This window comes from Artibeus jamaicensis, unplaced genomic scaffold (genome assembly GCF_021234435.1).
Source record: "Artibeus jamaicensis isolate MK-2021 breed Jamaican fruit bat unplaced genomic scaffold, CSHL_Jam_final contig_384, whole genome shotgun sequence".
NCBI classification, from domain to species: domain Eukaryota; kingdom Metazoa; phylum Chordata; class Mammalia; order Chiroptera; family Phyllostomidae; genus Artibeus; species Artibeus jamaicensis.
The window spans coordinates 10,795,059-10,866,550 of record NW_026521810.1 but is presented as its reverse complement, the minus strand read 5'-3'; the positions used below and the strand labels follow the sequence as shown (position 1 = coordinate 10,866,550).

At 45.7% G+C, this 71,492-nt stretch overlaps 1 protein-coding gene across 1 annotated transcript; it reads left to right on the top strand.

Moving 5' to 3' along the window:
• The first annotated feature begins 41,823 nt into the window (after positions 1-41,823).
• Positions 41,824-70,141, top strand: STARD7 (StAR related lipid transfer domain containing 7). The gene is made up of 8 exons (XM_037146161.2): positions 41,824-42,128; positions 50,646-50,854; positions 51,196-51,245; positions 52,549-52,659; positions 52,748-52,830; positions 53,248-53,347; positions 67,187-67,271; positions 68,098-70,141. Exons 1-8 carry the CDS (start codon positions 41,824-41,826, stop codon positions 68,280-68,282), a joined length of 1,128 nt encoding a protein of 375 aa, XP_037002056.2. The 3' UTR covers positions 68,283-70,141.
• Positions 70,142-71,492: the final 1,351 nt, after the last annotated feature.

Sequence of the window (71,492 nt, the reverse complement as noted above, 5' to 3'; positions counted from 1 at the left end):
TTTTTTGATCCATTCATTTACTGATGGGCACCTACATTGCTTCCAACTCTTGGCTATTGTAAATTGTGCTGCTATGAACATTGTGGTGCATAGGTTCTTTGAAATTGATGTTTTGGTATTCTTAGGATATAATCCTGGCAGTGGAATTGCTGGGTCAAAAGGCAGGTCGATTTTTATTTTTCTGAGAAAATTCCATACTGTTTTCCATAATGGTTGTACAAGTCTGCAATCCCACCAACAGTGAACTAAGGACCCCTTTTCCCCACAACCTCTCCAACATTTGTTGTTTGTTGCTTTGTTTATGATAGCCATCCTGACCGGTGTAAAGTGGTATCTCATTGTGGTTTTAATTTGCATGTCTCTGATAGCTAACGATATTGAGCATCTCTTCATGTGTCTCTGGATGTTCTGTATGTCCTCCTTGGAGAAGTGTCTGTTCAAGTCCTTTTCCCATTTTTTAATTGGGTTGGTTGTCTTCTTTGAGTGGAGTCATGTAAGTTCTTTGTATATTTTGGAGATTAAACCTTTGTCTGAGGTATCATTTGTCTGAGGTATGTTTTCTCATACAGTTGGTTGTCTTTTTAATTTAATACTGTTTTCTTTAGCCACGCAGAAGCTTTTTATTTTGATGAGATCCCATTTGTTTATTCTTTCCTTTATATTCCTTGCTCTAGGGGACATATCAGTAAAAATGTTGCTGTGTGAAATAGCTGGGTTTTCCTGCCAATGTTCTCCTCTAGGACTTTAATGGTGTCACAGCTTATATTTAAGTCTTTTATCCACCTTGAATTTATTTTGGTGTATGGTGTAAGTTGGTGTTCAAGTTTCATTTTTTTGCACGTAGCTGTCCAGTTCTCCCAATCCCATTTGTTGAAGAGGCTATCTTTTACTCCATTTTATGTTACTGCCCCCTTTGTCAGATATTAATTGACTGTAGAGAGTTGGGTTTATTTCTGGGCTCTCTGTTCTGTTCCATTGGTCTATGTGCCTGTTTTTATGCCAATACCAGGCTGTTTTGATTACAGTGGCCTTGTAGTACAGTTTGATATCAGGTATTCTGATCCCTCCTACTTTGTTCTTCTTTCTCAAAATAGCAGCTGCTATTTGGGCTCGTTTATGGTTCTATATAAATTTTTGAAGTGTTCTATGTTTGTGAAATATGCCATTGGTACTTTAATAGGTATTGCATTGAATCTGTATATTGCTTTGGGTACTATGGACATTTTGATGATGTTAATTCTTCTAATCCATGAACAAGGTATATGTTTCCATTTGTGTCTTCCCTGACTTTTTTCTTCAGGGCTGTGTAGTTTTCTGCATATAGGTCTTTTACCTCCTTAGTTAGGTTTATTCCTAGATATTTTACTTTTCTTTTTGCTATATTGAATGGGATTTTCTCCTTGATTTCTGCTTCTGCTGATTCATTGTTGGTATACAAAAGTGTTTTTGATTTCCGGATATTAACTTTGTAACCTACTGTTTTGCCAAATTGATTAATTAGTTCGAGCAGTTTTGAGGTAGAGTCTATAGGATTTTCCATGTACACTATCATGTCATCTGCAAACAGTAACGGTTTTGCTTTCTCCTTTCCTATTTGGATGCCTTTTATTTCCTTTTCTTGCATGATCGCTGTGGCTAAAACTTCCAATACTATATTGAATAGAAGTGGTGAAAGTGGACATCGTTGTCTTGTTCCTGATCTTAGTGGAAAAGCTTTTAGTTTTTGCCCATTGCGTATGATGTTGGCTGTAGGTCTCTCATATATGGCCTTTATTATACTGAGGAATGCTCCCTCTATTCTCACTTTGCTGAGTGTTTTTGTCATAAATGGGTGTTGTACCTTATCAAAAGCTTTTTCCGCGTCTATTGGTATGATCATGTGGTTTTTGTCTTTGCTTTTGTTTTTGCGATGTATTACATTTCCTGATTTGCAAATATTGAACCATCCTTGCATCCCTGGGATGAATCCCACTTGGTCATGGTGTGTGATCTTTTTGCTATATTGTTGGATGTGATTTGAGTCTATGTTCATCAGCGATATTGGCCTGAAGTTTTCTTTCTTTGTTGTGTCTCTATCTGGTTTTGGAATTAGGATGATGCTGGCTTCTAAAAGAATTTGGGAGTTTTCCATCCTTCTGGATTTTTTGGAATAGTCTGTGGAGAATAGGGGTTAGCTCTTCTTTAAATGCTTTGTAGAATTCTCCTTTGAAACCATCTGGTCCAGGGCTTTTGTGTGATGGGAGTTTTTTGATTACTGCTTCGATTTCTTTTGCTGTTATTGGTGTGTTTAGATTTTCTGCTTCTTTTTCATTGAGTTTTGGAAGATTGTATTTTTCTAGAAATGTGTCCATTTCCCCTAGGTTTTCAAATTTCTTGGCGTATCGTTCTTCATAGTAATTTTTACAATCCCTTCTATTTCTGTGGTATCAGTTGTAATCTCTCCTCTTTCATTTCTGATTGTGTTTATTTGTGTCCTCTCTCTACTTTTCTGGATGAGCCTACTTAAAGGCTTGTCCATTTTGTTTATCTTCTCAAAGAACCAACTCCTGGATTCATTGATCCTTAGAATTGTGCTTTTAGTTTCTATGTCATTTAATTCTGCTCTAATCTTGGTTATTTCCTTCCTTCTGCTTGCTCTGGACTGTCTTTGTTGTTGTTTCTCAAGTTCTTGCAGGGGTAGGGTTAAGTCATTTGTTTGAAATGTTTCTATCTTCTTTAGGTGAGCCTGTATTGCTATAAACTTCCCTCTGAGGACTGCCTTGGCTGTGTCCCATAAGTTTTGGGTTGTTGTGAGATCATTTTCATTTGTTTCCAGAAACGCTTTGATTTCTTCCCTGATTTCATTCCTGACCCATTTATTCTTTAATAGCATACCATTCAGTCTCCATGATTTTGGGTGTTTTGGGATTTTATCCTTTGGGGTTGGTTTCCAATTTCAGTCCTTTGTAGTCAGAGAAGATGCTTGGTATGATTTGAATTTTCTTGAATTTGTTGAGGTTCGTTTTGTGTCCTATCATGTGGTCTATCTTTGAAAATGTTCCATGTGCATTTGAAAAGAATGTGTATTTAGCTTATTTGGGATGAAGGGCTCTATATATATCAGTTAAGTCCATTTCATCTAGGGTATTGTTTAATGCCACAATATCTTTGTTGACATTTTCTTTGGAAGATCTGTCCATTTTTGATAGTGGGGTGTTAAAATTCCCTACAATAATTGTGTTGCTCTCAATATCTTTCTTGAAGTGCTCTAAGATTTTCTTAATATATTTGGGTGCCCCTATATTTGGTGCATATATATTTACGATGTTAATGTCTTCTTAGTGGATTCTTCCCTTGAGTATAATGAAGTGACCTTCTGGGTCTCTCTTTTTATGGCCCTTTTTTTTTGAAGTCTATTTTGTCCAATATGAGAATTGCTACCCCAGGTTTTTTTCTTGTCTGTTTGCTTGGAAAACTTGTTTCCAGCCTTTCACTTTTAGTCTGTGATGGTCTTTTGTCCTGAGGAGGGTCTCTTGTAGGCAGCTTAGGTGTGGGTCATGCTTTCTTATCCATTCAGCTATTCTGTGTCTTTTGATTGGAGCATGTAATCCATTTACGTTTAAGGTTATTATTGATAGGTACTTACTCATTGCCATTTTTGTACCTGTGTTCCTCTCTGTCTCCCTCTTTTCCTTCCTTTCCTTAAAGCAGTCCTTTTAGTATTTCTTGTAGAGCTGGTTTGGTGGAGGCGTGTTCTTTAAGACTTCTTTTGTCTTGGAAGCTCTTTATTTGGCCTTCTATCTTGATTGAGAGCCTTGCTGGGTAAAGTAGCCTTGGGTGCAGGCCTCTGGTTCTCATTACTTGGAATATTTCTTGCCATTCTCTTCTTGTTTGGAGCGTTTCCATTGAGAAGTCAGTAGCTAACCTTACTGGGGCTCCCTTGTATGTTACTTCTTATTTCTCCCTTGCTGCCTTTAAGATTCTCTCTTTGTCTTGGAATTTTGCCATTTTGATGATGATGTGTCTTGAAGTGGGCCTCCTTGGGTTCCTCTTGATTGGGACTCTCTGTGATTTCTGGATTTGTGTGACTTTTTCTCTCTTCAAATTAGGGAAATTTTCTCTCATAACTCTTTCAAATACGTTTTCTATCCCTTGTTCTTCTTCTTCTCTTTCTGGTATTCCTATTTCCAGTTCCATCCATGTTGTTGCAAAGGGTAGTAGCTCCTTTCTGATATTCCTATTATTCGGATATTATTATGTTTCATATTATCTTGCATTTCTCTTAATCCCTCTTCATTCTTTCTGAGCCTCTTTTCATTTTCTTGCTCTTTCTGTGAGATGCTTTCTACTTTGTCCTCCAACTCGATAGATGAGGCCTCCTCCTCATCTATCCTACTTTTGAAACTATCGACTGTGTTCTTCAATTCGGAAATTGTATTCTTCATTTCCTCTTGTCCCTTGCTGATATTTCCTATTTCCTTTTTCATCTTGACGTAGTTTGCAGAGAGATCATTGTAGTTCCCCTGTAATTTCTGATAGCTCGTTGTGAGGTCTTTGAACTTCGTAATAACCAGTGCTTTGAATTCACTATCTGATAGTTGATTAGCCTCTATTTCATCTAACATTCTTTCTGAAGTTTCTGCTTTTTCTTGCATTTGGGGATTGTTTCTTTGTCTTCCCATTGTTTGAGACTCTTCTTGTTAGTCTCAGCTTCTAAAATTGATCTGTTCTGACTCTCTGGGCTTATGGTTTGAAAATCTGTGATATGATACCTGTGAAGTTCAGTGGTGCAGACTCCTCTTTCAGATATCTTGCTGTTCTCCGTCTCCACCTACTCTCATGCTTGTCCTCACGCTGGTCCCCACGCTGGTCACCTACCACTGCTGAGTGTCCCGACTCCTGTAGCCGACTCCTCCAGCGCCCAGGCCTGTTGCTATGGCAGCAGCACAGGGGCTGCACTGGTCCCGGCTCCCATAGCTGACTCCTCTGGTGCCCAGGTCCATCACAGGGGCTTGGAGTGTCCGGCTCCCCCACCTGACTTTCTGGCTCCCAGGCCCGTTGCTATGGCGGCGGCTCTGGGTCCGCCTGTGTCCCAGCTCCCGTAGCTGACTCAGCCGCTGTCTGGTGTTTCTGCGTCGGTCACAATCTCTGCTCTTTTAATTTCATAAATGCTGGGTAACCGATGGTTTATTGTGCTGTTTCTCTATAGATCTGCCAGGATTTTCACCCATGGGTATGAGAGCTAGAATCCGCTCTATCCTACTCTGTCGCCATCTTCCCAGCATCCCTGTTTTTTCCCCCCACAGTGTTTTTCACAGTGGTTGCACCACCTAGTCTCACCAACAGGACACGAGGGTTCCCTTGTCTCCACATCCTCACCCACACTCGTTTGTGGTATATTGATGATAGGCATTCTGACAGGTGTGTGGTGCTCTCTCACTGTGGTGATAATGTGCATTTCTCTGATGATTAGCGATGTCGAGCATCTTGTCACTTTTCCATTGGTTATTAGGACGTACTCTTTGGAGTGTTTACTCAGGCCCACTGTTCATTTTTTAATCAGAGTGTTTTTCTAGTGTTGAGTTGTATGGGTTCTTGATAAAGTTTGGATATTAACCCCTTATGTGATGTATGATTGGCAAATACCTTCTCCCATTCAGTATGTTACCTTTTTGTTTTGCTGATGTTATTTCTGTGCAAAACCTCTTTAGTTTAATGCAGGTTGTTTATTTTTTCTTTTCTTGTCCATGCTTGAAGAGATATGTCAGAATAAATATTATGAAGGGACATGTCAGAGAGTTTACTGCGTACGTCATCTTCAGGGTTTTCATGGTTTCAAGTCTCACATTTCAGTCTTTAATCCATCTTGACTTTCTCCTTGTACATGGTGTAAGCAGGAAGTCTAGATTCATGTTTTGAAGTGTGTCTGTCCAATTTTCCGAAAGTCATACATTGACTAGCATCTCTTTAACCCATTCTGTGTTCCTGCTTGCTTTTTCATATATTAATTGACCAGATAAGCCTGGGATTATTTCTGGTCTCTTCATTCTGTTTCATTGATCTGTGTTCTGCTATGCGGGTACCATGCTGTTTTGAATCCTGTGGCCTTAGAGTACAGTTTGATGTCAGGTGGCACAACACCTCCAGTTTTGCTCTTCTTTCTTGAGGTTGCAGTGGTTATTTGGGGCCTTTTGTGGTTGCATAGAACATTTAAGATTATTTGTTATAGTTTTGTGAAAAATACCATTTTTCCTGACAAGATTGCTTTGAATTTAGAGATTGCTCTGGGAAGTATGGAAATTTTACCAATCTTCATTCTGCCTATTTGTGAACACAGGAAGAGATTCCATCTGTTGATACCTTCTCCAGTGTCTTTCTCTAATGTCTTATATTTTTCTAAGTACCAACCTTTAGTTCCCTGGTCAAATTTATTTCTAGCTATTATTTTTACTACAGTTGTACATAGGATTGTTTTCCTAATTATCTGATAGTGTTTTATTATTGTTGTATAGAAACACAGTTGATTTCTGAATATGAATTTTGTATCCTGCTACTTTACTGACTTCATTGATCATTTATAGTATTTTTTAAAGGACTCTTGAGAGTTCTTTGTATAAAGTATTATGCCATCTGCTATAATGATGGTTGTAGTTCTCCCATTGTCATTTGGATGCCCTATTTGTTTTAAAAGGATTTTTTTTTTGGGGGAGAGGGAGAGGGAGGAGAAAAAAAGAGGGAGAGAAACTTGGATGTGTGACAGATACATCAATTGGTTGCCTCTCACATGTGCCCAGTTAAGGACCTGGCCCACAACCCAGCAGTGTGCCCTGACTGAGAATGGAACGTGCAACCTTTCAGTTCGCAAGCCAGCACTCACCCCACTGAGCTATACAAGACAGGGCTGGATCCCCTTTCTTTCTCCTCTGATTCCTGTTGCTAAGTCTTCCACTACCGTTGAATAAACATGTGAAAAGTAGACAGTCCTGTCCTGTTTCTGATCTTAAGTAGGAATGCATTTAGCTCTTCCCCGTTGAGCATGAAGTTAGCTATGGGTTAGTCATTCATGGCCTTCATCATGTTGAGCCATGTTTCCTTTCATCCCAATTTGCTGAGAGTGTCCTCAGTCATACATGGGGCTATTGGGGCTGTCAGATGCTCCTCTGCATGTATTCATAGGAGCATATGCCCTTTGCCCTGTGTCTGTCTTTAGTGGGGTGCATTGTCCTCACTAATCTGTGTATAGGGAGGGAACCAGTGTGTCGCATCATCCCGGCTTTAAACCCACTTGATTCTCCTGTGTGATCTCTGTCACATGTTGACGCTTTCATTTTCCTGATAGTTTGTTGAGGATTTTTGCATCTATGTTCATGGATATTGAGCCATACATATATATTTTTGGTAATGCCTTTGTCCTTTTTGCAATGGGGATAATGGTGGCCTCTCAAAATGAGCTTGAGAGCCTCCCTCCTCTTGAATTCTTGGAAGGGTTTGAGAAGGATCGGTGTTTCTTCTACTTTTAGTGTTTGACAGAATTCACCTGTGAAGCGACTCCATCCAAGACGTTTGCTTGTTGGCCCTCTTTTTGCTTACAGATTTGATTTGACTGGTGTCGTTTGTCACTTCTCCACTCTGGTTTCTGATTTTATTTACTTGGGTTTTCTTCCTGTTTTTCTTACTCTTTTCTCTTAATGAGTGCAAAGGGGTAAAGCTGTATCAGTCTTTTTTATTGTTCCAATGTGGAGTAACTTACACTGTCATTAGGAATGTGGGAGACTCCCAAGTCTTCCACACTTAAACAGTGGTATCAGTCCTGGTGTGGGTAGTAGTCATTGTCGTGGGCATGCAGTGGTAAATGCTGTGGTTTTCGTTTATCTTTCCTATGTCACATGACCTGGGAACATACTGTGGCATTTTTCTGTGCCACCTGTCCAGCCAATTATAGTTTCTGGTGAAGAGTTTGTTGATACCATTTCTTTATTTCCCAAATTGTGGATTTTTTCTAATTTTTGAATTTTGAAAGTTCTTAATGTATTCTACATACAAGAATTTTCTTGCAAATACGTTAATTCCTTGGGCGTCACCTATGGTTAACCACTGTTCCAGCATGATTGGTTGGAAACAGTCCATTCCTTCCCTTTAAGTCACCTTGGAAGCTTTACTTGAAATGCCTTCTCCAGAGATGTAGAGGTTTATCTCTTAGAGTTTCCATTCTGTTCCACTCATCCCTACTGGTAGGTCTGTGTTTCTGCCAGGCGCACACCCATGATTGCTTCAGCTTCACAGGAGAACGTGAAGTCAGGCAGTGTAAGTCCTCCAGTTGGTTCTGTGATTTCAGGTTATTGTCCTCAAAGGATGAGGTAGAAAGTATTGCTTCCTCCTCTGTGTTCTGAAATGTTTCTGAGGAATTGGTCATGTTTGTTCCTAAAATACTGAGCAGAGTGCTCAGTATAGCTTTCAGGGCCTGAGATTTCTTTGTGGAAATTATGAAGAAAATTGTAAGCTGAAGCTAAACTCTATGGAAATTTGGAGGACTTAGAGTAGCCCCTAGAGTAGCCAAAATATTTTCAAAGGTAGAACCTGAAATCATAGCCAGAAAACGCTACCCCACGAGGATACCATAAGTCAACATCCTTCATGAACGTAGAGAAAAATTCATTGGAAAACATTGGCCAATAGCTGTAGCTGGTGTGGCTCAGGGGACTGACTGAGCGCCAACCTGTGAACCAGAAGGTCACCTGTTCGACTGCCAGCCAGGGCACATGCCTGGGTTGAGGGCCAGGTCCCAGGTTGGGGGCCTGTGAGAAGTAACTACACACTGATGTTTCTCTCTCACATCAATGTTTCTCTCCATCTCTTCCTCCCTCCCTTCCCCTCTCTATGAAAATAAATAACTAAAATCTTTAAAGCACAAGATTTAGAATGTGCTGGGCAAACGTGCTGCGATGTGCACACAGCCCTCATCCAGAGAGAAAGCTCAGAAATGGGTACCAGAAACCATATGTGGGGATCCCCCTGTGCTTCTCCCTGAGCTCGGGAGTCAGAGCTGCTTCGGGCTGCATCTCGTGCCCTAGGAAGCTCCATGTGGCTTTGTGACTGTCTGCCTTGGTCTGAGTGGGGTCCCCACTCAGGGACCCTGGAAACGGGGCCAGGGCGCCCCAGACCTGGTGGGAAGCACGGAACCATGTCTCACGCATGCTGTGTCCTTGGAGACATCACCAGACATCTGCGAGCCTGTCTCCTGATCTATACAAAGTTCATGGGCAGGAATGATGGATGGCAGACGCTCAGCCCAGGGCTGCCCTTGATGCCGCCCCTCCACAGGGACAGCTTATATAATTCCCATTTTCCAGAAAGTGTGTCTGTGAATTGTTTGCCTGGTGATGGCACTCTGCTTCTCTGTAATAAAATCCTAATTTTAAAGATGCCTCAACGTGTCTCCATTGGCTTCATTCAGAGGAAGAGGGGGTGTGGTGAAGACAACATTTAGATAATGGGCAAATCTCTCCCACTAATGTTTATTGCCACATTGTTTTCCTTCCTTACACCTTGTCCTCTTTCTCCCAATTTTAGAGAGGTTAGTTTAGGTACAGCGGGAATTAGGAGCTTCAACAGTGTCCATAGCCTTCCTGTCACAGAACTGAAGGGTGAGATGGACCCAGGCTGGATGTGAACTGGGTGTGGGGCCCTGTAGAGGAGAAGCTGGGTCACAAAGAAAGGGGTGACTGTCCCCTGGGGCTGCCTGGGCAGAGGGTCAGTGGAAGAGACTGGCAGGATGGCAGGGAGGGCAGGTAATGGGTGAACCTGCTGCCAAGGGGTGGAGCCCTGGCTGCATGGCAATAGCAGCCCTGGCTCTGGGAGGGACATGGAGGTCCGTGACCCTGGCAGGACACCCAGGCTCAGGGAGGTCATTCTCATGAGCCCAGAGGGGATGGACGTTGATGTTCCTCTTGAGGAGGAATTGAGGCCACTGGGCCTGCGAGGTTGGAAACCACAGGGACCCTGGCCCCTCAAACAACTACAGAGGGGGATCCTGTGGGTCCTGAGCGGGGGTGCAGTGTTGGCTGCATGGGGACAGAAAAGTGTAGCAGTGGCTAGTGCTGACTGAGGGACAGTGTCATCCCTGTGCTAAAGCCCCAGGCAGCCAGACCAACTGAAGTGGCTGCTTTAATCCAAAACCCCCAACAAGTGTGTACGTATCCACTGCCAAGTGGACAGAGTGTGCAGGTAAAGGGTGAGAAGCCTCCTACATCGGGACCTTAAAGGTTTTCTGTGAGAAGCCAGAGAGCCCGGGTGGGACTCCATGAAAAAGGACAGGCTGAGCAACGTCCCATCCCCTCAGTGCTGCCCAGTAGCATTCCTCCAGGGCCCCTCCAGGGCCCCTCCAGGTCCTCCACCGGGCACTCCTCCGGGCACTCCCAGGAACCCCTGTAGTTCTCCTCTGGACACTCCTCCCTACGACCTTGCCCTTTTCCACAGGTGAGTCTCAGGAAGGCCCCTGGACATGTGGGCTCTCAGGCCTGGGCCAGGAGCCTGGCTTCTCTGAGGCGGTGCTGCCCTCAGTGAGCTCTGCCGGCTCCACTGGCTCAGAAGCAGAGGCAGGCTCGGGATGGAGGGTCTCACTGAAAGGAGAAGCGTGATGGAAACACTGGCTGTGAGCGCGAGGGATGGAAAAGGGTCATTGATTCTGCTAGTTTTGTTCAGGCAGGACGGGCTTTCCACCCACATCCAGCCTCCAGTGAACCCACCAGTCTCAGAGACCATGTGCCAAGGCCTCAGATTTGGAAGAGCCAGGATCCATGCTCAGGGGCCCCGTGCACCCAGACTGGTGTCCCTTCCCCCAGCCAACCCTCTCTGTGGTTGCAGTCAGCCAGTGCCCGGGGGGCGGGTGAGTGTATTGAGCCTTGGGGGTCAGAGGGAGGACCTGTGTGTGGTTTCTGCAGCTTGTCTGAGGGACCCCAACTGACTATGTTTCTGAGTCTTCGTTTTGCCGACTCCAAAATGGGATGAGAACTCCAGTCTCATCCAAGCATTCATTCACCACGTATTTACTAAGCGCCTGCCGCAGTCCAGCGTACCCCAGGTACGTGGTCAATGGAAGTGAAAACACAAAAACACTTACCCAGACTCCATTCCCCCCCTCCAGGGTGCAGTGGACTTGTGAGACAAAAGTGAAACATGAAGATTTAATAAGCACTACATTGACAGAGTGATGAATGGCAAAGGTTTTGTCTGGGGGTCATGACACGTGCCTGTGGGAAACTAGTTTTCTGCATCCAGAGATCCCCTCAGGGCGGGAAGAAGACTGGTGACCTCTGCAGGTGGCTCTTCTGGACTCTGGACCACCAGCACAACCTGGTTCAGTTCCCATGGAAAGCACTGTGAGCATCTGTAAGGAGGCCGAGTTTCCAAAAAAGCCAAGGTGCATGAGGTCCGGACTCAGCTGTCCCCTGCAGCCTGGGACCCTGGGCAGTTCCCAGGGGGTTGTGGGGAGGGCTGTGTCAGATATCATTTCACAGGTGTGCAGATGACATGGGCGAGGCCTGGTGGCAGTGAATGGCCCCCAGGAAGCTGTGGGTGCCACTGATGGTAGAAAGGCCCCAGGTAATGGAACCTTGATGGGCCACCTCACTTCCTTGGTGACAGGTCACAAGAGAATTCAGAATTCTGGTAACCACGCACCCCTAACTGCTCACTTGACTGCCAGCAGTCGAGAGACAAGGATGATTCCTTGGTGTTTCCCGACTTCCCGAGGCTCTGGGCAGAAGAAAGCCCGGAGTGACGGATGTCTCACTTATTTTAGGTGTTGGCACAAACCTCGCCTCAGACACCTCTCAGCCTCTGGCACCAGGCACCCTCAGGTAACAGAGGGCAGCCCAGGATAGGCCATTCCAGACCAGGCCCCAACTGGGACCCGACCAGGGCAGCCACACACCCCTTCCCTCCCACCCTGCCTGTGTGAGTGTGTCCAGTGTGGAGAGGGACAGCGTGGGAGGAGGGGCACTCACCCTGGGCCAGAGCAGATTGTTAAGGGTTGAAGGCCTGATGGGTGGGTCATGTTCACTGCCCCGCTGATGGCTGGCACAATGAGAAGCTCAGTGCTGGGGCCCAGCTCCTCTGCCCGCTTCTTCATCGGGAGTCTTCAAGCTGTCATCTTATTCCCTCACCGCCTCGAAGTCTGTCCCTCTGCATCTGCTGTGGGGAGCAGAACTTGTGGTGGGTGTCTGCCCCACGGGCCACGTCCAGGGAGGCCCCTGATGCCTCCTGGCCTGGACCTGGCTCTGTCCTCCTAGAGCTCCACCCCGGACTTCGTGGAGGAGCTGGCTGAGGGGTTGACCTCCACCATCGACCGGTGCGATGGACAAGAGGGCCAGGCCAGGACCACCATCCAGTGCCTGTCTGAGGTGAGAGGGGGCCCATACCTAGGCCCCAGGCTGACTGGGGTGGGACCAGATCCCAGTCTCAAATCTGGGCCTCAAAGCTCTCAAAGTGTCAATCCCCTCATAATATCTTCACCTCCAATCCTCCTGACCACATTCATGGAAGGGAAGGAACATAAATACCGTTTCAACAGTTCTGTTGGAAGCACAGAGAAAACAGAATCCTTGCTATGTCTGCCTTTCACTCCTTTCCACAGTTTAACTACCCGCCCCAGGCCCCCTGTGGACCAGCCAGCTCACTCTCCTTGCAGACCTGCTCAGAGCCTTATCATCACACTAGACAGGTTGGTTTGTCCAAAAATGTGAGGGGGATTAAGGTATGGGATACCTTTCCTGCAATCTGTATTCTTCTGAAGCAAAGGGAACCAGTGTAGGCAGCGGGTGAGGAGCAGTGGCCGTATTCATCTCCATAACATCAGAAGGAGGTGATTTTCCTCAGTGATTCAGCCTTGCCCTGCTGACAGGATCCAGTGGTGCTGTCACTTCGGCAGGGCTGAGGGAAGGTGCGCACTGTGCCCTGCGGGACTGTGTGCTGCTTTGCTAGATCTGCCATGATGCAGAGGTGCAGATTGGGGGGAGCCTCCTGGGCCAACAGGAGCAGCTCAGTGCCCAGCTCTACCTTTGCAGACCTCCAACAAGGACATCGTGGAGGCGCTGGGCCACGGGCCCAACCACACCACCTACCAGGCCAAGGGGCAGATGCATCGGGCCAACACCACCATCCAGGGCTGGTCTGAGGTGAGAGCTGGTCCAGAGGGGTCTCTGCATCCAGGACCCCAGGATGAGCAGGGGGGGACAGGGATCCAGACTCCAAGCTGGGAAGCCCCCTGAGGCCCTGCAGAGCTTCCCCACTGGACTGCCCCATGGTCCCGTGCACAGGCAACCTGCACCTCCGCTGCCCCCACCAGCTCCACAGGTGGTAGAGACACTCCTCGGATATTTGCAGAAATATCAGACAAAATAGTGTGCTGTTTCACTTCACAGCAGAGCACAAGCACATCTGCATTTTGCTGCTTTTCTTTTTCTTAACCGCCCAGGCCAGGGAATCCAGGGGAGCAGTCAGCTCCACTGTCCTTGCAAACTGTCTCCAAGTCTACACATCCTCACACATATCATCACGGCTTAATCACATATAAGGGGAGGGTGGCATGAAGCTCTTCTCTATGTTTCTCTGCTACTTGTCATCCACACAACATATTACAAGGCCTTGCCAGGCCTGGAGCTATGGCTTCACTTCTGTCCTCAGTATTTTATAAGGGAGGATGCTGGCCTCAGCGGTGCAGCCTTTCAGTGCTGCTGGGCCTCCACGAAACTCAGCTCAGGTGCCATTTCAGCAGTGCTGCGGGAAGCACTGAAGTTTGCCCGAGGGGACTGTGGCAGTTTGCTCGGGCTGCTGTGACCCGGGCCCACAACAGGGGGTATACACAGCACACATTCCTTTCCTCCCAGCTCGGGAGACCAGACAGTAGAGACCAGCGTGTCAGCGGGGCTTCCTTCTCCAGGGGGGCCTCTCCTTGGCTTGTAGATGGCTGTCTGCTGTCTCTGAGACACATGGACTCCCCTCTGTGCTCCATGTGTCCTCCTCACCTCTTCAAAGGGCACCAGTCATACTGCATCAGGTCCCACCCCAGTGAACTCGAACTTCACTCCTTCCTCAAAGACCTCAAGTCCCAACACAGGCATGTAGTGAAGTCCCACAGATTAGAAAGTCATGGAATTTGGGGGACATAATTCACCCCCATATATACTGCCCCCAGGACAAGATATGTGGCCAGGGGTGATGGGACTGCTGGTGGAAGGACATGGACTTGTAAAATTTAAGGGCCACAGACAGATCCCAAATGGAAGAGCCTGTAGCAGGCACAGGGCCAACAGCAGTTTCTCAGTGTAGCTGCTGCCTTGTGCCCAGCCTGGCCTGGGCATCTCTCACTCTTGTCCGTTTTGACCCATCTGATGACAAGGTGTCCAGGGCAACCCCAGCCTTCCTTGACTGGTAATCCCCTCCCTGGTACTTCGAGTCACTCCCAGCTTTTCACCTGCCACATGGAATGTTCCTTCCTGAGGCTGCTGCCCACATGCTGCTGTGATGGGCTCTCTCCAGTCTGGACTCCCCAGGCATTTCCCCCTTTTACGGAATTTGGGATCTTCAGAGTGAGGGTCTCAAACACCCTTTCGAGTCTATGGAAGAGAAATGAAGTGTCTCTTTTGAAGTGTATTCCTTTCATGGGCCGTGTCTATCCAGTGCTCTAAGTCTAAACTGGGGAGGGCAAGGTTCCCCAGACACTGTCCATCCACATCAGAAGTCTGAGCGAGCTGGAGGGACTGTGACACAGGACCATTCTTAGTTCTGAGCTGCATGACACTGAGAAGCCATTTGTCATCCCAAAGCCTCTGTGTTCTCATCTCTAGGACAGAGATTTCTATCGAGAACTCGTGGGGACAACACTCTTAATACAGATTCAATACAAGGAGGGTTGATGTTCTTCTGCTAAAAAAATGCCTAGAAAGCATAACTGAACACATGCACTCTTCACCTGCCCCCCAAGTTTTAACGGTCCTTTTAACGCCTACAAATGTTTGGCGAGGGCACTCCTGTGTCTCCCCTTTCCATATCCCTGAGGGCCTGGGAGTTCCTGGGTGAGCTTGAGACAGAGCTCAGTCCTCCTGGTGATTCACAGTGATGGCACTGACTGCCTGTCCCACCTTTGTCCCCCTCAGTGTACACTGGAATTAATACCTGTGCGGGCGGCCTGCAGGATGCGGGCCCTCCAGGGACACACACTGGAGAAGGTGACGGCGTCCCTGGTACCAGCTTTCCTGGGTGGATACACCTGCCACATCTCCACCTTCATGTCCACCCACCCGGCCTTCTCCAGAGCCCAACGCTTCCTGGACCAGCTGCTTACTGGGTGAACCCACGCCCCTTCTTTGGCACAGTGCTGACTCTGCCCACCGCTAGCTGTGTGTCTGGAAAAGGTCACCACGTCTGTCTGAGCCTCAGCGTGCTCCTCTGACAGCTGGCGTGGTAGAGAATAAACCTCACAGGTGTTTGTAGTGACTACTTTAGAGAACAGCCTTGGCAGATCCTAGGAGCTGACACACTGTGGTTGTTCATGGCACTTATTTCTCTCACCTCCATGAAAAGTCAGCAGCCTCACCCATCAGTGGCCTGTGGCATTTCTGAGTTTGGAAAGGCACATGGAAAACAACCTGTCAAGGAGTTTGGCATTTACTTAGCTGACATTTGTCCTTGTCTCTGGTGCAGCCAGATTAGGGTTCTTTGGGATGGCAGGGGGCCCCAGGCCCACTCAGATCTCTGGGGTGGTTCTGGTCCAAGTTCCTTTGCTTGGCAATGTGTATTAAGTGCTTACACCCATCAGGCGCATTTGAAGACACTTAGCATAACTGAATGAATGGAGCAGACACAATCCCTGGTCCTCAGTTCGAGGGAGGGAATGAGAGAGTCACACATAGTCATCATTCACAGGTCCTTTCCACCATCCAGACCTGAGTGCATACGAGTCTTCTCGACATCTGGAGGCCAACCTCCTCATAATGACCAGGGAGACACACTACCCGACCAGATGGAGCAGTGAGTGGCCTTGGGATCCAGAAGGAGGGCCTCCTGGTCCTGCAAAGTGGGGACTGTAGTTGGACAGGGCCTGGCAGAATTGTGATCTTACACATCTGATTCCCGAGGGTGGGCTGAGTTCGGGTGGCTTTCACTCCCAGAGGTCAGGGGTCAAGGTGAACTGTGGATGGGGTCCCAGTGCTCTTAGAACCAAAGGGGAGGTAGGATGAATCGTGCTCTGGAGCCCCATCCACACCACAGACCCATCCCACTCTGCCTGCTTTTCTCCACACCCATGTCACCTGAGCCCCGCTGACAGGCTCAGAACAGGATTGTGGGGAGCAGGCTGCTCACACGTGTGTCTCAGCCCGCAGTCCAGGTTGCTGGGTGCAGGGAGGGCAGGGGAGGGCCGGGTACAGGACCTTCGGCAGAGCTGTCAGTGGGAAGAAGAGACCACACACACTCTGTGTTCAACCTGCCAGGTCACCTGTCCTGCTGTTCCCAGGACAACCACAGGGGTCTGGGGTGGCATGGGGTCGTCCCCTGGATGGGCAGGGCAGGCATGAAGTCCCAAGTTTCAACAAGGGTGCCATGCATGGGAGGGTGTGTGGAAGGAAAGGGCAGGAATCTGACTCTGCTGCCCACCTACCTCCTCCCTCCAGGACCCTTACTTGTGTGTCGGGACGCTGGCCACACAACATAACACACTGTGGCCAGCCCCTGCTGACTCCCTGGCTCATTGTGAAGCAGGCCTTTGTGGAGGTCAGATTTCCTGCTGCAAAGCTGGTTTGCCTCATCCACATGCTTCGGCTGGAGCCGGAGCATCCAGAGTCCAATGAGGCAGGGCTGAGAGGTGAGGGGCTGCAGTCTTGGGAGATGATCAGGAGTGGGGGGTGCGGGAGGGAGTGGAAGGCCGGAGCTCCCTTAAAGGCAGAGGCTCCTCTCCTGTCTCTGGAAAGGCAGAGAAAGCTCAGGCACGTGTGTGAACCTGTCTCTTTTCCCTGCCCCAGATCCACCCCCAGAGCTCCAGAGCGCTCCAGTGCCACTGGAAGGGCCTGACCCGGGCCCGGATCCCACCCCGGCGGTGCCAGTGCTGGAGCCAGTGTCCCCTCCACCAGCCCCTCCATCAGACCTGGGGCAGGAACCTGCCCCACCTTCAGCCCCAGGGCCAGCTCAGGAGCTGGAGCCAGCTGGACCGCCCACTCCATCTGCAGGGACAGACCACCCAGGCCCTGTGACCACTAAGCCCCTTGTAAGGGAGGAGAAGAGGAGCATCCTGACCTTCCCTCCCAGGCTGGTGGCAGAACAACTGACAGGGATGGACGTGGTGAGCAGCGGGCCTCTCAGGATGGGGGGACAAGCCTTCCTTCTGCTGTCAGCACCCCCACCCGCCTTGTGCTGACCCACACCCCTGTGACCTGGATCCAAATCACAGAATCTCCACACACCGCCCATGGGTCCTGGGGGACATTGTCAATGCCCAAGCCTCTACTGCCCACCTGTGGACAGTGAGTGTGGACACTCGCAGGACCTGCTGCACTGAGGGTAGCATCACACAGAAAGCTGGGTGGGTCCTGGCCCACTAGGTGCAGAGGGGAGCTCCCTGTGAGCAGCCAGGCACATGGGTTGTCCATTCACTTGTCCACGAGGCTCAGTAGCCTCTGCCCTGATTAGGCTCCAGATGTGCACTTGAGTCCAAGGGACACAGACAAACACTGCCCGTATTTGTAGTGGCCCCAGGGGGGTGTGCACTGGACAGGAATTCAAAGCTCAGCACTGACCGGGATGCTGGAAGATGCCCCCTGGGATGAACACACTTATGCCACTTCCTGGTCCCAGACTCAGTGAGGATGCGCTGGGGAAGATGCTCCTGTCCCTTCCCCACCAGACTGGGGTCCTGGGTCATCCAGCGCTGGGTGCCCCGGGTGGACAGAGATGAATCCCAGGGACGCACACGAGGCTCAAGGCCTCATCCTCAGCTTCCTGCGCTTTTGTTTTTTGCTAGTGTGATCCTGGCAGGGAATTGGGGACACTGAGGGAGGGTGGGGCAGGGCTGGGTGACACTCCCCTCTCTCCCCAGGAGCTGTTCAAGCAGGTTCTGCCCCACCAGTGCCTGGGCTCCGTCTGGCCCCCAAAGAAGAACAAGCCCGGAAGGCAGCCCCGGGCACGCACTGTCAGCTCCACCATCACACAGTACAATGCTCTGGTGCCCTGTGTGACCACCACCTGCCTCGGGGACCCAGGCATGAAGGCCAGAGACAGGGCCAAAGTGGTGGAGCACTGGATTAAGGTGGCCCAGGTATGTGATGGGAAGCCTAGGAGAGTGCTTCTCCTACTTAATCAGCTCTCAGGATTGAGGTCTGAGGTCTGAGACTAAACAAGTTTCCTAGGTCTTTTCTGCCAGGGGTACGCTGACCTTGAGTCTCAGGTCCCAGTGCTGGGGGGCTCACTTCCTAGCTGGCTCCTTCCTTGGGCTGAGCTAAGACCCTCCTCTCAGGGAGTGTTGGCCTTTGGGTCCTAAAGGTGCCCCCTGAGCATCTGGCCCGCCCAGCAGGGCTGTCCCTGGAGGGCACTGAAGGGAGGAATTCAGCTCCCCAGCTCACAGCTCATCTCTTCCCTCCCCAGGAGTGCAAGACCCTGAAAAATATGGCTTCCTTGCATGGAATAATATCGGCCTTCAGGAGTGTGCCACTCTATAGGTTAAAGAACACCTGGGAGAAAGTTTCCCGGTAAGTAGGCCTCTCCCCACTACAGGATGGACCCTGAGGTGTCTCCCAGATGTCTGCCAGTGTCCCCTCAGCAGCTGGCACGTCCCGGGAGGCAGCCCAGCCTGCTGACATGGACTGTGGGGTTGGGTGATGTCTCTAAGCTTCTCTGGCACCTCAGGCCACCAGCTCTGCTTCAGGAATGTGTTTCCTTAAATGCCAGGAACAGCATGAACCAACTGGAGATTGTCAAGCCTTTCTTGCAACACGATCCTGCGCCCAGTTGAACCCAAACCTTGTCAAAGCTGAGCTGCTCAATAGGAATGGGGATGGAGGCCCAGATGGCCAATAGCGGGGCCCACCCCAGTCCCACAAAGACCTCCCTGCTCACAGGACCCTCACCAGAGCAGTGTGAAACTTTCCATTGTCCAAAGGAGTTGCCTGTAACTCCCCTCCCCCAGTCTTCCTAAACCTGTCTTTCCCTCTCCCACACCCTCAGGAGGAGCTCAGCTGTGCTGAGAAAACTATTTCAAGACGTGGATGGAATGACCACCAAGCAGCTCAGGAACACAGAGCCCAGGCTGGAGGTGTGGGAAGAGAGCAGGGTGTGAGGGGGTGGACTGTGCGGGGAGAGGCTTTGCTACTTTTGTCACTTCAAGATCCTCTGAAAGTGGTCACCCTATGGGTCTGATTAGCAGGAAGAGGGAGTTGTTTGGTCCATGGGCAGGTGGGGGCAGTTCAAGGGGCAAGAGACCTGGGTCACAGCATAAATTGGTGGTGCCTGGGCTGCTCCAGCACAGGGGTGCTGACCTGGCAGATTGAGCGCGTCTCTGGCTTCCATGCCGGCCCACTTGCTGGCACTTAGCTTCTTCCAGGCTGTTGGGTGAATGGGTGGATGGGGCACCTGGTTCCCTCAACCAGCCCAGCAGGTCCTCAGGAAGCCACACCCCTGGTGCCCCTCAGTCTTCACCAAATCTCCAAGAGGAGGGCACCCCGCCTGCCCCGGGGAGGGGCACTGTGGGGGATTCCAACCAGCCAGGTGAACCAAATGGCTGTTCAGTCTCAGTCCCAACTGCAGGACCAGAGACAGAGAGGAGTGTCCTTGGTGACTCCCTGCTCTGCCCCTAGAGCTCTCACTGCTAGTCAGTCAGAGTCAGGGTTCTCCCCCAGTGTCCAGGGGGTGACAACACAGGCCAGATGGCTTCTGAGAGGTGTCAGGGGCACTGACGGCTTCTCAGTGGATCCTTCCTGAACAGACCTCAGAAGCCTCCTGTCAGGGATGGGTCCAAGTGTCCTGTAACCCTCTACCCTGCCAGACACTTGGGGACTTTCAGGGTCCCATTCCTGAGTGGATGCAGAAAGAGTGCTGTGCAGGGGAAGGTCTGGGGCTCCCTGGGGAGGTGGAGGCCAGTGTGACCTCGGTTGGAGCCTGGTGGGCACAGACCCTGTGGGGCGGGGCAGGCAGGATGTGCTCACCCAGGCTCCCAAGACCCCCGTGCATCCCAGGCGTGGCCCAGATGGGGGCTTGGGCACAACCTGAGAGCCCTGAGGACAGGGCTCTGGTCGGCAGGGAGGCTGGGGCTGAGGTGAGGGCAGGTGGGACAAGGCCTCTGCTGGGAGGGACAGGAGGCCTCTCCTCTGTGGGCCTCTGAGGCAGTCACCACCCCTGTTGGTCCCTGCCTCCTAGGCAGTGAAATGGGGGTGACCGTCCTGGGCTGCAGGCCTCACAGGGTGCTCACCAGGGTCAGGGCAGGAAAGGACTGTGCAGAGCTCTCTGACCCGGTCAGCCCCGAGGGCAGAGGGTGAGAACAACACTGACAGGAACATGACCCCGCGTCCCCAAGAGAGCCCCTGAGCCAGGTGGAGCTCTCACACTTTGCAGAGGTTGGAATGGGCTCAGGGAGGCCAGGCCCCAGGTCCCACAGGAGTGAGTGTTGTGTCTGGGAGTGTTCTGGAATCAGAGCGTGCTGGGGTCAGAGCAGCATCAGTACCAGCCGACTCGGGTCAGTTGTTCAGGGTCTGAGGTCAAGAGTTTCGGGGTGCCATGGGGTGAGGGCGTAGCCTCAGTGACGCTGTCCTGAACCTTGGCAGAAGCGGCCCTCCAGGTTTGCCACTCTGCTGATGAACCTCCGGGGGAGCTCTGAAGAAGCCGCAGAAGAAAGTGAGTGAGCCCATCTGGGGGTGCCAAGGGGTCAGAGGAGGGGGGCCCTGCCCTCCCAGCTGGAGGCCCCCAGGTCAAAGGAGGAGGCCTTTCTCCTGCAGCCCCGCCTCCTGCTCCCACAGACCCTGAAACCTTCCATTAGCAGTGACCAGAAGGAGGGCCTGGAAGAGATGGGTGCAGGGTGGCCCTGGGGTGGGCCTGGGTTCATAGACCCTGTCATTTGCCTAAAGTGGGTCCTGAGATTGGATTAAGAGCAGCCCGGTGTTGTTGGAGAGTGAGGGAAGGGGGATTGAGGGGAGGCCCAATTGGTCATGGGTTCTTGTTTGTGGAAAGCTGGGGGTGGGCCAGGAGGCTAATGCGGGAACCTGTCAGGGAAGGTGTGTGGGGGCACCTGACAGCAGGAGCTCATGCCCTCTCACCCCCATTGCCCAGTGTGTTCCCTTCCTCGGAATATACGTCAGTGACCTTGGGATGCTGCACTCTGCCATACAAGACTACCCTGAGGTTTGTGCCTGGGGCCTGGTCTGGGGTGACCAGGAGTGATATCTGGGAGGAGAGTGCCCCGCCTCAGTCCTGAGCCCTGAGTGCACAGTGCAGCCACCCCTGGGAGCGGGGCAGCATGCCCATCATAGGGACCATGTCCCCCTCCCCTGGAGCCCAGAGCCTGTCCTGAGTCCTAATGCTGTGTCTGTGTGTCCCTGGTCCTCCTGGGACCTGACCTAATTTCACCTGAGAAAGTGTGGCATGGGGGCGGTCATGGCTTGGGGACTCTTTCTGATGGACTTTGGCCATCTGCCTTGCAGGGTCATGTGAAATATGCAGCAAAGAAGAGTAAGGTGAGCAGCTATGACACTCCCTGGGGGGCAGGGGAGGGAAGAGGCAGTCAGAGCCACCCTGGTCAGCACACTGCTGGGCTCCATCCCCCACATCTGGCATTTCCTGGGAGGATTGAATAATAGAAGTGGGAGACCTTTCCAGTTGGTGGCTGTGGGTGGGAGGGGAGCATCAAGGATAACTTCCAGCATGAGGGGCTGGTGATGCCCATCTGTGAGCACAGGTAGGGCCTGGGTGCAATTAGGGGGAGAAGAGCACTATGTGTGCAAAGGCCCAGGACCAGTCCCCTGCCCCCCCCACCCCCTGCTCTGATGGTGTCTGCATCCTCCCCCTCCCTCGGGCCCCAGGAACTCAAAATGTTGGAGGAGATAGTGCTCCTGCAGCAGGCTGCTCAACTCTACAGCATAGAGCCCGAGGAGCAATTCAGGGCCTGGTTCTGGGCCCTGGAGCGGCTCAGCGAGAAGGAGAGGTGAGGCTGGGCAGGGCGTGGGTGAGGGCAGGGGTGGACTCTCCCTGCCTGCCAGTCCAGAGAACCTGTGTCCGTGGCTCCCTGCTCAGCCTCAGACCTTGTGGTGTAGCATCTCCTGGGGCCCCTGACACTGGGAAGGACACCTGAGGTTTGGTTCCTTGGAGCTCACAGGTGCCACTCTGTCCTGTAGTTACACCCTGTCCTGCCAGCTGGAGCCTCGGTTCTAGTTGGCCTGCACAACACTCAAGGCCAAGAACATCAGGTGTGCGTGAGTGTCCAGGTGGACACTGCAATATTGTCATCACCAGTGGGAACACAGACGGGACTTCATGGTGCCTGGGTCAGCTCCTTCTGCTCTAGGTGAAGATCGACATTGGAGGGCTCCTTTGGAATGTCCCCTGAAAGTCAGCAGGGAGGGGAAATACCCCACCTACCTCATAATTTCTCCCCAAGGCCTATTCGTCAGTGGGAGGTGAGATGTTTATTTATTTCAGCAGAATTTGGAGTCCTCAATTGGCAAAAATCCCAGGGGCAGGGACTTCTGGGTTTATAGGTCAGCACCCTCTCGCTGGGAGAGCACACTGTCCCTTTGCACTGAATATGGTGCTTCTAGGCAGACATTTGTGCACAGCTTGCCAGTCAATGGCTGGGTTCGATCAAGATGGCATAAGTGACAGAAAAGGAAATGGAGACACTTGTATCAACAAGATGCCTGCCAGTCAGCCTGACACTTTTGTTCCCCTTACGCTGGACACATCTGACAAGGAGACACACTCTGGATGTTCAGAACAGCCCTGTGTGCAGAGCGGGACCACCCGCAGACAGGATCCTGGGAAAATTCTACACCTGCCAGCAGAGTAGCCAGGGCAGACACACATGGCCTCATGGGCAAGTTCCACACTTGGCATCAGGGGGTCGAGATGCTTATCCAAGAGACCCAGAAGGGTGGAGCACAGCACTTTCCAGGTGTAGCTGAGGCAGGCTCCAGAGCACTGCTGACACAGCCCAGCCCCACACACCACAGGCTGGTCTCCCTTGGATCGGCCGGCTGCTCTGCCCTGCTGCACCGGGGACTGGGTCTGCCCTGCTGCCCACCTGGCCCCGGAGATCCTTCCCGGCAAGACTCTGACAAGTCCCTTCCCATTGTGCTGTCTTCTGGACCTGCAGGCTGAGACTCAGTTTGGTTAACATGTGAATTTGAAAGGACGCAGATACAGCAAATAAAAACTACACTAATACGAAAATAAAATTTGGATTTCTCTCTATGTTAAAAGGACAAAACTTTGTACTATTAATGTGTTAAAATATTTGTACTATTTATGCTAAAAATAGTACTAAATATGCTAAAAACTTTGTACTATTAATATGCCCTTAACAGGAAATGGAAATGGGAGAGTAGAGACTCCACGTGCTCTGCACCATCAGGTCTTTGCTTGATATTTAAAGAGCTAAATCTTGCTTGGAACTATTTAACTGTCTATAATTGCTTGGGAAGTTTTACGTGGATGATTAAATGCATAATGAAAATGAAGAAATCTCTTTACAAAGGAGGAAATAAAGCTAATGAGGCCTAATACAACTAAGTAGGCCTCTTTGAGCTGAGAATAGTAGATTTCAATCCAACGGGTCCCCTCAAAGATAAAAGCGCATTTATCCAAGAGTATTCTCAGAGGGCAGAAGCATTCTGCCTGCAACAGGCAAGGGCTACACCTGCAAGTTACTAGCCTGCTTGTACAAAGGGTTTTTCCTGCCTGGAAAAGAGTCCCATAGGAATTAAGGAACCCATTTCAGGGGAAGGGAATGAGCTCTTGCAGGCATTCTTCATGTCCCCTCAGTGTGAACCAAGAGCGGAGGCCTGCGTGGCGCCTGATTAACTCCGAGACCTGAAGTAACTCCAACAGATGGTCTGAAATGAAAACCTATGAACTCAAAGCAGTTTAGGACAAGTAGTCACAACCTAGGCTAGAACATTCCCTGAGAAAAGTCAGTCTTTACCTGAACTAAGCCTGTCTGTTGTCTTTTTGCATCTATGATAACATGCCCTCGGACAGATTCTCCACCAGGTGTGCAAAACTTGCCTGGTGTTGTAGCATTTCCACTGCATTTAGTATTTCTCATCCTCCGGTTTTATAGAACCAAGTGACCAGGTAGTTAAATTTCAATTGGTAAAACTTCTTGAATTTTTTCATCTGCTTTCATCTAAAGCCCTTTTCTGGGTATTGCTTGAGATCTATTCCTATTGGTAAACATTGATTTTTCTTTCTAAAATTATTACTGAAAACACCTACAAGACTAGATCAGGGAATGTGAGAACCTGTTTTATTAACAAAACCTTTTATTTTTTTGTATTTAAAAAATTTATTTATTTATCTTTAGAGGGGAAGGGAAGGAGAGAGGGAGAGAAATATCAGTGTATGGTTGCCTCTCGTGCATCCCCTGCTGGGAACTGGCCTGCAACCCAGGCATGTGCCCTGACTAGGAATCAAACCGCATTCCTTTGGTTTGCAGGCCCACGCTCAATCCACTGAGCTACACCAGCCAGGGCTATTAACAAGACCTTATAAATTATTGCAAAGCACTTAAAAGATTCTTGAATCAATGCCACCTTGTGGACTACTCTTTCTACCACATACCCCCCAGAGAGAAATATATTGAACACCATTGCCAATGTCGTAACAACATTGTCTGTTCACAAAGGATATCTCCACGAGGACTTCCTCCAGCCTGAGTTTCAAGGTCAATAGGTATTGATCCATGAGTCTATGTTTTCCATTGAAAAAGGCTCCTACCCTTGCACCTCATTCACCTGAGAGAACACCCCAGCCTATTGCAGACCTCAGGTGAAAGTAACCCAGAGCAGAGAACTGCTCGGACAAAAGGCAGATGGCACTTGAAGCAGATGGCTTTGACCAGGATCCGAGACTGGGCCACTGAAATCAACTTCTGCTGTACACAGTGCTTACATTTATTTCATAGTTGTTATTTTCCTGGGTTTGTAGTGATCTTAATTCTCTTGTGAGAAGTGGTCCCCTTCACATTTTAGGTTGTATGTTGTAGTTATTCCACTATTCCACGTCATTAACCCCTGACTATGCAGTACTTTCTGGAGTTTTTGATGTTTTAACCTTTATAAGTGGGAAACCTTGGCATAAAAGTATTGTGATGCAATGCGCTCGAACCTTAGCCTCCTCACGGCACCTATGTGAATGCTGCAGTCCCATCTCATGGCTGCCTGTACCTCTGGTAAAACCGATGACCCCATAGTTACTTCTGCTAGCAAATTCTCAACTGTTCCCAACTTGACTACTGAGTTCACCCAACCTCCCCCCTACTGAAACTTACCAGGTTAAATCGCACAAGGGAATTCCACCTGTCTTCTTGCCGACTTCAACCCACCCTACGCGTGGGCCACACTCTCTCCAGGTGGGACCCAACCACCTTTCACGGTTGAATTAGTAAGTGCTTTAAATCTGGTTGCAACTATTTCAGCCCTGTCTGCTATGAACCCCCCTCCCCACTTCGTAAGGCCATTTTGAGTGGAAATAACCACACTGTCAAGAAACTAAATGTTCACCCCATGATGTTCAAAAACTCCAAAAGGTCTTCTAGAGGAATGTTCAAACCAGACCGAGCCCTGTTTGGAAAACGTTCTTGCTTCTGTTCCTGTTAATGCACCCAGAAGGGAACGAGCTCTTGCAGGCATTCTTCATGTCCCCTCAGTGTGAACCAAGAGGGAAGGCCTGCATGGCACCTGATTAACTCCGAGACCTGAAGTAACTCCAACAGATGGTCTGAAATGAAACCTATGAACTCAAAGCAGTTTAGGGCAAGTGGTCACGACCTAGGCTAGAACATTCCCTGAGAAAAGTCAGTCTTTACCTGAACTAAGCCTGTCTGTTGTCTTTTTGCATCTATGATAACATGCCTTCAGAATTCAGAGGAATTTCCTTCCTCTGGATCCTTCAAGGCACAGACACCACAGTGGAGCACCAAAGCAGAGACCACAGGTCCTCCCGCCATTACTGAAGTGACTGTGGTTACCGTGGTTACCCCGTGGTTACTGAGGTGACTGTGGACTGTGAACTACCCTGCACCAATTTACCCAAAAGAAGTTTGTGTCCATCATTTCACTTTCTATCCAAGCTCAGAAGTTTCCCTACTCTTTCTCACCCCTCCATCTATCACCAGTGGACTTCTTGTGACCCCCCTGACCGTCCTCTCTTGTGACTGTGATGTGTAAAGCAGGGTGTGGAACTGCCATTCTCTGTTGCATTTCCTCAATCCATTGAGGTTCTGCTTCCCAGCAATTGTCATTAGTGTGGCTCAAATAATCTCACGAAAAATTCTTAGAGGTTGGGACGTTCTTGTGTTAACAACAGGTTATATTTTATCTGTGCATATGAAAATCAGTCTTAGGCATTCAATTGTCTACATAGCCTCTGAGTCATTCAACATCCTTTTGTATGATCCTCAAAATGAAAAAGAGACACCCCTTCAAGTTCTCCTCTGAAAGAAAAGAAGCCTTTATCAGTAGCAGATGACTACCGTGATGAGAATCCCTGTTTATGAAGATAACTTTTTTTGTGATCTGCCAGCAGGTTTTTCGGGAGATGAGGCTAATTGCTGTCTCAGAATTGTGTTTTCATGGTGTGTCCATGGTGCTGCTCAATCAGACGTGATGATGGGAAACTGTCCTACAGCTGTGCATCGAATGGCTCGCTCCACTGCCAGAGCCATTCAAGCCCCAAAACTTCTTTGGAGTCCTTAGGATGAGTGATCCTCAACAGAGTCCCTTTGCTTTTATGCTGAGGCCCAAGGAGGAGTGTGTGCCACAGCTAACAAATACTTCTTCTGAGGTAGAACTAGAAAGGAACTCCTTTAAATAGGAACTCCTTAATCTTTTTAATAGGAATGGATATTTCCTCTTTTTTTAATTTTTATTTATTTATCTTTAGAGGGGAAGGGAAGGAGAGAGGGAGAGAAACATCAATGTATGGTTGCCTTTCGTGCACCCCTGCTGGGAACTGGCCTGCAGGGAATCGGCCAGCAACCCAGGTATGTGCCCTGACTGGGAATCAAACCGCGATTGTCTGGTTCGCAGGCCCGTGCTCAATCCACTGAGCTACACCAGCTAGGTGGAACTCCTTAATCTTGAGGAATCCCTTAAGGGCATTCCAGTTTTCCTTCCAGTGTCAATGACTGCTTAGGATTCACATTTTCTGACCTTTTCAGTTGGCTCCCAGATGGGCTTGAAGCTCTTTTAAGGTCTGGGTTGCAAATTGTTTTGCTTATTGTTATTTTAATTTGTTTAACTTATTTGTCAAGTTATTGATGTTTTGTGTAGCCAAATGTTTAAAACCTCCTCTAAAACCTTGACTCACAATTGTATGATGGATACAGATGATTCATCAAGCCACTGTATTCCCTCCATGCTTGTCATGTGTAATAGTTAAAACTTTGCTCTCGATGCTGAACACATTTTGTCAATTCTCCCTCATTTATTTTATGAACTAAGGGCCTTTGTTGTTCTTTAACTTTCCCCAAGTTGTTCTGCCTGCTTTTATAGGAGACTGTGCATTTTTGTTTAGTTTGGCAGGTAGGTGCCTAAGAGACCTCTGGTAAGTAAATGGCTCTAGTTGCTCTGTTGGTTACTGTCCTGCCTCAGGACTCCCACCAGGGACAAGCTGGGACAGGGCAGGGAGCTGAGCACTCTGGCACCAACACAGGACAAGCTGTCCTGATGGGTCATCAGTGCTGTCTGTGGGCAAGTTCTAATTGAAAGGGGGAAGCGTGGACTCTGAGAAGGAAGACACCTACAGAACAGGGCGCCTAGTGGTTGACTGGGCTCAAATGTAAAAACAGAGCCTGAACAGTCATTACTAAACAGGGGCATCTTGGGAAAACCACACCTCAGAGAGAAGCCTGTACTGAACTCCCTGGCGCCCACACTGAACTACTTGCCTGAACTGCGTTCCTATCAGCTCCTCGGCCCTGACACAGGCGCTCCTAGATTGGTATTTCAACCAAGAGGACCTAGGCTTTCCCCTTCCAGCTGCAGCTGTGTAGCTACACGTGCCATCAGCATCTTACCTGACCAATCAGAGAGGCCCCATTCTGACCAATGAAGACACTGCTCTTTGGAACAAACTGCCAGGATCTGGGGTCCTCATTTGTATGAGGATGGTCTAATCAGGGGAGGAAACTTCTGTCTTTATAAGTCAGGTCCTCACTGGCTCTGGGAGCAGTTTTCCTTTCCACTGGAGAGTGAACATTGTATTTCCTCCACTGGAGCTGAAACACCAAAGGTGAAATGCTGAAGACGTCTCACTGGAGCAGAGTGGAGCAGACCAGCTCAGGGCAGAATGAAGCAGATGGGACTGGACCAGAGCCAGTGGAACAGACCAGAGCACAGCAGAGCTGTCTATCCAGAGAGGGTCCTGGCCCCTGGGGCCCCACAGCCTTGCTGGGCTGCTTCATAATTAAGTTGAAACACTCTCCAGCTGTTCCACAGCTGTATTGTATCACAACTGAGCTCTTTTCACAGATAAATGTTTACTCTTCACTGCACCCCACACTAGGGATTCTTGTTGGCATTCAATCAGTGCCAATGACCTTGTGTTGACAATAGTAAAGGCCAGATTCAATATTATTATAAAGTCCTGGTTCTACTACAACCTGGGCATTGTGGTTTGGTTCATTCACTTCCCATGCTCCTTTCAATAAGGTACAGACTGTTACATTGCTCCTTGGACTATGAAGTCTTGCAGTATCATCAGCTTATTAGGTATATGAGAAGGCAGAAGGGCTGGTCCTGCCTCCGTGGCTAGTGAAGGGCATGTCGAAGTCCCCCTTCCTCAAAGGACAGGTTCATTTCAGTCATGAACCTGGGTCAGGAACAGACTCAGACCCTTGGAACACCTGGCTCTGAGAGGCTGGAGGTGCTTGCACAGGCATAGCAACCACCACTGAAATGGGGAGTCTCAGTACGGCCCTGACTAGGGCCCCTTCCTGCCCCAGGGCAGTGGCTGCCTGCTGTGATTTAGGGAAAGGGGAAACGTCTCCTGCCTCTCTTGCCAAGGTTGCTTTTCCCAAATATTAGGATCTTTCAGTTGTCTAGTTCAATCTCAGGAATTGCATGACCAGTGAGTGGGAACAAGCAGTAAAGGATCAACCCATGGACATGGAAAGACAAGATCACAAGACCGTTTGGAAGAGGGCTGAGGGCAGGCAGGGCTGTCCCTCCTCAGGCCCCCTCTAGGGGGTCACATTCACCACAAGATTTTGCATCCTTGTGGTGTGCTGGCCCACCGCCTCCCAAGTTCCTTTCCTGCAGGTTTCTTCTGCAGGGGAAAGATTCATTGTGCAGCTCTTAGGGCCACAGCTTGCCTTCATTCCATGAACATTTATGCTGCATGTGACCTAGGATGTCCAGCACCCCTGCCCTTACACAATTCTGTTTAAGGCGGACACTCTCTAGAGGCCGTCAGCCTCTCTGGCAGCTACATCGTGGCCACTCCTCCCTGCTGAAACCTGATGGATCATGGATGGGTTCTCCTTTGCTAGGACAGGGCTCTGTGTACTTGGCCAAGGAAACCCCCCACACTCTTCCTTGCTGGCCAAGGTGACTTCTGGGCCAAGTGCTTCTGAGGTCCATGGTCTTGGACAGTCACCAGGTGACACACTCACTGTGTTGTTTCTGACTTTCTGAAGGGGCAGCTGGGCCTGAGCTATAAAGGTTGTGGGCCCCCAGGGTCCCTCTGGGACCTCTGAGTTCTTTTTCCACAGTCTTGTGCTGTGGTTGTGTCACAAGGCTGGGGGTTGAGCCTTTCCTGTGATGAGCTTTCGAAGATGAGACACGGGGCAGTGGGGGATCCAGCAGGGAGATGCCAGCAAACTGATGACCTATGTGCATGCATGCACACGGCCATACCTACTACAATAACGTACCAAATGCTCCCATCTCAGTGGGTAACAGACACTGCTCTGAGCTCACCCAGAGGACCCAGCCCAGGGGAGCCATGGTTGGGAGCCAGGGGTCACCGCCTGGTGTTTTAAACATGATAGCTCCCCGGCTTCCTGGTCTCCCCCTCCACTGGAATTGTGGGAGTGGCACTCGGAGGCAGCAGGCTGGCTCTGCCAGGGAGGCCTTTGCTGTGCAGTCATGGAGTGACCATCAGTGCTGATTCCCGACAGCCCGGGCCCTTCCTGACATGACGCAGCCCTCCAGGAACATGACCTGCTGAAGGGAAGACAGGTGTGACTACAGCCCCATAGGGAGAGAGGTGTGCTAGGTTCAGGGCTAATCGAGGCCGGGGGAAGGCAAGGGTGCCCCAGTGATTTCTGCTGCAGGGCTGGGAAGCTCCTGAGAGCCAATTCTGCAGGTCACAATATTTACTAACCCTTGTGCCTCATGATATAGCAGAGAAGTGACAACTTACTACATCTTTGGGGATACGGTGGCTGAAAGTACCCAGCCTGTCACCCTGAAGAGTGGCTCAGGAAAGAGCCTGAGTGCTAGCCACGGAAGAGTCATCCTATCCACCAGAGTATAACATTCCTCATTGGCCTAGGACACACTTTGGTGAACATTTTTGTGGGTCCCTAATAGCTTCACAGTTTTTTGCTCCTTCACAGAAGTCTGTGCTTATGCCTCCTCCCCACACCTCCTTGTTACCAACTTTCCCTATTACATTTTCCCAAGCCCTTGGACATTCAGCCAAATTATGCATCCATGACATAAAATAGACATATTTCTGGCCATTTATGTCTCAAACACAATCAGCCACCAGGTGCACTGATCGAAGTTCTGCCCCCTGGGAACACTTCTCTTTGTCCCTCTTTCAGTGATGTCCCATCACCCCCTAGGAGCTCGTCTTCTATAAGCATCTGATTAGGAATACCAGTGATGGTCCTTTGCACATCTTTACTGCCACATTGTACCATGAACTATCAATGCCTTCTTTCGTGAGGCTACGAGGAGCCTGAGTAGACAGTATAGACCTGGAGGGGACACAGGGTGGTGGCCCAGAGAGCTTGTGGTAAGACACAATGCAGATTACGGAAAACCGAGCTCCACCTTGGATGGCATCGGGCCTTCAGCTGGGATATGAGTGGAGTCTCAGACGAATGGGGACAGTGCCATCAGCTAGCAGCACCACAGGTGATGTCCAGGGGAAAGAGAGGCACCCAGGTAGAAGGACAAGGACACGAGGCCGCCTGGGCCCCACAGCCAGGGCGGCGGGGTGGGGGTGGGGCACGTGCCTCCTGAGGTCTCAGGTGGAAGGGCTCCCAGCACACGGAGTGTACAGGAATGGGGGCGGGGAAGGCGGAACCCGGGACGTCTCAGGGATCCTTGTGTCCTGGCGTTCCACCCGAGTAGGTTCACACAGGAAACTCTACCTGATAGCCTGCTACAGCCTCCTCTCTGTGTGGCCTGTGATCAGGACGTGAGGGAAGCTGACAAAGACGAGGCGGTGGTGACAGGGATCCACAGGGCATGCCCACTCACACACTGACACTGGAATCCAGAGGGCACCTTAGGCCAGGCCGTAGGTGACAGGATGACCCCGCATGTGCCTTTCATGACAAAACTGCATCATCCACTTGTTCCTAAGTGGTGCCTGTGTCTTCACTGAGGATCTAGTTACAAAGAGCTGAAAAGGTCCGTAGAGATCACACCTCACACGTCCACATTAAGGGGAATGTAAAGCTCCGAGGGACTGGGAGCTGTCCCAGCCAACAGGGAGAACTCAGCAGGCATAAGGATGAGTAGACAGATGGACACGGGCCAGAAATACAACAAAAACTACCTTTGCTCCACAGAAATGCCTGTCACTTTGGAGTATTTCAACTGAACGTTTTCTTAATTAAATAAATTTCCAACACACACCATTATTTCTGAGATGCATTCTTTCTTCAAAATTTCAGACATGCATTCATAAACTTTTAATTATTCATATACAATTCCACTACCCATTAGTGTCCTTCATCAAACCTCAAAGGTTCTGACATAATGTTCAGGTATTTAAAAGCCTTAAATCCCCTTCTAAGCCCTGGCTAAATGATTCTCCTAGTCACATATGTAGCCTCCATGGGAAGAAATACTCCTGATGTAAGTGCAGAGGGTAATCAGTGGACCACTGATACCTGATATCCAGGTAGTTTCCAGAAGGAGCTAGACCAGCCACCTCTGACGTGGACCATCAGAGTGGCCACTTGCCCATGTCTGCTCCCTCACTGCCATTCTGATTTTGGGTCTGTCTGGGCAGACAATCCACCACTGCTTAGGATACATACAGCTGAGGCATCAGGAGCATCTGTCGCTAAGGCCTTGCATCGCCTGGGGTAACATTACATTAGGCAGCTGCATTTTTGAACCATTTTTCTGTGAAGGGACACAGGCTGAGGGGAAACCCTTCTTTTTAGGTGGCTGAGCAGCCAAGCTCAAGAGCCACCCCAGACCAAAGGAAGTATAGGTCAAGTCCTATACTTCCATCTCCTGTGTGGCCTATTGCTATAGGTGGGAGGTTATTGTCCCCACATCCCAGCACTGATGGGAGAACACTGCCATCTCCCAGCTGTGTGACCTAGTGTGTAGGCGGAGATGACTGTCCCCACCTCCCAGCACTGATGGGAGCACACTGCCATCTCCCAGCTGTGTGACATAGTGCTGTAGGTGGAGATGACTGTCCCCACCTCCCAGCACTGACGTATATGTTGTTGCACTTCCCAGCCAGGCTCTTCCCTAGAGGCAATAAGGGAGCTGTTTAGCCTCAAGTTCTCTTCAGGGCACCAAGTTCAACAGAAAACAAAGCTCTTTCCTTGCAGTTTACAAATGTCCTAGGGTCCACTCTGATTTGACCAGCTTGGGATGGACGTAGTGAGTTCCTGGAGCCAGGATTCAGTGCCCTGACTGGCCAGGCCCTGGGTCACTTGTCTACCCACATGGATTGAAGAAGGGTGGTCTCAGGAAAAGGACGGAGGGGGATAGATGCTGAGTATCTCCCAGAAATGGAGAGGATACTTGGCTTGAGGCTACCCTTCATCCTGATCTGTCCTCTCCCTCACAGGGCTCCTGTTGGTACTCCTGACAGGGGTATGTCCCCAGCCCTATCAGCACTCATTATAGGGCATTATCATTGTTTTTTCCCCATGTCTTTCCCTTCAAAGTCTTTGCTCCAGGCATCTTTTGTTTATCCAGCTGATGTCAGAGTGTCTTCTTAGATCTCAAGTAGTAAGGGGATAAAAGGTAGTTGCCCAAATAATGCAATGTCATAGTAGAGATACACCAAAAAGTGCAGTGGGAAGTCTATATAGGACAAAAATGAAGGGCTCAGAACAGCAATTCTAGGATCTCTTTGAGGGCCCTGAGAAAGGGAGTGGCAGCCAGGAGCCAAAAACGTACCATTGATAGAGAGGCTGGGCTGAAGTACATAGTGTTAGGTTTGTTAGGGCTGCTAATACAAATCCTATGAGGCCAACCCCCTACCTGGGCCCCTGTAGGCATAGAGCCCAGCTCAGCAAGAGCAGTGGGATTCTGTACCCTGCAGGCAGCTCACATTCACATTTCCTGCCCCTGTCACCGGAGTGGTCATCTTTGACTTTCCCTGAGGCCAAGAAGTGAGAGGACAGGAATATTACCCTTATTGGAGCTCGTTGCACATGGAAGGAAACAGATCAGCTTTCCAAAGTTTTTTAGAAGGCAGTGTTTAAGATGGGTCTACCAGGTCCTAAGCAAAAGGGATTCAGGGCCTTCAGGCCAACACTTTCAGGCACAGCTTCTTGTAATCCCACTGTGGCCCTACCCTTGTATCATAGCTCTAGCGACCATAGTCCTACTTGCCTCCCAACCTGGGTTGCTATAGTACCTCTATACCCTGGTACTTGGATCCTGTCTTACTGGCACATGGTCATGCATCTCTAAACCGTAAGAAACTCTCCCAGCTCCAGCTGGCTTTGTTCCTCTGCACCTGCTACTATGCAATGAGCCTATCTATCTTCAGGTGCAGCAGCCCTTCTTGGGCTTCTTGCCATTGTGCACCAGGCCAGGATGGAGACATGACAGTAACCTAAGCTGAGCCAGAAAAGCTCTGACTGCAAGGAAGGCAGTAGAGGGAGGGAGGGAGGGAGGAAGCAGTAGAAGTCATGTGTAATTCACTCCCTGGGCTCTAGGCCCCTCCACTGTCCACTTGGCAATCCTTACCTGTAGGAGGCAGGGAAGCCTTCTTGCTCCCAGGGCAGGACTGGTTGAGGCTGCCTGTGTGGGAGCAACTTCTTCGTGAGTCCCCCCAAGTGCCACGGATGAAAATGAATATGGCCGAGACATGATGAGATCTGTCTGGGGTGGAAGGAGTGGGCTGTGGCCAGTTTCTCCAGGGAGACAAAGGCCAGCAGCGGCCAGTTTCTTCGAGGAGAAAAAGGCCCCGAGCATCTTCCTCCATAGCTTTTATTGGGTTGTAATACACAAGAATACAGGGCAACAAGGATCAAACAGTAGCTAACATTTCAAAGAAATCTGAGGACTTACGAGTCCAAGTCAGTGTCTGTCAGGAAGAGAGTTGCAGAAACTTTGGGAGACATACTCATTTCCTCTCAGACCCTTATCATATGAATGAAAGCACTCTTAGCAGAGCAGACTTCACAGGTTTATCAGCAAGTCTTTGTGATGCCAGATTTTTCCCCAGGACACGCCCTAGCAAGGCAAGGAGCTGTACCCCTCCCCAACAGGTATTCGGGCTTAAGGGGATCACAGCCAGGAAGCACTTCTCCCAGAGAACATGGGGACTCGGGCTTTGACAAAGCTGGGGGGGGGGGGCGAGAGTCCATTGCTCTTTGTTGCACCCCCCCCCCCAGTCATTCCATGGTCTCCCAAGTGATGGAGTCTGGCTTAGGTTGCCCCCGGCTGTGCGGGGTCTTACCTGTCATTGACTTCCAATCAAGCTTTGGGCACAGGGAGAGGAACTGAGGCAGTGTTTGCTACCAGAGACAGGCTTTGTCTCCTGTGGCTCCCATTCCAGAGGTTGTCCCTCTCCCCCTTAGCCACAAAGGATCGAGATACAATTCCTAAAACTAGGCAGAGCGGTATACAACATGCCTAAACACGATTCTCACCAGGGATTTTGATCTGGTTCTGAGAAGGGTTGATACATATGCAGTCCCAGAGTTGATGACAAACATAAATGCTTCCAGGAATTGTTTTAGGTTATGAGTAAGGGGGAAATTGTTTATGAAGATTCACATACTGATGAGTAAGTTGTAAACACTTTCCATTCTGAATAATAGAGGAATAGAGCTTTGGGTTACACACTGTTTTAAAAAAAAAGGCAATTTTTCCTTTTTGGCTTGCCAGTTGGAACCCAAGTACTATAATATACTTACACAACTTACTCGCCAAGTACTTGGGGAGAAGGCCTCAAAGCTAACCCTAATTAACTTACAGTTAGTCTGCTTAACCTCCTGGGAAAGTCCTATCCTCAGGTGTAATACCTGAGAAATTTCTATATACACCACTGCTAATGAATGCTTCCTTGTTCTGCCAGGTTCCCAAACTGGGACAGATGATGTCCAGTCATCTCACCTGCAGGCCATAAGGAAGGACCCAACAGAGGGCAAGGACATCTGCTGAAGGACAGTGAAGGCTGGCTGCAGACGAGAGTGTTCGGTGCCCCCAGCAGTTTCCGGACATTGAGCAAACCCATGACCTAACCCTCAACAACTTCTCTAGATAGGCATATTCTACAGAGCTCAATGACAGTCTGTTTCAGGTAGGGTTCCCTGGGCAGCTGACTTTGACATGAAGATTAATATGTGGCGCTGGGTGGGGGGTGGTGCTCTTCGGTTCAACACCTACGGAAGAAGGGAAGCAGCCTTCGTCAGAGGTGGGGTATAGTCTCAACAAAAGCCTCAGCTGAACCCATTGAAAATTCTGAAGCTTGATGGCCTTTTGAGTTGTCCTGAGTTGGGGCGAGGGACAAAGACTTCATACCTCAGCTTCAGCCAGTCACTGAACACATGCTGTCTCTGCAAAGGAGGGTATGACCCTGGGTGAGGAAGCTCTCTTCACTTGGGGGTAATTCCTGAAGAGGGCTGTCAGCCAGCAACACTCGCAGCAACCTGGGCCCTGCAGTAGTGAAGGGAGACCTGGATAGTTTATCATGGTGTCTACTATTCCTTTGCTACGCAGATTCACTTCTTTTTATAAGTTCTGGAGCAGCTTATACTTTTCCTGGAGGAAAGTGATGGTTATGAGACGAACCACAGTCCCCACCACTGAAGCTGGTCTTAAAGCCCCCAACTGATAATCATCATCTCCCACTCCCACTTTACTATATTTTATAGATTCTTCTCTTTCAGGAAGCACCTCTGCTAAGTCCCTGGTAACTGTGCCATTTTCAGCCGATGGCTGTTGTACCTGTCTACTTACCATTAAAACTGAGCAAGTGTCCAACACCCAGCTGGATTGTTTGGGTGTCAAACATCTTCCTTTTTGATCCATTGTGTAACCACAGCCCTGGCTCTTTTTGATGAGCAGGATCAATTGCTCCTGCCAGCACAGTGCCTCCTGCTTCTTGCCTGCTGGTCCCTTGGCATAAGGAGCTCAAAGTGCCTGGTGGCAAGTGTAAATTAAAGTTCAGTCCTGACTGGGGTGGCTTAGTTGGTTGGGCATCATCCTGCAAAGTGAAAGGTTGCCAGCTTGATTCTGGGTCAGGGCACATGCCTGGGTTGCAGGTTTAGCCCCAGGTTAGGGCAATGGATTGATGTTTCTCTCCTTTCTCCCTCCCTTCCTCACTTTCTAAACATAAAATATTTTTTAAAAATCCAATGGGACTTTTGCTACATCCTCTGATGAAACTATTTCCTTTTGGGGGACTAGGGCCTCAAAATCCTCAAAGCTCAAGGTTGTGGTGACAGAAATACCTGCAGTGGGATCATGAGGATTAATGGTAAGAAGAGCTACTCCTATTTCTACCCCTTGTTCCCTGGACCTATACATTCTTCTTATTGGTACATAGCACCATGTCGACTGTGTCCCATTGTTAGATTACAGGAGCTCTGTACTGGGATCTCAGCTGTGCCTTCACAGACCATTCCTTCTCTGTTCAGATTGGCATCTTCTGGATGGCAGTGATCGAGATACAACCAGTGGATCCCATGGTCATGCCCCATTGTCATGCCTCCTTAGCTGTATAAGGGGTCCTTTGGACTGATGTGATGTTACGTGGGATCTTCTGCCAAAGGGTCAGACAGTCAGTAAACACTAAAGAAAGTGGTGTTAGCTGAGGCCCTACAGACAGAAAAGGAAAACTATCCAGACTGTGGCAACTGCAGTCAAAATAAACTGCTGCCATTTCCAGGACAAAAGGTATCAGATGTAGTCACCTTGTCATCATGTGGCTGGTTGCTCTCTTGGAAGAAGACTGCCATTTGTAGGGCACAGCAGTGAATTCATTGCTGACAGGTTGGACATTCAGCAGTGACAGTGTCTATAACTGCCTTTGTCAGTGGAGCCCATGCTCTTGGGTCCATGTATGGCTCCTACCCCTGCCCTCATGGCTATTCCCTTTGCATGTCCATTGTGCCAGTAATGAGATGGTTACTAGCATCTGGCTGACATCAACTGGCAAGTCATTCTCTCTACCTGGCTGTTCAGTGCCTCTTTCATGTAGATGCTCCCTGGTGAGCATTGCATACTTCTTGCTCACCCACATGCCTCTACACTACACAGACCTCCTTGTCTTTGATCTTTTTCTTCTTTCTCCTCCCAGGCCCTGATCAGCCAGCCAAGCCAACTGCTAGTTCCATGCATCTGTACATATTTTAATCTTGGATACATTTCTGTCCATGCCAAGAGTATGACCCGGTGTACCACTGACAGCACTTATCCACTGGGAGAATTTGCCATGCCACTGTCTTTCAAGATCACCCCAGAGTGGAGTTATATAGTGCAGCCATCATTCATGTTTGGTTTGCACTCACATCACCAATACTGACCTATCAGTGAATCAAGCCTTGCTTTTTTTCCCTTTGTCCATTGGTCACAAAGGGGCCCCCCTTCCTATGCAGTCATACACGTGAGCTGAGGGAGAGGCGCTGGTACAAAATGATACGTGACATGGATATCTAGGCTATTTGCTTGTGCCCCTGGCCCCACTTATGCCCAACTCTGATTGTACCACTTCTGTCTTACTATGGGTTATTCTGGGGCCTAATCAACTTTATGTTTGGTGATCTGATAGGTGAAAGGTAACTTATATGAGGCAAGCTCATAAGGAAGTAGTTTGGGTCAACTTAAAAATATACAAAGGGCCCTGAAGAAGTGGTTCAGTTGGTTAGAGCATCGTTCCATACACCAAAAGGGTGCAGGTTTGGTCCCCAGTCAGGACACATACCTAGGCTGCAGGTTCAATCCCCAGTCAGGATGTACATAGGAGGCAATTGATGGATGTTTCTTTCTCATGTCAATGTTTTTTTTTTTCCCTTTTCTCTCTCCTCCCCCCTCTCTAAAATCAATAAACATATCCTCAGGTGAAGATTAATTTAAAAATACACACACACAAAACGAATTAAGTTTTTCAACAATGTTTTGGAATACACAAGCAAAACAAGTCTGCTGATAATGGACTGGAAGAGATGTTAGGCCAGAGAGTACTATTACAGTCTGAACAAAAAAGTAGTAAAGAAAATGGTATACAAGAAGCTAATTTTTAAAATTCTGAAGAGAAAGAAGCGATAGGTAGATGCAGAAATGGAGACAGCAGGCACATTTTCTTCATCCTTTTAAAAACAAAATCTAAGCTGTGAAAGGAAAAGGGTGTGGTATCTGAAAACAGTTAAAGCTTCTTTATCTTCAGTCTTCAGAAGATGGACTTGACTGGTTATACTGAAAGAGGCAGTGGAGACGGGAAAATGGCGGGACTAGGGGGCTCTGCTGGAGTTCTGAGCACTCATATTGATGAGCAAAACAAAATGAAAACAGAAACAAAACAAAAAGACCAAGCAGAAGTTGTAAACCGTAATCCAGGTGTTACAGAACAAGAGGTCGGGGGGGGGGGCAATATTTGGCCCACTTAGGGATGCCCAAAACTGCTACACAACAGGGACCCCTCCCAAGGACGGAATACTAATATTTACTGGTCTCTTCTGTCCACTGCCTTATTGGAAAGACATCTCTCAATGCCAGAGATTTGTGAAAAGGAAATAAAATGTTTATTTAATGCTATTTAGGCTTAATGCCTCCACAAAATAGCAAAGTCCTTTAGGGTATACACCTACACCCACACAGCGCTCCCTTCTCCCACTGTCCCAACTCCGGGTACCGTAAATCAGGAAAAGAGCACACGTCTGTGTTGCAGGCCGCTGGCACCGTCAGCTGTGTCAGGCAGGATCTCTAGTTAATCCAAAGTACTGTGGTACCCTCTCATGGTTCACTAGCAAGAGTTCTTTGTACCCAGTTCCAGTCAAAGTCTCTCCTGCTTTCCAGGCCACACGGCCAAAGGGACACCCGAAAGCCGCAGGGGTATGCACTCCACCAAAAGCATGTGGCTTTCTTCTTCACCTGGCTGCAGGGATCTTCATTCTGGCAAAGCCGCGTGGTTTTCCCTTTCACCTGGGAAAGAGGGGGTCCGCACTCTGCTGAAACCACGTGGCTCTCCCTTACATAACTGCAGGGGTCCTCACTCTGCCCCAAACCGGGTGGCCCCTCTCCTCACCTGGGCCGTTATTCCCTCATGTCCCGGAGCCAATCTTTTCCAAGCTCTCATGCAGGTGCTGTAACTTGGGGGACCTGCCCCTAGTTACATCCTGGGTCAAAGCCACTCCCTTCTCCCTGGCTCAAAACTTGGCCACAGCTATTTAACATATCTATGAAACCAGTTAAAGGTTATAGATATGTTAAATAATCATTCCAGAGGTTAGCTGCAAAACTGTTGCTATGCAAAACAGCTCTCAAAGGCCCTGGCTCTATTCGTTCCTTTCCCCAACTCACACCTGTGGGGGGAAGGGGTGAGGACATCTTATTATGTCTCTCCAATATTCCTATACACTTTGAATTCTGAACACCATTCCAAATCTACTTTTTTGGGCCTCCCTTGGCTGCACCCTGTATCACAGGGAAGCAAGACAGTTGGAAATCTCCACCTCTCTGCCAACTGCCCCCTCCCGGCCAGCTTACCACCAGAGAGAAAAGCCTGGCTCCACAAAGCACCAGATACTATTTTCTCTTAGAGACCCACTTCTCCTTACCTGCTGTGAAGGGAGAGTAAACATTAATACCAATACCCAGAGTAAAATCAGTCTGCATAGGATAGATATAAATTTCAGCTCCCAGTAAAGCATGATTTTCTCTTTCTTTTCGGAAAAACAACTTTTATTAAGAACACCTAAAATCCCTCCACTGGCTATGGTAAAAGTTAAATTCTAATGCAGTGCCTTGAAACAAGCACAGCCCCTTTTGCATCATGATGTTCCTCTACAGTATCTATTTGGTTGTCCATAAGGTTCTTAATGTAAGCGCGGGGGTAAGGGGTGGGGAGAAGGCAACAACTTAGTGCAAGGTTTTTCTATTGGACACCCAGCAGCTTCACCTTTTTGAAGGTGGAGACAGAACAGTCCTTGAATGCCATTCAAGATCATTTAGCAAGGCTGTTCATAGGTGCTGCTAAGTAGGTTTAGGAAACCTGCTCAGTTCCTCACGCTGTGCAAATAACTCCAAAGGGTTACCACATCTCCAGGCTGAAACGGGCCACCAGCTCACATGGCTCTCCAAAAAGTGTCCTGGGCTCTAAGGATGTAGACCCTCCAACTCCTTTCCCTACCGCTGTTCACAAAGGTTAGACAAGTGTACAGACTCCGACCCCGGGGAGCCGCTAAGCGCCCCATATACCAGAATCGGTTCCGGAACAGCTAGCCGGGGAGGCCGAGGAAGGTTGGATGGCAGCTGTCGCCAGGCCTCAGCAGGTTATCTACTCACCAAAGGCGATTATACCGTCCCGCTTACCTGGGCACCCCCAGTGCTCCCGCAGAGTCAATGCCAAGGCTCCATACCACCCTAGACTCAAATCAGTGAGTAAGGAGACCCAGCACAGCGTAGGACTCCAAACGCACCGGGCCGTGCCCCTTCCTCCGCGGGGCAGTACTGGGTGGGCGGAAGATGGCGGCAGCGACGACTGAGCCGGACGGTCATTCCCCGGGCGCCCTTGACTGGCTCCCGCCGCAGCGCCACCTATCTTGCTAGACTTGGGCCCAGGCGCGAGAGGAAAAGGGCGAGAGGAAATGGTGATGAGCGTTAGGCGGGGCGAATCAGCAGCGAGGAGCTCCAGCGGAGCCCAATCAGCACCCAGGAGGCGGTGACACGAGTAGGTTGCTGGTGGGTAGCCCGTGTGGCGAACGCCGAACGCCAGGAATCGAGCTCTCCGCCTCGCTGCAGAGCGCGCTGTCTGCACCGCGACCCCCGACACTATTGAGGAGCCTGCGCCGACCGCCCGGTTCCCGACACCGGCCTACGAGCGCCTCCTGCAGCGGTCACGGAGCACCTCCTTTAAGGAACCCTTTCTAAGTGGCTGCTGCAGAGAGACATGACGGGTTCGGCGCCGGCCGAGTAGGAGACTCGGAGGAAGCTGTGAAGTCCCTCCGTATTCGTTCCTCCTCCATCCCAGGAGCTGGGCAGAGGCATGTTCCCGCGCAGGCTGGCGGGCGCGCTGGCGGCGGCGGCGGCGCGCGCTGTACCGCGGAGTTCGGGCCTGCTCGCCCTGCTAGCCAATCAGTGTAGCTTCGTGACGGGTCTGCGCGTGCGGCGCGCGCAGCAGATCGCGCAGCTCTACGGCCGCCTCTACTCGGAGAGCACGCGCCGGGTCCTCCTCGCCCGCCTGTGGCGCCGGCTGCGTGGCCGCTCGGGCCATGCCTCGGCTGTGATGGCAGCGCTTGCTGGCGTCTTCGTGTGGGACGAGGAGCGTATCCAGGAAGAGGAGTTGCAGAGGTAGGCCCCTCGGGAAGGTCGCTACCCGTCGGTGGTGGCGCGGCTCTGGCGGCGAGGGCGGGACCTCGAACCGGGGTCCTTACCCGGTCCTGTTTTACGCAGCGGTGGTGTAGCTGGATCCGGTTTTAGCAACCTCTGCTTTTCTTAGTTGCCTCTATGTTCTATTTGTCGGGCTAAAAGTAACAGGATGTATAGGATAATGTAGAGGGGAGATTTTGAATGGGGACCAGAACCCTAAAGAAATAGCATTTTTAAAAATAGATGCTGAAAGCACGTACCTGCTGCTATTGTTCGCATAATCTTTAACCAGAAAGGTGCAAATTCAAGACTAGTTGCAAGTTTGACCTAAGGGAATAGACAGGCAATTTAGAAAGTGACCTCATTCCGAGTGGGACTTGATCAGAAGTGCCAAGAGAGCTTTTGTCATTGTGACTCTTGTGGCAGAATGATGACACTTAAACCTGTAAAACTTGTCAGTGTTTTGCTACTCTAACTAGGACTTTGAAGGTACTATTTTATTAGGCTCTGAAAGCATGCCGTCATCATCAAAACCCCAGTGTGGAAAGTATGGAATTATTCATTGATTGAATTTGTTAATCCGTGTCTCCAAATTGGAGTCCTTACAGTTTTCAAGGTTTCCCAGAGAAACCCTTTCTAGAGAAACCTTGCTTCAGCTCTTTCTTTACATTGTCTCTGTATTTTTTTTTTTTTGTAACAGATGCCGTATGCTTAAACTGTTCTCTCTCTCCACACCATGTACACTGTGTCCCTGAACTCTGAAACTGATTTCAGGAACCTAGAACGATCCCCCTCCCCCAACAAATGCCATACAAGTTTATTTATTCCAGACATTTCTTCTGTTATTCCACATTTTTGGTTTGGTTGAAAGTGAAGTACAGGCCACAAAGTTAACATTGTGGCCTGTCTGGAGGTGTAGCACCCAGATGTCAGGCATATTTTCGCAACACTGTGAGTTTTAAGTAAATGCAAATTTTTCTTAAAAACTGTATCTTTAAAAAATTACTAAAAAATATCTCAATACTTTTTGTAGCAGGAAGAATGACTAGTTTATAGATGCAGTTTAAAGCCATAACCGCCAACAGTCTTACTCACAAATAAGTTATCAAAGCATGGTAGTTTGCCTAGTTTCTGTTGGCATTCTTTTGTTATTTGTCCATTTTTTTTTTCTGGCGAAATAGACTCAGGTGTAAAGAATTAAAACTTTTAAATTGAGAAATTATCAGTTAGCCTTTTTAATTTTCATTCTGTGTTTTTGGTGATAAAACAGCCATGTTCCACATTGAAGAAGTTTGAGGGGGAAATTCCCATTCTGATTTGTTTGGAGAAGAGGAGAAAGACCAGAAAAGGGCTGTTGGGTACAAGAGAGGGAAGATGTATGGGGGCTGGGAGCTGAATGGTGTTGAAGCCTAGAAAGTAGATGACATTCTTTGGTTTATTTCACGTGTTTTTTATGGAGATATGTCCTGGAGTCTCTGTTTAGTAGGGCTCCCATTTGCAGGAGCTAGAGCAGAAAATAAGCTAGGAAATCAAAGCGGTAAACATTTGAGTTAGTAGTCACTCTCCACTGGGGCAGGAAGATGAGACCAAGTCGTGCCCGGGCCCAGTATTCATTCCATTTCCCTCTCTTTTGCTTGTTTCTGATATCCGGGAGGCAGTCGAAAGTCTTGGTTCTAATTCAGCTCCTAAAGGGGTATTGCTATGTGTTAAGCCGCTTGGGAATTTCTGAAGCTTAGATGGAGGCCAGTCAGAACACCTGCTGTGCTTTTTTGGACCCTCCACAGGGTTGTTATAGAGCATGCCCTCATTTGTACAGTTCATGCTTAAAGTCAGTCATATACTTAAAATTTGATGAAGTCCATTTCGAAGATTTTTTCAGACTTTATTTTTAGAAAGAGGGGAAGGGAGAGAGAACCAGAGGGAGAAAAACATCAATGTGTGGTTGCCTCTAGTGCATTCCCCAATTGGGGACCTGGCCTGCAACCCAAGCATGTGCCCTGACTGGGAATCAAACCAGCGACCCTTTTGTTCTCAGGCTAGTGCTCAGTCACTGAGCCACACCAGCCAGGGCTTAATGTCTGTGTTGATAGGGAGGAAAATAATATGCTATTCAATTATACCTTGGTTGTATGGTAGTTTGTTTCATAGGTCTTCGATAGCTTGTCTTTATATTTTATTCAATACAGTATTCTGGGTCCAGGTTAACTTTTTTTGCTTGGTGTTTTTTTCTGTTTGCGTTAACAGAGGCACTGCCTCTGAGAATGCCTCCTCATAGCTAGCTTAGAACACCTCCGATCTTTTTTGTTCTAGTGAGATGATTTTGGGTAGCTTCCATGATGGAACACAGTTAAATTTCCTCACAACAAGTGTATTTCATTGTTAAAGGAAGAAGAGAATAATTATCTTGTGACCCTTAATTCACAGCCTTTGGTTCTTATGTGCTGTTTCTATACCAACTTTTACTAGTATAGACTAATTCTACGATTGCTGTTCTTATTAAAAAAGGTTGCTCTTTGAATGTGTGCTTTACAGTAGCATGTTTTTTCTAATGTTATTTGAGTTCCTATTCAGAATAAAAAAGAGTAACCTTGCTTTATATTATCTTCTGTTTAATGACATCTTAACAAATAGGATCTTACTAATCTAGCAACAGGAAGAAAATTTGAGAAAAGAAGGATGACCGGTGTAGAAATCAAGTCTAATGCTTAGTCTAGTATTCTTCTTCAATTGGCTTCAATTAAACAAAATCACTTCAATCACTATTTTTGGTGCTACCTGGCATTCTGTAAGCCCAAGGCAAATTTTACGGAAAAATACAATAGTAATTTAGTGCTTTGGAATACTAAGAAAAAATTACAGAAATAAAAAGAGGAAATAAGATAAATATGAAAGGCTAAGGGAAATGTTCCATTAATCTCCCCTCTTTTTTAAAAAGTTATACTTCATTGCTCTAGAAATTTTAGGAAATGAGTGGCAGTAAAATTTCATAACGGAAAATTGGCTGTTTTCTCATTTTTGCCTTTTAGGGCATTCCGAATACTTTCAACTTCAGTATGCTATTAACTAGGTATATAATCAATGAAAATCCTTTTGACTTAAAGGAGTTTTTTAAAAACCATTGTCACTTGATTGTATTTTATTGTTACAGTCTTCTATTATCAGAACTACATAAAAGCTGACTTGAACTTTTTGAGCTTGTCTTCACAATTTTACCATTACCCAGTTGGCCCAGAATTGTAGTTAGCTGATGTCCTATTTCTAGGTGTGTCCCATAACAGTTGTACTTAAAAGTCTCTAATTTTGACAGTAATTTGGAATTTGAGGAGGAGATTATGTGTAGTGAGTCGGTTGTCTTTCTAAAATTGCTGACTACAGGGATGGCTTTATTTGAATCGTTTTTGAACCTATGTCAAGCTCTACAGAGGTCAGGACCCCCTGGATGAACCATACATGGTTTTACTGATTATTCTGTTTTCTTGGTTTATGCCTTCAATTTCACTAGCTCTCCATCTAGCCTTTCTCAGATATTGAACTGACTTCAGTTTGGGAGAAAGGGAAGCATTGACTGTCTTGATCCTCTTACTAATCTGTTGGTTGTGTTACTATTTTGGGAGTAATCTCTTTTGTCCTTCTTTCCTACTACTTGTTTACGTCTGTTAGATAATAGGTTTAGCCCACCCTGCCCAAACAAGATTTGGCACAGCAGGCTACAGAGATGTGTGGTGAGAGATTTTTCCTTCCTTTACCTATAGGGTAGTGAGTGACTTTGTGCACCCGGTCTGTTCTGTCAGCATTAGCAATTGAGACCTTTCAGAGAGGTGAACCTAGGGAGATGATCATTTACATTTTCATGATGCAGTCTTGCTCCAGGATTCATATTGTGCTATTCAAAAAATGAATATTCTTTACAAGACATTTCTTGTCCCCTTTAGGAACTTAGCCTCATAATTTTAATTAAGGCTGCTTATTGCTCTTAATTATGTGAGTCAGAAGCTCTGTACCACTTTGAGCCCTTGGAAACCATTAAAAGTATTGCTTGTAGTCATATAGTTTAATTTCCTTAAAACCTTATTTTTCTGTAATTTAGTGAGCCTCTGATATATTAATAAAATATTCCTGCCCCCTTCATTATGTGATAAGGATGACATTTGAGAGTGGTGCTTATTTTTAATTAAAGGATACTTAACTAGTTGTGAAAATGCTGTGAATTGGTGCCATGTGATGCCTGACTTGTTCTTTGAGCAAATCTAGCTATGGTTTTGCTTTTGCTCTCTCTTCTGCAAGATCTTATTGCCTACTCTAAAGTTCCTTCCCTATTTCTGTAAGTGTTTGCAGTGGTGGCAGTGAATCCTATTTTGCAACTTTTAATTCAAATTAAAACTTTTCTAAATTGGTTAAGCCTTTTCATCAGAATAGTAGTATAAAAAAAACTGATATTGGTTAATTTAAGACAAAAAGGAATTAATCAGAAAGGTGTTAGGTCACTCAGAGCATTGGTAAGGCCAAAGTACAGGTTGGCCAACAGAACGGCCAAGACCAGCTATAGGAGTAATGTCCTCAGGACACCGTTGGTGGTTTTTGTTTCCCGTACATCAGTTGTACTGCTGCACCTCAACTCCCTCAAGATCACTGAGCGTAATCTTCAAAAGATCCTGTGCCTTTCTTATTTCCTCAGGATTCAAGTCTCTACCAGAGAAGGGGGCCACATCCCACCTATTCTGGGAGTCTCCCCAATTGTAAAAGTTTTCAGGCAGCCAGAACAACAAATTTCCCCCTATGTAAATATTTTCATCTAACTCCAAAGTTTAAAAATTGAGAGAATTGGAATTTTAGTGCTAATCGAAACCTTCAAGAAAGTGTCCTCACTATCTTATGCAAGTCATTTTACCAGTAAAATGACTTGCATAAGATAACACAGATCTCTACATTCAACATCATTTTGTATCTCTGTAAACTTTTAATCTTGGGTTACCAGTATTACTTTGAATTTTTGACTTTTAAAGCACTGTATTAATGTAATCTTTTAATAAGAATTTGGATTATTGAGGCCTACTTTCACATTCACTTATTTGCTCAATTTATACAGTAAATAAAGTGTTAAGCGTCTAATGTTTACCAGACACTTGATAGGAGCTGGGAATACAAATGCACAATAACGGGATTTGGGGCCATTGGGAAATTCATAGTTGAATAAGGGAGACAGTTAAGTGTGCTGTTTCTGTAGAAAAAAGTAAATGTAGTAAACGTATATGGATAATTGTAGTAATTGTATATGGTTAAATATATAGTTAGCCTTGAGGATTTTTTTAAAGGTCAAAGAGGAGTAAAAGGGCACTTCAGACGGAAAGTGTCAGTAGTTGGTATTTTCTTTGTCTTGGATCATAGAAGAATTCTTTATGACATTGATAGCCAACAGTCTGTACCCCTTTCCAATGGAAATATCCTCTCTCCCCCAGAATAGCCCAATTCATTGTATTTTATTCCCACTCTCTTTTATTCATACACAAAAATCCCTAAATGGTATATAATGACACAGAGTATGATATGTGTTTTGTTTTGAATGTTTTAAAGCTTTATGAAGTCCTGTACAAAATACTAACAAACTGAATCCAGCAACATGTAAAAAAGGATTATACACTATGAACAAGTGGAATTTAACCCAGAAAAGCAACATTAGTTCATCATATAAAAATCAATTTAATATACCATGTTAATAGAATAAAGGACAAAAACCACATTATCTCAGTAAATATGGAAAAAGCATTTGACAAAATCCAACCTTTTGTGTTTAAAAAAGAAAATATTTAACAGACAAAGAATAGGAGGAAACTTCCTCAGCCTTATAAAGGGCGCTATTAAAAACACTGCTGACAGCATAGTTAATAGTGAAAGGCTGAAAGCTTTCTCCCTAAGATCAGGAACAGGACAAAGATGTGTTCTCAACCACTCCTGTTTAACATTGTAATGTAGGTACTTGCCAGGGAAATCAAGCAATACAAGAATATAAAAGGCATCCAGATTGGGAACGAAGTAACACTATGTCCATTTGAAGTTGACCTGACCTTGTATATAGAAAATCATAAGGAACCCACAGGAACCTATTAGAGCTAAGAAATGAGTTTCACCAAGGCTGTGAGATACATGATCAGTATTTAAAAATCATATTTCTATGCACTAGCAATGAATAATCCAAGAATAAAATTAAAACAGTTCCATTTATAGTAGCATCAAAAAAATAAAATATTAAGGGATAAATTTAACAAAAGTGAATGACATGGTAAACTGCAAAAGATCATTGAAAGAAATTTTTAAAAACATGAATGGGAAGATATTCTGTATTCACGGGTTAGCACACTTAATATTGTTAAGATGACAATACAAGCCACAGCAATATGTAAATTCAACATTATTCCTATTATAATCATAGGCTGTTTTGTAGAAATTTCCATGTAAGTAAGGCAGTACTTACATGGAAATGAAAGAAAGCCAGAACAGTCAAAACAGTTCTAGGGGGGCCAAGGTGGGGGGGCAGGAGACAGATTTGGAGGACTCACCCTTCCCAATTTCAAAAATCACAATAATTAAGATGATATGGTACTGGCATACAGATGTATAAATTGTTGAAATGAAATAGAAAATTTAGAAGTAAACCCTTACATTTATGGTGAATTAGTTTTTAGCAAAGGTGCCAAGACAGTTCAATGGGGAGAGAACAGTCTTCAACAGATGGTACTGGGACAGCTGGAGATATACATGCAAAATAATGAATTTCGACCCCCTGCTTTACATCATACCCCAAAACAGATCAAAGACCTAAACTAAAACTCTTGGAAGAAAATATCGATGTCAGTCCTTAAGACCTTGATTGGGCAAAGGTCTGATATAATACCAAAAACAATCAGAGCAATCAGAGAAAAATTAGATTAAATAGACTTCATCAAAATTAAATTTTTGTGCATCAAAGATCACTAGCAAGAAAGTGAAAAGGCAACCCACAGAATGTAAGAAAATATTTATAAATTGTATATCTGGTAAGAGATTCATATCCAGAATATATAAGAACTCTTTACAGTTCAACAATAAAAGTCAACTCAATTTAAAAATAGTGAAATATTTCAATGGATATTTCTCCAAAGAGACACAAATGGCCAATAAGCACTTGAAAATGTGCTCAACATTATTAGGGAAATGCAAATTGAAGGCCACGTGAGTTACCACTTCATATGCATTAGGGTTTCTAGAATCAAAAAGATGGACAATAAGTGTTGGCAAGGGTGTGAAGCAGTTTGAACTCTCATACATTGTTGCTGTGAGTGTAAAATGGTGCAGCTGCTTTGAAAAATAATTTGGCAGTTCCTCAAAAAGTTAAACATGACCCAACAAGTCCATTTCTTAGAATCTACGAATCTACACTAGAGAACTAAAAACCTACATCCACACAAAAACTTGTTCACAAATGTTCAAAGTCATATTATAATAGACAAAAAGTGAAAACCTAACTGTCCATCATCTAATGAATGGATACAAAAAATGTGTGTCCACACAATGGAATATTATTTAGCCATTAAAGTGAATAAAAACAACATGAATAAGCCTTGGAAATAGATTAAATGAAAAAAGCCAGGCACAAGAGATCATAGCATATGATTCCATTTATATGAAATGTCCAGAATAGGTAAGTCCATAGAGACAGTAGGTGAGTGGTTACCCAGGTCTGTGGGGACGTAGGAATGAGGGGTAACTGTCGCTAAGCATAGGTTTCTTTGGGGGATGATGAAAATGTTCTGGAACTAGCAGTGATGGTTTTACAACCTGGTGACTATGCTAAAAAGCACTGAATTGCATACAGTAAAAGGATGATTCTTATGGTAGATGAACTACATATTTTTAAAAGAGGCAGAAAAATATGTAAATACTCTTATAATGTACTAGGAAGACAACCCAACTAAAAATAGGCAAAAGGTATTAAATGACTGTTCATATTCATAAACCTTTTTTTAAACAATTTTTTAAAAGATTTTATTTATTTACTTTTAGAGAGAGGATAGAAACATCAGTGTGTGGTTGCCTCTTGCTCACCCCAAACTGGGTACCTGGCTCACAACCCAGGCATGTACCCTGACTGGGAATCGAACCGGTGACTCTTTGGTTCGAAGGCCAACACTCAATCCACTGAGTCACACCAACTAGGGCTGATTCGTAAACCTTAATAGTTAACATTTGAGGGCTAATTTACATATAAATTTATTTAATTTTTACAACCAACCTTTGAGGTAGGCACTATTATTCCCATTTTACAAATTAAGTAATGGAGACTAGTTAGGTAATTAAATATATTAATGACTTTTTGAAGTAGGAATCAGATTGTGGACCTCGTGTTTTTATTCACTTTGTGCTCTTTTAAACCTGTTGTTCTTACGCAGAGCTTTGTGCGGACATGTCACTTCCCAAGGCTGATGCGAACCACCTGCACCTGCCTGTTGTTTTGCTCCTTTTCAGATCCATTGATGAAATGAAACGGTTGGAGGAAATGTCAGCTGTGTTTCAGAGCCCTGGGGTTGAGCGCCACCTGCCAGAACCAAAATCCCAAACAGAAGGGAGTGAAGATTCAGGGGTCAGAGAGCAACCATGGGAAATGGTGATGGATAAGAAACACTTTAAGCTGTGGCGGCGCCCTATTACAGGCACCCATCTTTACCAGTACAGAGGTAAACCCAGCTTGGCTGCTTTGCAAGTGTGTTCCGTGGTTGCCCACGTGTGCAGGCCTGGCATTCCTCATGTTCTCCATAAACGGTTCTGTTCTGGCTGTTTCTCAGGAAATTTGCCATGTTTTACCGTTTGTTGATTTTCCTCTTCTAGATGACAAGTGTTACAGTGTCTTCTTTGCTATACTTTGCTGTAGGGTGTCTTTGCTGCCCCAGTAAGACTTCTAATTTCTGAATCTGCCTTTAAGATTTGTTAGAACTATAATTGAAATATAGTTAAATGATAGGAATAGGTGAGTGATAAGAGTATGGCAGACATCCATGATTTTTACTTGTCATTCTAGTTTTTGGAACCTACACAGATGTGACACCCCGGCAGTTCTTCAATGTTCAGGTGAGTACGTTTTTCTTCCTGCATTTGGAGCCTCTAAGCCTGGAAATTCACTTAACCGCCATCCACGTGAATAATTTCTCTGATTCAGAACATCCATCTATCTCTGTTCCCCCTCATCTCACGTTAAATCGCACCTGGGTAAACATTTGACTTACATCTTTGTCTGCGGGGGATGAGACCAGTTTTACCCCTTTAATAGCTAGTTGATGACTGTAACTCCCACTGTAATGTGCACGTGCACTTCCCTCACAGGCTGGTGGAAAGATCGGACAGAGGGTTGTATTTGAATGCTTCAGTGTGTTTTACAAGGATTTGTAGTTGTTTTTTCCCCAAACAACTTGAGGTTAACTTATATACTTGACCCTTTATTTTAGAATCCTTAGGTATGTATATACTAAAACTAGACGTATTCTCTTAATTAACCATTGTGCCATTAATCAAAGTTGGTAAATTTAACATTGATGCAACATTTACCGTACATATTCTGTTTATATTCTAGTTTTATATATTGACCCAATAACGTTCTTTGTAGCTTTTTCCTCATTAGTATTGGTTCAGTCAGGAGTTAGTAATTTGAAACATTTCCACAGTGAAGGTTTTTTTTTTTAAGGAGAATGAAGTGTCTGTTCAAAGACTGCTTTTGTCCTTGCAGGGACATGAAAAGTGGCAGCATGACCATCCAGAGTTTTACAGTGAAGTTTCCCTCCTGGATTGTCTATTAGTTTTGCTGGGCCTTCAGTAACTAGTTGATGATTATAACACGCACTATAGTATGCAAGTGCGCACTTTCCCTACACACTGAATTTTGTCAACTTACATTGCATTTTTGTTGGTTTGGATGTGTCTGATAGTGTCCTATTTGGAAGTTTCTTAGTTACTAGTGATGTTAGAAAAATTTATAAGTAAGCTACTTGAATTTCTTTCTGTGAGGTATCTGCTCATTCTTTTGGACTTTTTATCTGTTTAAAACTTCTTAGAATTGTTTTACCCTTACACATTTATATCACCATCTATTGTATATTCCCCAGGCATATCTGTTATATAGTTGTTTTTTTCTTACACCGTTCTTTTTGGTTTTTCTTTTTCTCATTAATAATTCACTCTCAAGGTAATGGTATTGGCCTACAAGAAGAGATTTTAAAAGGCTCATCTGTAGTTGCGAACACAGCCAGGTCTTTCACAGGGCAGCACTTTTAGATTGGATCACTGGGTCAGGAAAAGTCCTTGGGTCAGAGGCCCAAGCCTCTGGAGAAGGCTTCTACAGCTTTGTTTTAAATCTCTTGGATGCTTTCTCTTTCCCTAGCTGGATACAGAGTATAGAAAAAAGTGGGATGCCCTGGTAATCAAGCTGGAAGTGATTGAGAGAGACGTGGTTAGTGGTTCTGAGGTTCTTCACTGGGTAACACATTTTCCTGTGAGTATTTTTACTTCTGGTTTTATTTTTATCACCTCCCTGTGAGGCACAACAATAATCCTGCTCCTTTTTTTTTTTTTTTTTTTAGTATCCAATGTACTCACGGGATTATGTGTATGTTCGGCGGTACAGTGTGGATCAGGAAAACAATGTGATGGTGTTGGTGTCACGGTATGTACGGTTACCTGGGGCTCCTGCTGGGTTCTGTTTGCTGCGTCCTTCATTCATGTGTGTCTGTGGTGGGTTTGAATTTTCTCTCTGCCCTTATAAGGGAGCCTAGGCCCCATCTATCCCAACTGGAACATGAGATTGAAGGGATATAAGCTTTTCATTAAATAATTTCTTCAGTTTATTCATATTGATAATTTTAAAAAGAAGTGCTGTCTTCAACACAAAACTTTGTGAGCTGGGAATTACCAAACGAACTCACTTTCAGAAGTTACTTTGTATTCATTTGTCTTGGTGACTCCTCTGTTGTATTTTATAAGTGCCATGTTTTTAGATTTTCCTTTTAACTTTAGCTCCTATGCTATTTATGCTGTTTTCAAGTAGACATTGATCAGTTTCCTTAACTTTTCTCTTTGCTAGTGCTGTGGAGCACCCTAGTGTGCCTGAGTCCCCGGAATTCGTGAGGGTCAGATCATATGAATCCCAGATGGTTATCCGTCCTCACAAGTCATTTGATGAGGTGAGTTTTATATCTTTTAAGAGGTAGTGTGTAATGGTTTTGGAATTTTCTCAAGGAAGGCCTTTATCTGGAATGGGGAGGGTGTGGGTTGCTGTAGGATAGTGGTTCTCAGAATCCACTGGAGCTTGTTCCAGTACAGTGCTAGGCTGTGGCCTGAAAATTTGTGTTTTTAATAAGTTCCTAAGTGAGGCTGATGCTGCTGGTCTGGGGGCTGCACGTTGGGAACCCCTGTCATAGGCTGATAGGCCTGGGGCATCCCCCCTTGACAATGTCCCATGTGTCTGAGACGAGAAGATGATAGCCTCTGATTCATTAGCCTGTGGCTAGCAGCATTCTTTAGGAACTAGAGTGAGTGCTTTTCCAGTCACATTTCACCGCAATGGGAAGGGCATTCGTGTATATAACCTTTCTAGACTTGTGCCTCCTTGTAAAATGAGAGGGTTAGGCCAGTGATTTTCAACCTTTTTCATCTCATGGCACACCTAAACTAATCACTAAAATTCTGTGGCACACCAAAAAATATGTGTTTTGCCGATCTGAAGAAAAAATAGGTGTAACTTTGATTCATTCACACCAGGTGGCTGTTTTTGTGTTGGCTGTTGTCATTTTTTTTTTTAAAGATTTTATTTATTTTGGGAGAGGAGGAAGGGGGAGAGAGAGAGAGAGAGAGAGAGAAACATCAGTGTGTGGTTGGCCCCTCAGGCACCCCGTCCTGGGGACCTGGCCCGCAGCCCAGGCATGTGCCCTGACTGGGAATCAGACCAGTGGCCCTTTGGTTTACAGTCCAGCACTCAGTCCACTGAGCCACACCAGCCATGGCTGTTGTCATTTTTTATTTGACACTCTTAAGGAAAAGAGATCGGTGCCCTGACTAAATAGTCAAGTATTGCATGTTTTACAAATTCTTGGAGAACACCAGTTGAAAATCGCTGGGTTTAGATTAATGCTATCTGCCTTCTTTAAAATTTTATGACTTCTGCCCTGGCTGGGGTAGCTCAGTGGATTGAGTGTGGGCCTGCAAACCAAACGATCGCAGTTCGATTCCCAGTCAGGGCACATGCCTGGGTTGCAGGCCAGTTCCCAGCAGGGGACGCATGAGAGTCAACCATACATTGGTATTTCTCTCCCTCTTTCCTTCCCTTCCCCTCTAAAGATAAATAAATAAAATCTTTAAAGAAAAAAATTATGACTTCTTTGAGAATGTTTTCTCCCCTCAGTGGGGTGTTATGTTGTTGTTTAGCCAAGTCTTTGTTGAGCATATAAATTGATTCTAGTGGTTGCTCTTTGTAGTTCTGTCTCACTATGTATTTTTAGTACATGGGCTGCCAAATCAAGCACCTGTTCCATTTTATAATGGCACTTTTTTCTCCCCATCACTTGTTTTAAAGCTGTATGAACTTTGTTCTTTAGTATTTGGTTTTGTTGTTTTCATCGGGTTGTTGTATTTATACCCCCTGGACTGGGACTTGTAAATAAGGCAGAAATTGTGGTTCACCCCAGTCCGTGTGGTGTTTGCCTCTCCTTTTATTTGGAGATCCCTGTGTTTTACCTCTGAACTGTTTTTAGACAAGTATTTTTCAAACCATGGCTTACTACCCATTAATGGAGGAGAAAATTAGTTTAGTGAATTACTACCAGCTTGACAAAGGAAAAGAGTAAGTAAAACAGTAGAAACTATTTGAATGTAAGCGTATTTCATGAGACTTTTGTTTGTTTGCATAATGCGTATGAGCACGTCTCTGAGAGAAGCTGGGAGAAGGAACTGGGTCGCAGCGTCAAAAGGATTATTTACAGTGTGTTGTGGTTAAAAAAATGTTTGGAAGTCCTTGCTTTGGAAGACAGAAAAGCAGTAAGATTGCTGTTGATGTCACTCTCTACTCTCTCTTAGGAAGGGGAGTCTAGATCAGGCTGGGAACAGTGTGGGAGGCAGACCTAAGGCCCTTCTTTCCTTTATGCTGCTTTTGAAATCTGAATTTTGTCCATATATTTCTATTTGAAGAAAAAATGACTTGAGCTCCAGCATTGCTGTCTTCAGAAACTGTGGGCATAAAACACCTAAAGCATAGTGCAGCACCTGGCAGAGTGTTGCATCTAGTAGGCACCCAATAAATCATTTCTTTAGCTGGGGTGAGGGACACGAGGAATTTTCCGTATGATTCTCTTAGTTTATTTGTGGCATGCTCTTAACAAAAATGTAAGGCTTGAGTTGGTTTTTGTGAAAAGGCAGGTGGACTCTATCTAGAGGAAACCAGGAAGGGCATGGTAGAAGGCGTGGTTCAACCAGAGACGAAGATAAGAATGAGCCCTGTGTGTGTCCAACACTGCATAGAAAGGAAGGCAGAGGATAGTGGGAGTGATGGATTACACCGACGTATACTAAGGGTACTAGAAAAAAGCAGCCGAGTTTGAGCTGAGAAATGGTGTTTCATTTTACTTTTTACTGTGGATGATTAAAAATGTATATGAAAGGTAAAGAATTAGTGACAACCTGATGTATCCATCCCAGCTTCAAAAGACATTAAAACTTGTTTTATCTGTGCCCTTTCCTACTCCCCTGATTATTTTGAAGCCAGTCTAGCTTTGGTATAGAAGAACCCATAAAAGAGCCTTTCTATAGATTTTTCAGTGTTTATCTCAAAAGAGATTTTTGAAAACAATAAATAATCCCTAATATCAAGTATCTAGTCAGAGTTTGAATTTTCCCGGTTATCCATGAGGGTTTTTTTTAGTTGGTTTATTAGAATCAGGATCCAAATATTCAGACATTGAACCTTGTTCATACTATGTCTTTTTTACAGAATTTGCTATGACTAATATTTTATTGCCTGTTATGTGGATGATACCTTCATATTATCAGATATGATAATTCTTACAACAACTCTGTGAGGCAGACATTATTTTACAGGTTAGGGCACTGAAGACAGAAACTTAAAGGATATATTTGATTTTATACATCTGTGATAATAATGGTCACCATTCTATATAACGATAGCCCCTAGTGCTTTATATGTCATTTGTTTCATTACAGTGCTATGAGATAGGTATTAATGTCATTCCCAATGAATAGACCAATGAACCATGTTCATTGAAGTTATTTCATCTGCTCACAGTCACACAGACAGTAAGTGGTAGGAGCTTAGTTTTCAGTCAAGGGTAAAACTGACCTCTAACGCCAAATACCAGCCGGCATTTATTGTCTATTCTGGTAGTGGTAGAGTCACAGATTGAACCCACATCCTCAGAATCCAGAACTGGTGCTCACTTTGTACCTCTTGCTAAGACACCTCTACTCTCACCAACAACTGTCAGCGTGTTTTAGTTCTCCATCTGGCACATGATTGAATGAATTAGGCTGAGAAAAAAGAGAGAAAAATGAAGGTTTATGTCATTCTCGTGCTAAACCATCAGCCTCAGAATAACTGTTTGTACACTGAATATAAAGTTGCATTCATAAGAGTATAAGTCCTCAGGTATCTAGAAGAGAATATGTCTAATTTTAAAGGAAAATTACTTTTAATATTTTTGACACTCAGTATTATTTAATATTAGTTGTGGGTATACACAGTGGTTAGACAATCATATAATTTATAAAGGGACCCTCTCAGTATTTCAGGTACTTACCTGGTACATACATAGTTATAGTATTATTGACTATATTCTCTATGCTGTACTTTACATCCCTGTGACTATTCGGTAACTATCAATTTGTACTTTCACTCTCTTCACCTTTTTTTTTATTGTTGTTTAAGTACAGTTGTCTGTATTTTTCCCCACCACTCCCTCGCACCCCAGCCATCCCCACCTCCCTTTCCTGATCCCACCTGCCCTTGGTCTTGTCCATGTGTCCTTTATAGTTTTCCTTGAAAACCCTTCTCCCTTTTTCCCCCATTATCCCCTCCCACCTCTCTTCTGGTCACTGTTAGTTTGTTCTTTATTTCGATGTCTCTGGTTATATTTTGCGTGCTTGTTTGTTTTGTTGATTAGATTTCAATTAAAGGTGAGATCATATGGTATTTGTCTTTTACCGCCTGGCTTATTTCACTTAGCAGAATGCTCTCCAGTTCCATCCATGCTGTCCCAAAGAGTAGAAGTTCTTTCTTCTGCTCAGTATTCCATTGTGTAAATGTACTACAGTTTTTTGATCCACTCATTTGCTAGTAATGGGCACTTAGGTTGCTTCTAGCTCTTGGCTATTGTGAATTGTGCTGCTATGAATATTGGGTGCATAGATTCTTTTGAATTGGTGTTTCAGGGTTCTTAGGTTTTAATCCCAGCAGTGGAATTGCTGGATCAAAAGGCAGTTTCATTTTCACTTTTCTGAGAAAATTCCATACTGTTTTCCAAAGTGACTGCGTCATCTCTTCACCTTTTTTGTTCAACCCTCCAAACTGCCTCCCCTCTCACGACCATCAGTTTGTTTTCTGTGTCTATGAGTCTGTTCCTGTTTTGTTCATTTATTTTGCTCTTTAGATTCCTCATATAAGTGAAACCATGTGGTATTTGTCTTTTTCTCTGACTTACTTCACTTAGGAATAATACCCTCTAGGTCCATCTGTGCTGTCACAGATGTTAACATTTAATTTTTTATGGCCATGCGTTGATACATGTACCACAATGTCTTTATCCAGTCATTTGTTGATGGTCACTTGGGTGGCTTTCATATCTTGGTTATTATAAATAACACTGCAGTGAACATAGGTTTGCTTATATTTTTCCCTCTTAAATTAGTGTTTTGGGGTTTCTTCGGCTATATACCCAGCAAGGGAATTGCTGGGTCATAAGGCAATTCCATTCTTAATATTTTGCGGAACCTTCGTATTGTTTCTCACAGTGACTGCACCCATTTGTATTCTCACCAACAGTGCGCAATGGTTTTCTTTTCTCCACATACTAACACTCGTTTGTTGATTTATCGGTGATAGCCATTCTGACAAGTATGAGGTGATATCTTATTGTGATTTTAATTTGCACTTCTGTGGTGATTAGTGACAGTGAGGTTGAGCATCTTTTCATATGTCTGTTGGCTCTCTGTATGTCCTCTGAGTGGAGAAGTGTCTATTCAGATCCTCTGCCTATTTATTAATTAGATTGTTTTTTGGGGTGTTGAATTGTACGAGTTCTTTATAAAGTTTAGGTATTAACCCCTTATCAGATATATCATTGGTGAGTATCTTCTCCCATTCAATGGATTGTGTTTTCATTTTGTTGATGATTTCCTTTGCTGTGCAAAATTTTTTTAGTTTGATGTAGTTTCATTTGTTTATAGTTGTCTTTTGTTTCTGTTGCCTAAAGAGATATATCAAAAAATATATTGCTAAGAGAAATGTCAGAGTGTACTACCTGTGTTTTCTTCTTGGAGTTTTATGGTTTTAAGTCTTACAAAGTCTTTAATCTGTTCTGAGTTTATTTTTGTATATGGTATAAAAAGGTGGTCTAATTTTACTTTTTTTTTGCATGTATCTAATTTTTCTAACAACATTTATTGAAGAAACTGTACTTACCCCAGTGTATGTTCTTACCTTTGTCCTACATTAATTGATCATATAGGCATAGGTTTATTTCTGGGCTCTCTTTACTGTTTCATTGATCTATTTGTCTGTTTTTATGCCAGTACCATGTTGTTTTGATTACTATGGTCTTGTAGTATAGTTTGATATCAGATGTAATACCTCCAACTTTGTCTTCTTAAGAATGTAATGACTATTCAGGGTCTTTTGGTGTTCCATACAAATTTTTTGTTACAGTTCTGTGGAAAAACACCATTGGTATTTTGATAGGGATTGTATTCAATCTATAGATTGTTTTGCATAGGATGCACATTTTAATGAAATTTTTCTATCCAAGAACACAGTGTATGCTTCTGTTTATTTTGTATCTTCAATTTCTTAATTGTCTTACAGTTTTCTTAGTACAGTTCTTTTACATCCTTGGTTGAATTTATTCCTAGATTTTTGGGGGCGGAGGGGGTATTTTGTGGTTTTTTTGATACAGTCATAAATGGCATTGTTTTCTTAGTTACTTTGATACTTCTTTATTGCTGTTTAAAAATGCAGCTGACCCTGGCTGGTGTAGCTCAGTGGATTGAGGGCGGGCCTGCGAACCACACAATCGCGGTTCAATTCCCAGTCAGGGCACATGCCTGGGTTGCAGGCCAGTTCCCAGCAGGGGACTCGTGAGAGGCAACCACACACTGATATTTCTCTCCTTCTCTCCTTCCCTTCCTCTCTAAAGATAAATAAATAAAATATTTTGAATAAAAATGCAACTGATTTCTGGAATATTTTGTATCCTGTTACTTTGCTGAATTCATTTTTCAATTCTAGTAGTTCAATGGAATCCTTAGGATTCTATATATATATAGTATCATTTCATCTGCAGATAATGACAGTAACAGGTTTTACTTGTTCCTTTCCAATTTTAATGCCTTTTATTTCTTCTTGTCTGATTGCTGAGGCTAGGACTCCCAATTCTATATTGAAAAAGAGTGATGTAAGTGTATATCACTTGTTCCTGATCTTGAGGAAACTCTTTTACTTTTTCCCTGTTGAGTATGATGTTAGCAGTGGGTTTGTAATATATGGCCGTTATTATGTTGAAGTGTATTCTATTCCCACTTTGCTGAGACTTTTTATCATAAATGTGTGCTGATTTTGACAAATTCTTCTACATCTGTTGGTACAATCATATGGGTTTTTTACCTTTCATTTTGTTTATGTTAGTTGATTTCCGCAAATCAGTTTTGAACCAGCCTTACATCTTTGGAATGAATAACACTTGATTGCAGTGTATGATCTTTTTAATGTATTGCTGAATTTGGTTTGCTAATATTTCATTGAGGATTTTTGCATCTGTGTTCATTAGGAACATTGGTCTATAAATTTCTTTGTTGTGTGTTTTTGGAATCAAGATAACATTGACCTCATAAAATGAGCTTTGTGAGTCTTCCCTCTGAAATCTTTGGAATAGTTTGAAAAAGATAAGTGTTAATTTTTTTAATGCTTGGTAAAATTTACCTGTGAATCTGTCTGGTCCAGGACAGGACTTTTGTTTGTTGGAAGTTTGTTTTGTTTTGTTATGTTTTTTATTTTGTTGGTTGTAATCAGTTCAGATTTTCTGTTTTTTCTTGATTCAGTTTTGAAGATTGTATGTTTATAGAAATTTATTTCCTCCAGATTGTCCGATTTTTTGACTTACGATTGTTTGTAGTAGTTTCTTGTAATCCTTTGTATTTCTGTAGCATCACTTGTCACTTTTCCTTTTTAATTTTATTTATTTTGGTTATCTCTCTCTTTTTTCCAATTCTTACCTGAGGACATATTTTCATTGCTTTTAGAAAGAGTGGGGAGGGCCCTGGCTGGTGTAGCTCAGTGGATTGAGCACGGGCTTGCGAACCAGACAATCACGGTTCGATTCCCAGTCAGGGCACATATCAGGGTTGCAGACCGGTTCCCTGCAGGCCACTTCCCAGCAGGGGATGCATGAAAGGCAACCATACATTGATACTTCTCTCCCTCTCTCCTTCCCTTCCCCTCTAAAGATAAATAAATAAAATATTATTTAAAAAAAAAAGAGTGGGGAGAAAAACATTGATTGAGAGAGGCATCAATCGGGTGCCTTCTTTTACGTGCCCCGACTGGTAATCAACCCACGACTCTGGTCTGTGACGCAACTCTTCCAACCAGCTGAGTCCAACCAGCTAGGGCATGTCCTCTTTTTCTTGATGAGTCTGATTAAAGGCTTATCCATTTCCCTTGCTGTTTTTCTGTATTTATTTTTAGAGAGAGGGGAAGGGAGGGAGAAGGAGAGAAGCATCAAATGTGCCAGAGATATATTCATCAGTTGCCTCTTGCAAGCTCCCAAGTAGGGGACCTGGTATACAACCCAGGCATGTGCTACCCTGACTGGGAAACAAACCTGTGACCTTTTGGGTTCTCAGGCCACCAGTCAGTCCACCGAGCCACACCAGCCAGGGCTAACCCATTCATTGTTAAGTGACATGTTATTTAGCCTCCATATTTTTATGCGTTTTTAGTTTTTTCTTGTAATTTATTTCCAGTTTTCATACCATTGTGGTAGAAGAAGATACTTAATATGATTTCAATCTTACATTTTTGAGACTATCTTTGTGACCTATCATGTGGTATGTAACCTGGAAAATGTTCCATGTGCTCTTAAAAAGACTGTATGTTCTGCTTTGGGGTAAAATGCTCTGAAAATATCAATTAAATATACCTGATTTGATACTTAAGACTGCCATTTCCTTGTTGATTTTCTGTCTGGAAAACGTATCCATTGATGTCCATGGGTGTTAATGGCCCGTACTATGATTTTATTACTGTCAATCTTTCTCTTTTATGTTTATCAATATTTGCTTTATATATTTAAGTGCTCCTATGATGGGTGCATAAATGTTTATAAGGGTTATATCTTTGTTGGATTGATCCCATTCTTTTTATGTAATGTCCTTTGTCTCATTATAGCCTTTGTTTTAAAGTCTTATTTTTGTCTGATACAGGTGTTTTTTTTTATTTCCATTTTCATGAACTATTTTTTTCATCTGTTTACTTTTAGTCTATGTGTGTCTTTTGATCTGAAATGAGTCTCTTGTAGGCAGCGTGTATATTGGTTTGTTTATCCATTCAGCTACTCTTTGTCTCTTGATTGGGGCATTTAGTTCTTTTATTTTATTTTATTTTATTTTTACTTAAATCAATTATTGATAGGTATATAGTTGTTGCCATTTTAGTATTCATATTTATGTTCCTCTTTTTTCCTGTTTCTTAAGAGGTTCCTTTAACATTTCTTATAATACTGCTTTGGTGGAGACGAAGTCTAGCTTTTTTCTTTCTGGGAAACACTTTATTTCTCCTTCAATTTTAAATAATAATAGCCTTGCAGCTTAGAGTAGTCTTGGTTGTAGGTGTTTGCTTTTCAACACTTCGAATATTTTATGCCAATTCCCTCCGGTCTGAAAAGTTTCTGAGGAGAAAGCTGTCTTTCTCTTGCTGTTTTTAAGATTCTCTTGTTGTCTTTAACCTTTTCCTTTGGGCTCATTTTGTTTGGTACTCTGCACTTCCTGGCCTTTTATGTCTATTTCCTTTGCCAGGTCAGTTACGTTTTCAGTCATTATTTCTTCAAATAGGTTTTCAGTCCTTTGCCCTTTTTCTTTTCCTCTCGGTATTCCTATGATGTAGATATTGTTACATTTGACGTTGTCCCAGCTCTCCCTTAATCGATATTTTTTAAAATTCTTTTTTTGTTGCTCTGATTCAATGTTACCTGTTACCTGTCTTCCACATTGCCAGTTCAGTCCTCTGCTTCATCGTCTGTTGTTGATTCCTTCTAGTGTACTCTTCATTTCAGTTATTGTATTCTTCATCTTTGACTGGTTCTTTTTATGGTTTCTTTGTCCTTTTTTTATGCTTGATATCTCTTTGTTGAAGTTTTCACTGAGTTCATCTATTCTTCCCCTAAGTTCCTTGAGCATCCTTATAACCAGTGTTTTAATATCTTTCTCCTCGCCCCCCTCCCCAATAGATTTCTTGCCTCCATTTCATTTAGTTCTTTTTCTGGAGATTTCTCCTGTTCTTTTATTTAGTGCATGTTTCTTTGTCTCCCCATTTTAGCCACTTCTTTGTGTTTGTTTCTGTTTTAGGGGGGTCTGCTATCTACTCTTGGTCAGGTAGGTGGCCTTGTAGAGTGGTATCCTGTGGGGCTCAGTGGTGCAGTCTGTGGTCACCTGAGCTGGGTGCTTCAGGAGCGTCCCTTGTGTTGGTTATGTGAGTCCTTCTATTGTAGTTGAGTCTTGATTGCTGTTGGCACGTCAGTGGGTAAGGCCTCAGGCTGGCTCCACCACAGTGTGTGAGCTGCTGTGCGGGGGCCGACCCCAGGAGCTGGAATTTGTGCAGCAGGGTATAGCGCCTGCCAGACCTCCCTTTGAGTGTGTTGCCTGTGTAGCTTACTGGGTTGTGCACTCTTGGTCTGAAGCCAGCCAGTAGAGTTTATTAGGCTAAAGCAGATTAAGATTTGACCCTGCGAAGGAAGGGCTTAGTATGGGAAAGGTGGCGCCTGTCAGGCATGCAGGAAGACAGCCCTTACCCTGAAGCCACACCACTCATTCTCTACATGTGCGTGTTTGGTACCCACCCCACCCCAAGCCTATTCAGAATTCCGTGAGAATTTTTCCAGTAAGGGTGGTTGCCTTGGGCAGAGCCTCAGGGTGTAAAAAGACTGTAATGTGAACCCATGCTGGTTGCAGCTGGCAGAGCTTACAGCCCTGTGGGAGTTGGGTAGGGCCAGGCCTTGGAAGTCGTTGGGATAGAGCTAGTGTAGCTCCCCAGGCTAATGCAGTGTGATAGGAGTACTTGACCCAGGAAAGAAGGCATTCCCGGGTGGTTTGGGAGAGGGACTCAACAGGGACATTAGTGGCTGTCCTTCCACCCCTATCCCCAAAGCCACACAACCCAGTCCATCCCTGTGTGATACCAGCACCCTCTGAGCTGCTGCCCCTCTGGAGCCCAGGATGAGTGCCTGTGAGTGAGATTTTAAGAGGATGACTGAGTTTCCAGCAGCCTTTAGGTACTGCACTCAGGAGGACGGATTTCCTGCTGATTTTCCCGGCCAGATACTATGTAGGCTCTTCTTAGTTAGCACTGCTCTTCTGGGCCAAGGAGCCTCCCTCCCCCCCATGGGGTGTAGATCCTTTGATCCTTGGGGAACCTCTAGTTTAGATCCTCAACTGCCACACATGGTTGTAGGGCCAGCCCACCTAGCGTCGCTGCTCCTCCTATCAGTCTGGATGTAGTGACTTCTGTATATTCCTAGTTATAGGACTTCTGTTCAGCTAGTCTTTAGATGGTCATCCAAGTTCAGCTACAATTCAGTTGTGATTTTGACATAGTCATGAAAGGAGGTGGGTGCAGCTTCCACCTACTCTGCCACCTTTGAAAATCCTCCATACGACGTCTGCCGTCTCTTGAAATCATTAAGTTATTTTTATCCCTTGCAGTTATATTTTTTCAAAGAATTTAAACATTTTTTTACTTACTGGTTTTTAGAGAGCGAGAGGAATACAAATTTGTTGTTCCACCCATCCATGCACTTGTCGGTTGCTTCTTGTATAAGCCCCAGGCAGAGATCAACCTTGCAACTTTGGTGTATTGAGGTGATACTCTTAGCAGCTGAACTACCCTGCCAGGGCCTTGCAGTTGTATTTGTTTGAAGAGCAGCATTTTGTCTTGCCAGTTGTATCTCTCCCCGTGGTGTCCATAGTGTTTTTGACATACTTCTCTGTCCCTTCTATTTCCTGCATATTGGTTCTTATATCTAGAGTTTGAATAGATTTGGGTTGTTTTGCTTTGTTTGGGTCAAGACCATTTTATTAGAAGGCAAATGTCTAATTGCCTCTTTCTGAATTTAGAAGTGCTTAATGATTATTTTTCAGATCCATTTTATTAGGAGTTACAAAATGCTGATTTTGTAATTCCTGCATTTGTTCATTTATTTTCATTTGTTAATTGAAATACTTATTGAAAATTTTTTTCATCAGCTCTCTGGTTTCCTGTTGTTTACATAGGAAAGGAAGATAAGAGAAATGCTCGATTTGTTTCCTTTACTTACTAGTTCTCAGAATAATGAATTAATTTTTTCAACTAGGGATCCTCCAAAGGTAACTTAAAAAAAAATACCATTAGCCCTGGCTGGTGTGGCTCATTAGTTTGGTTGCTAGTTCAATTCCCAGTCAGGGCATATGCCTGGGTTGCAGGCCAGGTCCCCAGTAGGGGGCACGTGAGGCAACCACACATTGATGTTTCCCTCTCTTTTACCTCCCTTCTCCTCTCTCTAAAAATAAATAAATAATACCTTTGGCGTGGGGAATACCATTAGAAATTCAGAGAATGTATGTATTTGGTTAACTTTAATCCATTATAGTTATTCTTATTGATGTTAAAATTGTCCTGTGTTTAGCCATTAGGAGCCTCATCTCACTGGCTCGAGTCCTTTGACTTGACCTTTGGAGCTCTCTGATTTTTGGTGTTACGAGATGTCCCAGCCTCATTTTGTGTAGTTTTAGCTCTAAACCTGGAATTCATATATCTTCAGGGGGCTTTGGTTCCTCTTCAGAAAATGTCACGCAGGTACCACAATTTGTTTTCTAGGAGTACGCATAGTAGTGGCTTGCTTTTTGTTCTTAGGTTTCATAGGATAGAACTAAGTAATAAGTTTTGTTTGTTTTAAAGATAAATTCTAAGTGCATACTAATACTTAGGATTTACTGATTCAAACTCAAGGCTGTATAATTTTTATTTGCATCTTAAACCTACCCTTTTTCCCTGGGCTGACAGACTCAATTCTCACCTCATCACCTGTATGTAACACTCATTTACTTTAACCTGAAATACACACATACACACACACACACACCATCAGAATAGTAATATCAACGAGATCAGGAATGTTATGACGAAGAAATGTGTATTTCCCAAGTCTTATAACTGGCCTCTGTGGTGGGTACTGTTCCCACTCCTGTGTTTGGGCCTCGCCTCTCCTTCCTCTTCATTTTCATAGTTGGCCCATCTATCGCTCTGGCGTGGCACCCGTTTAGGCACCCCATTAACCTACTCTTTGAAAGTCCCCACAGGCAAGGACTAGCATATTTTTCTTTTCTCTGTAGCACCTAGCCATTGCCAGATACATAGCAGATACTCAGATAATGCTGAGTATGTGAGTTAAAGATTAAACAATTCACGCAAGGAAAAAGGATATTGACTTTGGTATAAAGGCACAAGAGTTTAAAGTCTAGGTCTGCCACTCGGAGTTGTGGCCATCATCAGCCTTACAAAGTACCCCTTTGGGTGCAGCATAACTGGTTCAGACCTCTGCTAAGATCAGGACACGTATATCCTCCATCCTCACCCTTCACTCTGTCAGGCAATGAGAGGGCTGACTCAGAAAGTGTGGGTACACAAGAGTTCATGTTGGCTCTCATTGAGTACATGGGGGGAGACCTTGGGCAAAGTCACTTATCCTTTCTGAGCTGAGTTTCCTCATCTATAGAAGATAACAGCTCCCACATTCTAGAACGTTGTGAAGAGTTGAAGCAGTTCCTGGCACATAGTTAAGTGCCATGTAAATGCTGGCTGTTAGTAGCAAGAGATACCATTTTGGTAACGATTAAGGACTTTAACATTGGGGTTCTGTTTTGGGGTCTTCAAGACCACCCCTACAATTAGAAGTTTCACTAGAAAGACTCAAGACTCAACATACAGTTGTCCTCATGGCTAAGATTCAGTACAGTGATATACAAGGATGCACAGCTGGATCATAAGGGGAAAGGCAGAGTCTGGAGGGATCCACGCGCAGGCTTCCTATTCCCTCTTCATGTCATGAGGGTCACAGAGTCCATTCTCCCAGCAGCAAGAATGCAGCAACATGGTATGATGTTCCCGCTCAGGGAAACCCATTAGAGACTTGGCACCTGAGATTTTATTGGGGGCAGTCACATAGGCACCCTCTGCTCAGTACAGACCAAAATTGCAGAGCCCTGGGAGGAAAGCAAGCACCGAGGCTAAATTGTATGTTTGGCACTAATAGACAAGGCACAAGGAGCCGCCCTTAGCAGTTAACCGTTGACTGGGCGCACTCCGAGAGCCAAGTTCCCAGATTCCAACCTAGGGCCAGCCTTACAAGCAGGCCCAGCCTCTTCAGTGTTAATTCTTCTGCTTAGGGTAAGACAAATGTCACTCTGCCCCAGACTCAAGTTTTGGTTATCCCGTGGGCCCAGATAACAGAAGCTGTGGCAGGTAATTCAAGTACCTTCTTTGTTGTTTTCTTTTCCAGAATGGCTTTGACTACTTGTTGACATACAGTGACAATCCCCAGACTGTGTTTCCTCGCTACTGTGTTAGTTGGATGGTTTCCAGTGGTGAGTGGGCACTTGTGTGCATGGCCTGGACCCTACCTGGGTGGAACATTTTGTTTTTCTCTAGTTTCTTATTGGCAGCAAGAAGATTATACTTGTGTCACTGGAGCCATGTGGGGAGATTAAATGTCCTTCCGAGCTGTGCTTGAATACCCTGAAGCTGTCGAAGCTCCAAACCCTCCACCAGGGTTTGGAGGAATGAGAAGTATGACATCCCCGAAAAGAACTGTGCCCAGAAGGCAGTTTTAAGAAGAGCATTTGCTTAATGCCTTAAATGTGGGCTGTGGACAGTAATGCACTTCACATATTTCTTCTTAGTGTTGGGCCATAAAATCTGGCAGAGAAAACGTGGTTGTAGGACAGTCACCTGGGTCCTAACAAAGGTTATACACGTGGCTGTGCCTACACCTCTCCCTTTCAATGTCTTGCCTTAAAAAGCACCCTGAAGTGATTTTCTTTCTTCTGGTAGCTTCTTGTACCTTGGGGAGAATGGAGAGGAGACTGGGTATTTCTGTGTGGCATTTATTAAAATAAAATTGATAAAGATACAGGCTGTGCTACTGATAAGTGATGTTTTCATCACCTGAAAGAGAGCCACTTGGGATGTAAGTGGCTTTCAGCACCCCTTTTCAAAGTATTTCAGCGGTCATGAGTTGTTTTCATGCTGCACACATTCTGAGAGGCAAGCGTCACTCACAGGCTGTCTGTCGATCAGCCTGTGATTTCTATAAGGAGGGATGGGCTCCATCACAAAGAAATAGGGCGTTTGAATTTTGAGCCCAGAGCTGGTTTGTCTGTCAGCCTACTCAACTTTCCCTCTCTCCAACAGGCATGCCGGATTTCCTGGAGAAGCTGCACATGGCCACTCTGAAAGCCAAGAACATGGAGATCAAAGTAAAGGACTATATCTCGTCTAAGCCTGTGGAAATGGGTAGTGAAGCCAAGGCCACCACGCCATCTTCTGAGCGGAAGAACGAGGGTAGTTGCGGCCCTGCCCGGATCGAGTACGCTTAACAGGGCTTTGGGATGAGAAGGGACAGGCTGCTTCTAGCCCTGTCTCAGTCCCTATCACTCTGCTGCAGAAGCGGGATGTGTACTAAAAGGTGTCTGCTGTAACCACCAGTGCGAGACAATTCAGTGACTGGTGACCGGTTTCATTCAGAGCCCTCTTTGCTCTTTATGAAAACAGAGAAGAAGGAGGCGTCCACGGGGCATTGTCGTATTCTCAGGCCAAGCGTGTTGCAATTCAGTATTTCGGTGAGCTAATCTGGAGCACACCGCAGGCCAGAAGGGGATGGCTTGTTTTTGCTCCCTCTGAGTAGTTTCCTCTGCCAACATTCCAGTTTCCACCATCAGTTCTGCATTTGGACTTCCTTTATTCTAAAGGTCCAATGGGAAAGTGGAAAGTGAAGTTGGCTGGTCGATGGTTCACTTGGTTCAATGAGGGGTCATAGTGTTGAATGGATGTGCACTGTTGCTTGGCAGTGTAAGTGCCTTGTCCTCGCCTTGCTATCTTCAGGGACATAAAGTTTGTACCAGGAAATTTCTTTCTTTGCCTCCCAAATACCACCCATTGCCTACCCAAAGCCATTTCCTTTGGATTGGCCAGCTCTTCCATATTCATGCACTGTGTTAATTTGGCTTGGCACCTCATTCCTTGGCTCATTTACTGAGAACACTGGGAACCGATTCCTTTCAGACCGTAGCTTTCTGTATTATTGTTTTGATAGAATAAGTGGAAATGTTCAAAACATCACACATTAATATTTTTTTAATCTTTGTGTCAAAAAGTAGGAATTGGAGAATTGTACAGAATTTCTCCAGTCCCACTGTTCAGAAAACACCATTCTGATTCAGGCATTATTTTTCACGCTTCACGGTTGTCTGGATGCTGAGAACTTGTCCGTGTCAGAAGGCTAAGCAAAGGAGTGAGGTCGGGCCACTCCCCAGAGCTCTCAGAGCTGTAAACAAGCTCTGTGACCCAGGGGGTGAAATTTTGCCCCAAACACTAATATAATGGTTTTATATAACCCTCTCATTCCTCTGAAATTTTTTGCTCCTTCAGAGAGAAAATGGAAGCAAACTATGCTCTTTGGATGAAGTCACAGTCAGAGGGTATCAATCTGGCCTTGCTGATTCTGCTGACGGTCATGCTGCCATCTGATGGGAGAATAGGGATCAAGTTTTAAATCCTCTCTCCCCTTTTTTTTTATAATTTAAATGATGAGATTCCCCCCCCCCTTTTTTTTCCCTACTTGGATCTAAACCTGAGACTAACTTAAGTCCCTCAACCTTTTTGTTGCCTGTGAAGATTTGTGCCAAGGAAATAACTACCTGGTGTTTCCTGTCTTGCCTCCTCTAAGTCATTGGCAGAGCAGAGATGCAGTGAGCAGCCTCAGCTCCCCCTACTTTTTTTTAATCCTCACTCGAGGACATTTTTTCATTGCTTTTAGAGGGAGAGAAACATCAATCGGTTGCCTCCCATACGCACCTGGACTAGGGATTGAATCCGTAACCTTTCTTTAGGTTATGAGATGACTGTCCAAACAACTGAGCCACATAAGCCAGGCTCCCTAGCTTCTTTCCATGATCAGTTCTCTGTTCTCATCCCTAGAACCTGATAAGCCAGGGAAGCGGCCCTGGGTTATGTCTGCACTCAGTACCTGTGATTGTCAGGGCGTGGGTGGCTGTGGGCGAGAGTGTGCATGAGTGCGCAGGCATTACAGAGCTCTGTGTTGCTCGTGTTCCGATTTGGGGGAATTTGGCTGCATTTGGAGTCGGTCTATATAGTTACGTATGTCATCATAATGATTTCACTCCTTACTGATATTTTTATCATACGTGTGAATAAATGCATAAAGATTGGTATAAAAGAGTGTTTGTTTTTGGATGGGTGGTGGTGGGAAAATCTTGCATAATGGGCTTATCATTTCTTCCTGATTATAAAATTTGAAAGGAGTGTTGCTACTTATAGTGTTGGCATGTGGAAGTAGGTGCAGTCTACCCTGGTAGTGGCTGACACCGCTAACCACCTTGTCTAGACAATGAGCCCTTTCCAGGTGACCAAATGGCAGCTGAAAACAAGCCATTTATTTCCATTGTCTTGTGTTGATCTACACAGGTCCTTTGCTTTTAAAGGGTCAACTTGAAGGAAATGGTGATAGAATTTTGCTGATGAAACTTGAGCAAATGAGGAGAAGAGGAGACTTGAGCAAGCCTAGGTCTAGAGTTATGGAGGGTCAGTTTGGGACCTTGTTGGAGAGGGTAGGTGGTGACCTCAAACCCTACTTGGCCTGTGGGAAGTAGTGTCACACAGGCCATTGTGCCAGAATTTGTATTTCTTCCCAGGCAATGGAGACACTGGGAACATAATGTAAAATTTGAATTTATGTGTGATTTTGCCTTGGAAACACTAGGTCAACACAAATGAACAGCCTAGCTCTGAACTCTTCTCCCAGTTTCTCCAAGATCACTGGAGAGACTAGTTCTCTGGGGTTGTATGCTTGCTTGCAGGTGTCCACGTGTCTGTCCGACATGCAGTTTTGAGAGTTGCCTGTTTGGCCTCCTCACTGCAGCGGCCCTGCACAGCATCCTGGTGCTCCCCAGGCCCCACTGAATGCTGACACTCAGCAGCTGAGCCCTGGCTGAGAGTGGCATTTCTGCTGTCAGACAGCTGTGGCTCTCAGGAAGCTCTTTATGTTAAGACTAGATGTGCTTCAGGCTCCTGAGTCTACCACCGGGCCCAGTCCCGTCCTTGGATTGCCGGGAAAAAACGCTGCCGTGGGCAGCACTGCACGTTCTGAGACGGTGGTCGGGAACCCTCAGCTTTTCCCAGGCTTCATTTCTTCAGCAGCTTTGTTAGCAAGAGAGACCTGGTTCTGCTGACGCAGTAATATAGATCAGCGAGCCCATTAACACGCAGGTAAAGTTTATTAGTGCTAAGTTCTAGTGGGAGAGCAGAAGCAAGGGGGGCCAGAGCCACTCCTCCCTGATCCCCGATCCTTGGCCAGAGGCCAGGTAGCCAGGGGCCCCCTGTGTGGCAAAAGGGGCCGCGAGAGCGAGTCCTTCGTTCTGAGGAGTCACATGGTTGGCAGATGGGGGTGAGGGAGTTATGTATTGATAGACTGGTAAAGGTGGTACCAGCTGTACCCAGGGAGATTTGACTACGCAAACAGGTATGTGTGAAGGTCTGTTATGTTAGTCTGAACCCTTAACTTGCTCTAG

Coding starts and splice junctions, on each gene's coding strand:
- STARD7 (XM_037146161.2), top strand. CDS start 41,824: ATGTTCCCGCGCAGGCTGGCGGGCGCGCTGGCGGCGGCGGCGGCGCGC. Junction 42,129..50,645: donor CAGGAAGAGGAGTTGCAGAG/GTAGGCCCCTCG, acceptor GCTCCTTTTCAG/ATCCATTGATGAAATGAAAC. Junction 52,831..53,247: donor GTGATGGTGTTGGTGTCACG/GTATGTACGGTT, acceptor TCTCTTTGCTAG/TGCTGTGGAGCACCCTAGTG.